Source organism: Oncorhynchus masou, chromosome 8, assembly GCF_036934945.1.
Source record: "Oncorhynchus masou masou isolate Uvic2021 chromosome 8, UVic_Omas_1.1, whole genome shotgun sequence".
NCBI classification, from domain to species: Eukaryota; Metazoa; Chordata; class Actinopteri; order Salmoniformes; family Salmonidae; genus Oncorhynchus; species Oncorhynchus masou.
Window position 1 is genome coordinate 6,130,007 of NC_088219.1, and position 72,089 is coordinate 6,202,095.

Sequence of the window (72,089 nt, forward strand, 5' to 3'; positions counted from 1 at the left end):
ATTGTGTGTAGACCGGTGAGGGTAAAAAAATATTTAATCATTTTTGAATTTAGGCTGTAACACAACAAAATGTGGACTAAGTCAAAGGCTATGAATAAGTTTTAAAGGCATGTATGTAGGAAAAGTGCTGTAAATGTCTAAACGGCTCACCCGGTATGGATAAAAATACCATCAAATCATAGCTGACAGTCGTGCACTTTAACCTCATACTCATTGTATCATTTCAAATTCAAAGTGCTGAAGTACAGAGACAAAACAACAACAAAAATTTACTGTCCCAAAACTTTTGGAGCTCACTGTACATGAAATGTGCAAATGTTATCAAATAATATCAAAACATTTATGCAGTAATGCTTCCAAATTTGTGTGAAAAAATATTGAATTCAAAATGTTCTACTATTTAGTTTCATATTCCATTTTTACACTAAATTCTGCAAGCAAGGTTTGCTGCACTTGGTCCCTTTGCCTATTGTTTTCACAAATTAAAAAGCAAGACAAATATATTGATGAAATTACAGTGTACCATTGTACAGTTTACCACTTAGATTGACCAGTTTTAGTTCAATGTAAAAGCAGGTAAAAATTCCTGTCAATTTAAAGAAGAGTTTCTACACGGGGATGCAATTCTGTTGATGATTTGACACCTGTTAAGTTACCTAATTTCAGATATGGTGGTTTTCTTTATTTCACATACATTTTAACTAACCCTCTTCCCCCATCTCAAAATAACTAACCCTATCTCTGACTAACCCTCTTCCCCATCCCAAAATAACTAACCCTATCTTTGACTAAACCTCTTCCCCCATCCCAAAATAACTAACCCTATCTCTGACTAACCCTCTTCCCCATCTCAAAATAACTAACCCTATCTCTGACTAACCCTCTCCCCCATCTCAAAATAACTAAACCTATCTCTGACTAACACTCTTCCCCCATCCCAAAATAACTAACCCTATCTTTGACTAACCCTCTTCCCCCATCCCAAAATAACTAACCCTATCTCTGACTAACCCTCTTCCCCATCTCAAAATAACTAACCCTATCTCTGACTAACCCTCTCCCCCATCTCAAAATAACTAAACCTATCTCTGACTAACACTCTTCCCCCATCTCAAAATAACTAACCCTATCTCTGACTAACCCTCTTCCCCCATCCCAAAATAACTAACCCTATCTCTGACTAACCCTCTCCCCCATTTCAAAATAACTAACCCTATCTCTGACTAACCCTCTTCCCCCGTCTCAAAATAACTAACCCTATCTCTGACTAACCCTCTTCCCCCATCCCAAAATAACTAACCCTATCTCTGACTAACCCTCTCCCCCATTTCAAAATAACTAACCCTATCTCTGACTAACCCTCTTCCCCCATCTCAAAATAACTAACCCTATCTCTGACTAACACTCTTCCCCATCTCAAAATAATTAACCCTATCTCTGACTAACCCTCTCCCACATCTCAAAATAATTAACTATCTCTGACTAACCCTCTCCCACATCTCAAAATAATTAACTATCTCTGACTAACCCTCTTTCCAGTCCTAATAGTGAGGATCTTTGTTCTAGGTGTCCTCTTCATTGATGGGGTGGAAGAGACAGACAATGAGATAGACCAAAGTGCACCAAAGTGCAGACTCGGATGGTGAGTACAAAGCATAGAGATGTCCAAGAGTACCAGAGCAAAATTACAAATGAATGACAGTAACAAATAATATGACACAGACAGTACCCACAGTCAATGTTAGATTGGGTTAACTATTATACAACTGTGTTTGATCTCTTAACGATTCAGTTGTCTCAGCCATGTTTGATACCGTAACATTGATTACTTGTCTAAGCCACTTTTGATACCTTAAGGTATACTTGTCTTTGCCACGTTTGATACCTTAACATTGTTTACTTGTCTTAGCCACGTTTGATACCTTAATATTGTTTACTTGTCTTAGCCTCATTTGTTACCTTAACATTGTTTACTTGTCTTAGACATGTTTGATACCTTAACATGGTTTAATTGTCTTAGCCTCATTTGTTACCTTAACATTGTTTACTTGTCTTAGACATGTTTGATACCTTAACATTGTTTAATTGTCTTAGCCACGTTTGATACCTTAACATTGTTTACTTATCTTAGCCTTGTTTCATACCTTAACATTGTTTAGGTTTCTTAGCCGTGTTAGATCCTTTAACCCAGTTCAGTTGTCGTAGTTGTGTTTGATCCTGTTAGTACAAACTCAACAGACACTATGAAAGCTTTAAAACAAAGTTTATTCTGCCCATAAATTCAATATTATACAAAAAAACATGGTTTCTCCCATGTTAGTATACATCAGCTCACACACACACACACACTGGACACACACACACTCTTTCCATACGACAACACACACAAACACACATTTCATATCCACAGTGTCATTTAAAGTTTGCCACAACACCTGGGAGACACACCAAACACAGGTGCTCTGGTCACACACTTTTTGGCAACAATGCAAAACGTTATACATACATACATCAGACATGGTGGTGGCAGCACATGGTTTCTGCTTTTCTTCAGCAGGGACAGGAAGATGGTTAAAATTGATGGGAAGATGGATATCATTCTAAACATTGACCTGAGATCATTGATCCAAAACATGCAAAATCTACAATGGAATGGTTCAAAAATAAACATATCCAGGTGTTAGAATGGCCAAGTCTCCAGACCTGAATCCAATGATATGAAAACTGCTTCAAATGCTCTCCATCCAACCTCGCTTCCTGTTTTCCCAGTCTTATCAAAAGTACTGCTAAATGTGATCGCTACAAATTTCCCCTGCATTTTTCAGTTTTTGATTTGTTAAAAAAGTTTGAAATATCAATAAAGCCCCATGATTGTGTCCCACTTGTTGTTGATTCTTCACAAACAAATACAGCTTCATGTTTTGAAATGTGGCAACCCCTCATGTCTCTATTATAACATAATCATTACTAATAGTTCAAGTTCACAAACTACATCATTTATAGTTCAAGTTCACAAACTACGTACGTAAACTAAATTCTAATAAATATAAATAATAAATTAAATTATTATTATGAATTAAATTATAAATAATTATAAGAGAATCACCGAAATGTAGACTTCCTTTATCAAATGCCTTTTCAAAATCCGCTTTAAATACCATTCCTGGCATCTTATGTGTTTCATGATGTTCTATTACTTCTAGTAGTTGTCATATATTATCTCCTATGTCTCGTCCATGTAAAAAACCTTTCTGATCAGGATGAACTTGGTAAAACCTTTGCTTTGTATTTCGCTGGTATTTTTGCATCAGAACATTGAAGTGTAAGGGGCCTCTAGTTTTTTTAGATAGATTGGGTCTTTAAATTTGCCATATGGATCTTGTTTGGATAATAGTGAAATCAGACCTTCCTGCTGAGTACCTGGCAGACCACCATTTCTATATACCTCTACCGGTATCCCATCAAGCCCTGGGGTTTTCCAGACTGACAGGATTTAATAGCCTCAAAAGGTTCTTCCTCTGTAATTTGGCCTTCACACTTATCTTCTGTACATTTGTTAATTTTCTACGTTTTATATTTTTGATTAGAATTCCTTATGGTAATCTTCATTCAGTGGGAGAGGACGAGATGGAAAAGAGAACATCTGCCTAAAGTAATTAGCTTCCTCTTTTAAAATATCATTCGGAGAATCATAGATGACTCCGTCTTCAGTAACGAGTTTCTGCAAATGGTTTTTGTTAGTGTTTCTGTATTGGACATTCAGGAAGAATTTTGTGCATTTTTCTCCATATTCCATCCAGTTTACTTTCTTTTTTGTAATAGATTACATGAGATTGTTCTGGAATAAGTTTCTCAAGTTCTTTTAGTTGTTCATGTAACTGTAACGGTTTTCATGCGGTGAAAGAGAGTCGGACCAAAATGCAGCGTGTAGATTTCGATCCATGTTAAATGAACAAACGTAAACACGAATCTAAATACAAATACTACAAAACAAAGAACGTAAAGAACGTAACGAAAACCGAAACACAGAGACAGGAACAAGGACACTAAGGACAATCACCCACGAATCACACAAAGAATATGGCTGCCTAAATATGGTTCCCAATCAGAGACAATGATAATCACCTGACTCTGATTGAGAACCGCCTCAGGCAGCCATAGACTAACGCTATACACCCCACACAACCCCAAGACAAAAACACACCACAATAACCCATGTCACACCCTGGCCTGACCAAATAAATGAAGAATAAACATCATATATTTCGACCAGGGAGTGACAGTAACTTATTTTTATCTCTGTAGAATAGTTTTTATTGTCTACCTGTACTATTAGGTCATGGATTTCCCTTGTTAGTCTGGTCTCTAGACAGAAACTGCTTGTTTATTATTGATGAATATTGAATTGAATGTCCTCTGAAGGTACATTTAAAGGTCTCCCAAACAATAAGGGGATTTGCTGAACCTATATTACTGTCACGGCTTTGGTTGTGGGAAGGAGGAGCGGACCAAAATACAGCGTGGTTGTTATTCATTTTATTATAATAAAGAAACTATACACTAATCAACTAACAAAATAACAAACGTGCGAAAACCTAAACAGCCCTATCTGGCGCAAAACACAGAGACAGGAACAATCACCCACAAACACACAGTGAAACCCAGGCTACCTAAATATGGTTCCCAATCAGAGACAATGACTAACACCTGCCCCTGATTGAGAACCATATCAGGCCAAACATAGAACTAGACAAACAAGACATCCAACATAGAATGCCATCTCAGATCACACCCTGACCAACCAAAACATATAAACATACAAAGAAACTATGGTCAGGGTGTGACAATTATAAATGATTTTGTCTTAGTTAAAAGTAGGTTGTCCTCCAGTAAACTTGAAAGACACCTTACATTACTCTAGAAACGGCTTCACTACAGTGCAAATGTCTTCCATACAATATGTTAGTATTCCCCAATGCCCCAATTCTGATATCTTCCCCTTGCTTGTTCTAAACATATATAACCTTGTAGACAAATACATAAAGATAAACAAACAAGAAACACATTAAATGATAAAACAGTTCAACAATAGACAGAGTGACAAAAGAGAGAAAGAGAGTGAGAGAATGAGAGCGAGATCAGGTGTGTGTGTGTGTGTGTGTGTATAAGTCTGTATGTGTAAGCATTTGAGTGTATGTATTTGAGTACTTCTGTTCATATCCACTTCATAGTGTTCAGATATTTTTACAGTTCCCATACTTTCTTTATTTGGTAACCTGAAGTCCCTGTAGAATTTAGGACAGCCATGGTGTTATAGAGCTGTCTTGGAATAGCTGTCCATGTTTCAGGAGTTTGTCCACAGTGAGAAAGTAGCCACCCTTTGCCTTGATGACAGCTTTGCACGCTCTTGGCATTCTCTAAACCAGCTTTACCTGGAATGCTTTTACAACAGTCTTGAAGGATTTCCCACATGTGCTGAGCACTTGTTGGTTGCTTTACCTTCACTCTGCAGTCCAACTCATCCCAAACCATCTCAAATAGGTTGAGGTCAGGTGATTGTGGAGGCCAGGTCATCTGATGCAGCACCATCACTCTCCTTGGTCAAATAGCCCTTACACAGCCTGGAGGTGTGTTGGGTCATTGTCCTGTTGAAAACAAATGATAGTCCCACTAAGCACAAACTAGATGCGACGTTTTCACTATTCTAGCTGCACAGCTTATTTTAAATGTATTTCTTGTGTTTTTATTATTAATACATTTGCAACAAAAAGAAAATTTACATCTGTTTTTGCTTTGTCATGATGGGGAATTGTGTGTAAATTGATGAGGAACATGTTTTATTTAATCCATTTTAGATTAAGGCTGTAACGTAAAAAAAGAGGAACAATCCCAGGGGTCTGAATGCTTTCTGAATGCACTGTATACAGTACACTCACCAGATAGTTTGGGGACACCACCCCGTTCATGAAAATTGATTGCTCCTACAGACAGTGAGTCACATGGCCAAAAATGGATGTAGCAAAATCCCTACAGATGGATTTTGACGGGGATGTTTTGTTATTATGCTAATTCGGTTCAAGTGTGGGATTGTCAATCAACTCTAGACGGTTAAATGCAACAACAAAACATAATTTCTAAAAAGCAATGTATTTATATTGTTTTTGAAAAATCTAGTTAGTTTACAAGCATGATAGCTGTATTTTTAGCTTAAGGAAATAAGGGACTCAGCTGTTCAAAACAAATGATGGTACTGACTGAAGTGAAGTCACAGTAGGCATTGGCAAAACGGCCACGAAATGCGCAGACCCAACTCCACAAGTCAGGAGACACTAGGAACGGGAAGAAACACCTCCACAGGTAGGAGGCAGATAGGGACAAGTAAGACACAACTCCACAGGTAGGAGGAGACTAGGGACAGGTAAGACACAACTCCACAGGTAGGAAGAGACTAGGGACAGGTAAGACACAACTCCACAGGTAGGAAGAGACTAGGGACAGGTAAGACACACCTCCACAGCTAGGAAGAGGCTAGGGACAGGTAAGACACACCTCCACAGGTAGGAGGAGACTAGGGACAGGTAAGACACACCTCCACAGCTAGGAGGAGACTAGGGACAGGTAAGACACACTTCCACAGGTAGGAGGAGACTAGGGACAGGTAAGACACCTTCACAGGTAGGAGGAGACTAGGGACACATACCTCCACAGGTAGGAGGGAGACTAGGGACAGGTAAGACACACCTCCCCACAGCTAGGAAGAGACTAGGGACAGGTAAGACACACCTCCACAGGTAGGAGAGACTAGGGACAGGTAAGACACACCTCCACAGGTAGGAGGCAGATAGGGACAGGTAAGACACACCTCCACAGGTAGGAGGAGACTAGGGACAGGTAAGACACAACTCCACAGGTAGGAGGAGGCTAGGGACAGGTAAGACACACCTCCACAGGTAGGAGGTAGGAGACTAGGGACAGGTAAGACACAACTCCACCTCCCACAGCTCCACAGGAAGAGACTAGGGACAGGTAAGACACACCTCCACAGGTAGGAAGAGACTAGGGACAGGTAAGACACACCTTCACAGGTAGCAGGAAGAGACTAGGGACAGGTAAAACACACCTCCACAGGTAGGAGGAGCTAGGGACAGGTAAGACACACCTCCACAGGTAGGAAGAAGCTAGGGACAGGTAAGACACACCTCCACAGGTAGGAAGAGACTAGGGACAAAAGGTAAGACACACCTCCACAGGTAAGACACACCTCCACAGCTAGGAAGAGACTAGGGACAGGTAAGACACACCTCCACAGGTAGGAAGAGACTAGGGACAGGTAAGACACACCTCCACAGGCTAGGGACAGGTAAGACACACCTCCACAGGTAAGACACACCTCCATAGGAAGAGACTAGGGACAGGTAAGACACACCTTCACAGGTAGCAGGAAGCAAGGGACAGGTAAACACACTTCCACAGGTAGGAAGCTATGGAGTTCAGACACACCTCCACAGGTAGGGGACAGGTAAGACACACCTCCACAGGTAGGAAGAGGCTATGGACAGTTCAGACACACCTCCACAGGTAGGAAGAGAGCAAAAGGTAAGACACACCTCCACAGGTAAGACACACCTCCACAGCTAGGAAGAGACTAGGGACAGGTAAGACACACCTCCACAGGTAGGAAGAGACTAGGGACAGGTAAGACACACCTCCACAGGTAGGAAGAGACTAGGGACAGGTAAGACACACCTCCACAGGTAGGAAGAGACTAGGGACAGGTAAGACACACCTCCCACAGCTAGGAAGAGGCTAGGGACAGGTAAGACACACCTCCACAGCTAGGAAGAGGCTATCGACAGGTAAGACACACCTCCACAGGTAGGAGGAGACTAGGGACAGGTAAGACACACCTCCACAACTAGGAAGAGACTAGGGACAGGTAAGACACACCTCCCACAGCTAGGAAGAGACTAGGGACAGGTAAGACACACCTCCACAGCTAGGAAGAGACTAGGGACAGGTAAGACACACCTCCACAGCTAGGAAGAGACTAGGGACAGATAAGACACACCTCCAAAAGGTTAGACACACCTCCACAGGTAAGACACACCTCCACAGCTAGGAAGAGACTAGGGACAGGTAAGACGCACCTCCTAGCTTCCTGCTACCTGTGAAGGTGTGTCTTACCTGTCCCTAGCCTCCTCCTACCTATGGAGGTGTGTCTTACCTGTGGAGGTGTGTCTTACCTTTCGCTAGCCTCCTCCTACCTGTGGAGGTGTGTCCTGAACTGTCCAATATTGCAAATCCAACGGTGTCAAAAGAGTTGCTCACCTGAATAAATAACCATCCAACCACTTAAACTGGTACAACACTTCCACTGACGGTGGGCACAAATATGTATTTACTAGATCACTCCACCAAAGTTGTAATGAGCCCAACTTACATTATGACCCTGACCCACATTTCAAAAAGTGATGATTGTATTTATATTCAAAATAGCCAGGAATAATATTGTACATTTTACTAGATTTTTGTTAACCTTTGTTTACCTCTGAATGCACAGTACCATATCAGAAAAAGTACCTTTATTTTTTGACAACCTAGGAACAGTGGGTTAACTGCTAGCCATATTTTTGAGAGTGTGTGGATATACAATAATAATACTAATAAATAATAATAATTATTATAATAATTATAATAATAATAAATAATAGTTATAATAATTATGATAATTATAATAAATAATAATAATAATAATTATTATTATTATAATAATAATAAATAATAATAACATAATAATAAATAATAATAATAATACATAATAATAATGGCATTATAATAATTATAGTAATTACATTTACATTTACATTTAAGTCATTTGCAAAAGCTCTTATCCAAAATCGACTTACAAATTGTGTGAATTCACCTTCTGACATCCAGTGAAACAGCCACTTTACAATAGTGCATCTAAATCATTATGGGGGTGGTGAGAAGGATTACTTATCCTATCCTAGGTATTCCTTGAAAGGTGGGTTTTCAATGTCTCCAGATAGGTGGTGATTGACTCCGCTGTCCTTACACTCACAAGAATTTGTTCCACCATTGGGGGCCAGAGCAGCGAACAGTTTTGACTGGGCTGAGCGGGAACTGTACTTCCTCAATGGTAGGGATGCGAGCAGGCCAGAGGTGGATTAATAATGCCCTTGCTTGGGTGTAGGGCCTGATAATAAATAAGGTACTGCATTACATTTAAGTAATTTACAGACACTCTTATTATAGTACTTACAAATTAATAATAATTATAATAATAATAAATAATAATAATAATTATAATAATAATAATAAAATACTTCAGAAAGTATTCACAGCTCTTGACTTTCTTCACATTTTTTTGTGTTACAAAGTCGGATTAAAATAGATGTATTTGTCTTTTTTTTTGTGTTACAAATTTGTCGGTTTAAAATAGATGTATTTGTCTTTTTTTGTGTCAACGATCTATACCAAATTTGCCCCAAACACAATACTTTGTATTCAGGACCAAAAGTTATTTGCTTTGTCACATTTTTTGCAGTATTACTTTAGTACCTTGTGGCAAATAGGATGCATGTTTTGGAATATTTTTATTCAGTATTTTTATTCAGTACAAGCTTCTCTATTTTTACTCTCTCAATTAGGTTAGTATTGTGTTGTGTAGTAAAAGAGAGCCGCACACTCTAGGAGCTCAGACGCAAAAATGTAATACCAACGTTTCCACAGCCAAGCTGTCTTCATCAGGGTATAATCACAAACACTGCGGGATGACTCGTTTATATAGTGTCAAAAGACACAGGTGTCTGTAATCATGGCCAGGAGTGGCCTAATATCATTGGTTAATAATCAAATATTAAAATGTCATACAAAGAACAGCATACAAACAAATGGATAGCATACAATCATAGATTAATTTGACTATAAAAGTTTACAAACAAACAACAACCTCCAGGGCGCCCTATTGTAGTGGGCATTGATGCAGTAACGGCCCCTATTGTAGCGGGCATTGATGCAGTAAAGGCCCCTTTTGTAGCGGGCATTGATGCAGTAACGGCCCCTATTGTAGAGGGCATTGATGCAGTAACGGCCCCTATTGTAGCGGGCATTGATGCAGTATCGGCCCCTATTGTAGCGGGCATTGATGCAGTAACGGCCCCTATTGTAGCGGGCATTGATGCAGTAACGGCCCCTATTGTAGCGGGCATTGATGCAGTAACAGCCCCTATTGTAGCGGGCATTGATGCAGTACGGCCACTATTGTCATTGATAGCGGGCATTGATGCAGTAACGGCCCCTATTGTAGCGGGCATTGATGCAGTATTGTAGCGGGCATTGATGCCCCTATTGTAGCGGGCATTGATGCAGTATCGGCCCCTATTGTAGCGGTCATTGATGCAGTAACGGCCCTATTGTAGCGTGCATTGATGCAGTCTATCTACTTTTGTTGACTTTTTTATTAGACAACTCCTAGAACAGCTCTCCTCCTAAAGAACAACAGTAGATCTCTCCTCCTAAAGAACACCAGCAGCAGATCTAGCTCCCCTCCTTTGTGATCTCAGAACAGCTCCCTCCTTTGTCAGTATATCATTGAATCTCTTGATCCTCTCCCTGAGAATACCTTGTTAGTTACTTTTGATGTTGAGTCGTTATACACTAATATTCCACACGGGGCGGTATTGAAGCTATGGAACATTTTCTGCAACGTGACGCTAATGAACTACCTTCCAGTGCATGCATTGTAACATTGGCTGAAATAGTACTCACGCATAACTATTTCATGTTTCTAAATGATTTCTTTATTCAGACGAAGGGCACTCAATGCAATGGCACTTATAAATGTAGATCCTTCAAACACCCACAAACAGGGAAATCGATCCCAATAAAAGGTGTTATTACGTGCTCCACTAAGGCAGTTATTTATCTTATAACTTGTTCTTGTGGTAAAAATTATGTCGGTAAAACAAAGCGCAAATTAAAAGTACGTATCTCAGAGCATCGTAGCACCATTAGGTGTAAAAACTTGACTTATCCAGTTGCGGCCCACTTCTTGGAGGCAGGCCACTCGATTTAATCTCTGCGTTATATTGGCATTGAACATGTCACCCTCCCTAGGAGAGGGGGTGACCTTGATAATTTATTGTTAAAACGAGAGGCTGCCTGGATCTTTAATTTAAAGACCCTTGCGCCCTTCGGTCTCAACGTAGAGTTTGATCTGAAGCCAGCTTGTGATTATTGTGAGTTTGCCATTGTAATTAGTTTGTAAACTTGTATAGTCAAATTAATCTATGATCGTATGCTATCCATTTGTTGTTTGTATGCTGTTCTTTGTATGACATTTTAATATTTGATTATTAACCAATGATATTAGGCCACTCTTGGCCATGATTACAGATACCTGTGTCTTTTGACACTATATAAACAAGTCATCCCACAGTGTTTGTGATTATACCCCGATGAAGACAGCTTGGCTGTCGAAATGTTGGTATTACATTTTTGCATCTGAGCTCCTAGAGTGTGCGGCTCTCTTTTATTTTTCAAGTTTCTACTCCGCTAGCCAGCACCTCGCCTAAATAGGTGTGCGTTTCTTTTTCTTCTAGATAGTATTGTGTAGTAACCACAAGTCTTAGAGACTTACCCCCCAAAAAACTAACATCTCCATTATTGACTCAGGGGTGTGAATACTGTAAATGAGATATGTATTTAATGTAATACATTTGCTAAAATTTCAAAAAAAAATGCACTTTGTCATTATGGGGTAGATCATTATTTATTTATTTAACCTTTATTTAACTAGGGAAAGTCAGTTAAGAGCAAATTCTTATTTATAATGACGGTGAGAAAAGAGATTTGAATACTTTATTGAGACTTAACCTTTCCATCAAGTGTCCCTAAAACACTTCTATTTTTATGTTGTCAGACAATCGGACAATTATTGACTTGATTCTGGCCAACTTTTAGCAAGGTGCAGAAATGTATTCTTGTCATTAAATCTGGTCTTTGCCACAACGTTGGTGGTGTAACAAGAACATATCAGTTTGTTGGGCAACCAAAAGAGTTTCATAGCTTCCACTACTCAACTTCCCCCCTTTTCTCAGCGCACACACACACACAAAACTTCACACATATTCCTTAAACACACATCTGTGACACAGCGCCCTTCCCTCTCTGTCTTTGTGCACCAGAACAGTTGTGTGGCCAACGAGACAACAACAGAAGAGACCACAGCAGAACATGGAGGGAAGGTGGAACATTTACATTTAAGTCATTAAGCAGACGCTCTTATCCAGAGCCAATCATTGTAGAACCCTAGAGGAACAGAAAATACAGAACACAGGATGGGCTGGAGATGTCTATTTTCAATTGTCTTTTGTTTTAAACCAGGGTTATCTTCATGTCACATGACTTAGGCACAAGCTATGTCACGCCCTGCTACCAATACACAACCCCGAGCACAATGTCCTAGTGGACCAAACTGATTAAAACCTAGTTGTCAATTGAATTTTCAAAGTCAAGTGGTTTGATTTTATTTCTGTGGACAAACAGAATCATTATATTTCCATGCATTTAATTCAAAACTTCACACATATTCCTTAAACACACATCTGTGACACACTGCAACACTGAATAATAAGATACACTGTACATATAAGATATATTTAGTTATAAAATGTTAACATCATTGGATTGTGTCAGGACCCGGTTTCGAACCTGGGTCTCCGGAGTGAGAAACAGTCACTTAACCAACTGAGCCACGAATAGTCAGCAGAACCCAGAAGATGAGGCAGACACAGCAGTACTTAAAACGGTGTATTTAATAAAGAAAAAATCCTTAAATACAAAAAAAGGCAAATCCAAAAGGTGGTAGGAAAAGCACAAAAAGGCCTCAAAAGAAACTCACAAAAAATAAACAAAAACAAAAAACAGAATACCACAAGAGCGTCACCCGGAATCGACAAGAGTACACAGAACACTAGGGCAGGGTGCTAACATACAAACACAGAGCACAGAACTGAGGAAACTAAGGGTTTAAATACAATTAGAGGAAACGTGGCACAGGTGCAAATAATTAATGGGGATCAAGGGAAAACATAAGGACAAAAAGCACAATGGGGGCATCTACTGACCAAAACCCGGAACAACCCTGGCCAAATCCTGACAGAATCCCCCCAGGAACGGCTCCTGACGTTCCTACCAGCTCTCTCAGGGTGGAGGACCCTGAACTGACGAATGAGGTCAGGGTCCAGGATGTCTTTGGCAGGAACCCAGGAGCGCTCCTCAGGACCGTAGCCTTCCCAGTCCACCAGATACTGCCAGGACCGCTGCACCCGGCGGGAATCCAGTATCCGGTGGACGGTATAAGCCGGCTGGCCTCCAATGACACGAGGCGGAGGGGGAGGTCTGTCTGCCGGGACAAGGGGAGAAAAAACAACAGGTTTTAACAATGAAACATGAAATGTGGGATTAATCTTAAGGGATCTGGGTAAGTGTAGGCGATAAGAAACTGGGTTAACTCTCCTGGCAACCTTGAAGGGACCGATGTATTTTGGGACAGCTTGCGAGACTCCACCCGTAGAGGTAAGTCTCTTGTGGAGAGCCAGACTCTCTGGCCGGGGCGCAGGGTAGGCCCGGGACGGCGACGTCCGTCTGTTGGCTTGTTGTTGATACCTCTGTGAGGAACGCATAAGATTAAGACGGGTCTTCCTCCACATAAGCCGACAGCGTCTGACGAACTTCAAGGCTGAAGGCACTCTGACTTCTGCCTCCTGGTCCGGGAACAATGGAGGAGCATAGCCAAACTGACCCTCGTGCGGGGACATACCAGTGGAGGAGGAGCGCAAGGTGTTGTGCGCGTATTCGGCCCAAACAATAAAGGATGACCATGTGGATGGGTTGTCACGAGTCATACATCGGAGGGTGGTTTCCAGCTCTTGATTCATCCTCTCTGTTTGGCCGTTGGACTCCGGATGGTACCCTGAAGATAGACTGGCAGAAGCCCCCATGAGTTGGCAGAAGGCCTTCCAAAACCTTGAGGCGAACTGGGGACCACTGTCAGAAACCACATCTTGAGGAATGCCGAAGACTCGGAACACATGATTAATTACCAACTCAGCCGTTTCCTTGGCAGAAGGTAACTTAGTCAGAGGGACGAACCTGGCCGCCTTTGAAAACCTGTCGATTATGACTAGGATAGTAGTATTGCCATGGGATGGAGGAAGTCCAGTAATAAAGTCCAATGAGATATGGGACCAGGGTCTGTGGGGAACAGGTAAAGGGTGAAGGAGTCCTTGAGGGGCGGAGGTGAGAAGATTTGCCCTGGCAGCACGGGGCAGGCATTGACGCAGTGGCAACGTCTTCTCTTATGGTAGGCCACCAGAACTTACGCTGGATGAACTCCAAGGTGCGACCTAAGCCCGGATGACAGGTGAGGCGAGAGAGTGCCCCCACAGAAGGACCTGAGTCCTCACTGCCTTGGGGACAAACAACCGATTGGCAGGGCCTCCTTTAGGTCCGGTTCGCTAGCTTGAGCACGTCTCACGGTATCCTCAACTTGCCACGAGATCGGAGCCACAATCTTAGCAGCAGGAAGGACAGGCATGTCCGTGTCATCTCGAATGGCAGGAGCGTAGACTCGGGACAGGGCATCCGGTTTGAGATTCTTCGACCCGGGCCGATAGGTGAGGATAAACTGGAATCGATTGAAGAAAAGAGACCGTCTAGCTTGTCTAGAGTTCAATCGCTTCGCCTGCTGGATATACTCCAGATTTTTGTGGTCCGTAAGCACTTGAAACGGGTGAGAAGCCCCCTCGAGCCAGTGTCTCCATTCCTTCAATGCCATCTTAACCGCTAGGAGTTCACGATCCCCCACATCGTAGTTCCTCTCAGTCGGGGTAAGCCGGTGTGAGAAGAAAGCGCACGGATGAAGCTTCTTGTCTTCACCCCTCTGAGACAGGACAGCTCCAACACCAACCTCTGATGCGTCTACCTCCACCACAAATGGTTCATCCGTAGTCGGTAGTATCAGGATGGGAGCAGAGAGGACGCGCTGCTTGAGTCCTTGGAAGGCCGTCTCAGCTTCTCTTCCCCACAAAAACCTTGCATTGCCACCTTTGGTTAAAGCTGAGAGAGGAGCTGCCACCAAACTGAAGTTCTTGATGAACTTGCGGTAAAAGTTTGTGAAGCCCAGGAAACGCTGAACATCCTTAACGGATTTGGGGGTGGGCCAATCCGCTACCGCCCCTACCTTCCTAGGGTCCATTTGGACTCGACCGGGTTCCACTACAAATCCCAGGAATTGTACTCGGATGAATGGAATTCACATTTTTCCGGCTTAACGTACAGATGGCTGTCTAGGAGGCGTTGAGTACTTGTCTGACATGCTTAGTGTGTTCTTGAAGGGAGCTCGAAAAGATGAGGATGTCATCCAAGTAAACGAACACAAATATGTTAAGCATATCCCTAAGCACATCGTTTATGAGCGCTTGGAACACCGCTGGGGCGTTGGTCAGGCCGAAGGGCATCACCAAGTATTCATAGTGACCAGTAGGCGTGTTGAAAGCGGTCTTCCACTCGTCACCAGGTCTGATCCGCACAAGATGGTATGCGTTCCGCAGGTCAAGCTTAGTGAAAACAACTGCTTCCTGGAGCAGCTCGAAGGCTGTGGCCATAAGGGGTAGCGGGTAATGGTTACGGACGGTTATGGCATTGAGTCCCCGGTAGTCGATGCAAGGACGTAATCCACCGTCTTTCTTGGCCACAAAGAAAAACCCTGCTCCGCCGGGGAGGTGGATGGACGCATGAGGCCTGCTTCCAGAGCGTCCTTGATGTAGGTATCCATAGCAGCTCGTTCGGGTGGAGATAGGGAAAAGATCCGACCCCTGGGGGCAAGTGCCCGGAAACAGGTCGATGGGGCAATCGTAAGGTCTATGGGGTGGTAGCATGGTGGCCCTCTGTTTGCTAAACACCAGTTTGAGGTCATGGTAACACTCGGGAACTCGGGTCAGGTCGATGGATTCTAAAGACTCGGGAGTAGAACTGGGAATTCTGGAAAATACAAGTAGCTTGGCATGTAGGACCCCACTGCTTGATAGTGCCCACAGACCAGTAGATGTGAGGGTTATGGCTGTGAAGCCAGGGGTATCCAGGACGAGAGGGAACTCGGAACAGGAGATCAAATGAAAGTTCATCAATTCCTGGTGTTGTGAAACTGAAAGTCGCAAGGAGGTAGTGACATGAGTGACAAGTCCAGATCCCAAAGGGCTTCCATCCAATGTAGTGACCCTCATGGGGTCACTTAGAGGTTCAGAGGAACGCCATTCTCCTTCACCCAGACACCATCCATGAAGTTACCTGCGGCTCCAGAGTCTACCAAGGCTTGAAGGTGAAGCTTGTGGTTGTCCCAGGAGAGGGTGACTGGAATGAGCAGACGGGAGTTGGACGGATGGGAGGAGGTTATGTTTCCCGTTACAGTTCCCCCGGTCTGTACGGGACAGAGCGTTTCCCTGGAGCCCGGGACACGTGGAACGGAAATGGCCCGGTTTGCCGTAATATAGACAGCGTCGCTCCTCATCCGGCGGTCTCTCTCAGCCTGGGAGATGCGTCCAATCTGCATGGGTTCCGGTGGAGCCAGCGATGATAAAGGTGGGGACTCGGAGCTGGGACTGATAGGGGCTAGAGGTCTACGGTTGAGTTCTCTCTCTCTCAGACGCTGGTCAATGCGTGAGGCCAACTTGATCAGGGACTCGAGATTGTCCGGTGGTTCCCGAGTGGCCAGTTCATCTTGGATAGTGTCGGAAAGGCCTTTCAGAAAGCACACCGTGAGCGCCTCGTTGTTCCAGCCACTCGCTGCTGCCACCGTGCGGAACTGGATGGCATAGTCCGTCACGCTGCGCCAACCTTGATGGAGAGTCAGGAGCTGTTTGGCTGAGTCAGAACCACTGCTTGGGCCTTGAAACACTCGTTTGAATTCCTAAGCAAAGGCAGAGTAGCTGGCACAGCAGGAACTATGGGCATCCCACACAGCAGTAGCCCAGGCCAGGGCTTTTTCCGACAGCAGGGTGATGATATATGCGATCTTAGACCGGTCGGTGGGAACTTGACGAGGGTTGCAGCTCAAAGGAGAGAGAACATTGAGTGAGAAACCCTTTACAAGCACTTGGATCACCTGAGAACCGTTGGGGAGGTGGAAGACGAGGTTCAGCCAGGGGTTAACTGCCATGGGTACGTGAACCTGAGGTACTGGGACAAGGGAACTGTTGCCGGGGTAAGTCGATCAGATATTTGCTTAATGGAAGTCAGCATCTCCGACAGAAGATGAGAATGTCCAGCCATTAAGGCCTCTTGCTGAACCAGGGCGGCTTCGTGGCGTTGGACAGTCTCCTGGTGGTGGGACAGCGTGGCAAAAAGGTCCTGGGAACTGGCTGCCTCTGGGTTCATTTTTGGCTCTGTGTTTCTGTCAGGACCGGTTTTGAACCTGGGTCTCCGGAGTGAGAAACAGTCACTTAACCAACTGAGCCACGAATAGTCAGCAGAACCCAGAAGATGAGGCAGACACAGCAGTACTTAAGACGGTGTATTTAATAAAGAAAAAAATCCTTAAATACAAAAAAGGCAAATCCAAAAGGTGGTAGGAAAAGCACAAAAAGGCCTCAAAAGAAACTCACAAAAAATAAACAAAAACAAAAAAACAGAATACCACAAGAGCGTCACCCGGAATCGACATGTTTAGATAATAGTAATAATTATTATAATTATTAATAAAGAAGAAAAATGGCATCTATAAAATATATAAATGTTTTGTGAATTACAGGTTTGTTTAAATACAAATATAAACATATTATTATTATTACCATTATTATTGTTATTATTGTTGTTATTATTATTATTAAGATCTGTCTGGCCTACCTTATATCCATCTCTGGCAACTGATTCTAATTTTTATCTATTAAATATATTCCTATTGAATGCTCTCTAAGAAATGTACCATTGCTCATCATACCTTAATTTGTAAAAAAATAAATAAAAAAATAACAATGAATTCCTTATATCTGCAACCTGTTGTTTCTATCCCTTAATTTGTGTTGGACTCCCCTAGAACCCTCAAATTAATCCCTGAACCTGCTGTTTAATTTGTATTGGACTCCCCTAGAACCCTCAAATTAATCTCTGAACCTGCTGTTTAATTTGTGTTGGACTCCCCTAGAACCTGTCAGGATTTGGCCAGGGTTGTTTCCGGTTTTTGGTCACTAGAACCCCCCATTGTGCTTTTTGACCTTTTGCTTTCCCTTTGCTGACTATTCGTGGCTCAGTTGGTTAAGTGACTGTTTTTCACTCCGGAGACCCTTCTGAGAGCCTTCTGTCAGGACCCATTACGAACCCGGGTCTCCGGAGTGAGAAACAGTCACTTAACCAACTGAGCCACGAATAGTCAGCAGAACCCAGAAGATGAGGCAGACACAGCAGTACTTGAGACAGTGTATTTAATAAGTAAAAGTAAAAAGTGAAGTCCTTGAAAACATGTAACTCCACAACCTCAAAGGAATTCCACAAGAACAAGGTAATCCACAAGGTAATCCTCCAAGACAAAAAGGTAAATCCACAAGGTGGTAGGTATAGCATAAAAAGCCTCAAAAGATACTCAAAAATAAATAAACAAGAACAAAAAACAGAATTCCACAAGAGCGTCCATCGGGATCAACAAGAGTTCACAGAATACTAGGGCTGGGTGCTAACATACAAACACAGAGCAAAGAACTGAGGAAAACTAAGGGTTTAAATACAATCAGGGAAAACGAGGCACAGGTGCAAATATAATGGGGATCAAGGGAAAGCAAAAGGTCAAAAAGCACAATGGGGGCATCTAGTGACCAAAAACCGGAACAACCCTGGCCAAATCCTGACAAATCAATGAATTTGCACCTGAAATTAATCTTGGACTCATCTAGGACCCTCACATGACTCTGAGGGGTGCTGTTGCCATTGTGGACATGGGAGTGCTGTTTAATTTGTGCCCACCCCTAGAACCCTCAAATTAATCTCTGAACGTGCTGTTTAATTTGTGTTGGACTCTCCATTTTAGAACCCTCAAATTAATCTCTGAACTTGCTGTTTAATTTGTGTTGGACTCCCCTAGAACCCTCAAAATCATCTCTAGACCTGCTATTTCTTATCAGGAAATTATCTAAACCTGGGCCACCAGGTGGGAGTTAATGATCAGGTAGAACAGAAAATCATCCAGCTCCGGACCTCGTAGGGTAGGATTTGAATATCCCATCACAGGGGTAGGCAACCAACCGTGTGCCCTCCTGAATAGGTACTGTACACAGCATTTTGTCCAAACTACAGGCAATCAGAATGGTGGTCTAACCAACTGAGATAATGAATCAGTCCAGTGAGCCTAAATTCAATACACCTGGTGTTCTTCCAGGTCAGAAACAGCATACCAAAACATGAGTGTCTGCAGCCCTATTGGAATCTAATAGAATGTCAAACTATGCACACACAAAAAACAGTGCTCCCCTTTCCTCCTTTATTCAACTATAGTAAAACATTGCCTCAGTAGTCTATAAATTCAACACCTATACTGTAAAAAGCGTTTATTCCCATAACATTCCTCTCGGGGAGAAGTCTATTTGTGTATGTCACGCCCTGGTCTATATTTATTATGTTTATCTTCATTTATTGGGTCAGGCCAGAGTGTGACATGGGTTTATTTGTGGTGTGTTTCGTCTTGGGGTTGTGTGGGGTGTATAGCATAGTCATTGGCTGCCTGTGGCGGTTCTCAATCAGAGTCAGGTGATTAAAGCTTGTCTCTGATTGGGAACCATATTTGTCAGCCATATTCTTTGTGTGTTTTGTGGGTGATTGTCTGAGGTGTCCTTGTTCCTGTCGCATGTGTTAGTTTACAACCAGTATAGGTGCGCCACGATGTTTCCTTGTTTATGTCAGAAATTTGTATATAATAAATGCCTTACCTTTTTGTTCTTTGTTGGATTGCAAGGTCCCAGCTGCATTTTGGTCCGACTCTCCTTCACCGCATAAAACCGCTACAGTGTACGAAATAGTTTAGTCTATTTTTCTACTTGTATGTTTAAACATGGCAAATAAAAATATATATTTAATCAGAATACAAATGAGTAATTACCACCACCTACTAGCCATTGTCTGTCTGTCTGTCTGTCTGTCTGTCTGTCTGTCTTTCGTATCTATTGAATTTCACCAGAGAGGTACCCGGAGACTAATTATACATCTACCAAAATCAGTTTACTTTCAACATGATCAAAGCAACAACTCTGGTTTCTATGGTTACCACCCCAAGATAGACTGACAGTACAAACATATATTGAACTAAAATATAAACTGCAACATGCATCAAAGATCTTATTGCATTACAGTTCATAGAAAAACAAATCTGTCATTTGAAAGGATTATCTTGGCCTCATCTATGGATTTCACATGACTGGGCAGGCTGGTGCTGCCATGGGTGGACATGGGAGGGCATAGGCCCACCCAATCTGAAAGAGCACCCACAGGTATTTTTAACGGGGCAGCGGCATTGAGGCTATCTCCATTTTAAAGTAGTCAATTTTATTATTATTTGGGGTTTGAAAATAGTGTTAATTTTGGGGATCGCTCCAACTCATGGGAATCCTCACCCAGTTGACTACTTTAAAATGATCAGCTCACAATTACAGTGTCCATGCTAAAATGGATTATATCCCATTTGAGTCCTCTAACTATCCATGTTAAATAAATAAAAGAAAACATTTCATTTGAACAGTTTTAACGTGTGCCCTCCTGAATAAGGACATAACCTACTGAATCAGGTTGCCAAATTACAGTCAATCAGAATGGTGGTGGGCGTGGCCCAGTGTGATGAATTTTAAAGGGACAGTTCACCCTAATGACATAATACTGGACAGAAACAGCATACTATGCATACCAACAACAGTGAGTTGGACAGATCCCTATTGGAATCTAATAGAATGTCAAACTATGCACACAAAAAAAACAGCAACACATACCCCCCCTTTATTCAAATAGACAGTAAAACACTATGACACATCAGATTAGTCTTCATTCAAGAATATTGATTTTGTATCATTATAACATTATTCTGTTCAATATTTATGAACTTAATTTAACTTCTTATGGGCAACTGTCTGCTGTGTTTTATAGATATCTTTCATACAAATCGTAACCTTTTGTGAACTGTTCCTAAGATCTGTGGTTCGTCAGTGTCAGTTGAGAGGGTGTATCTTGGCTATAAAAGATCTTTGTACTTTTCTGTTGGTACTTTTCAATGGTTCGTTAGAGATAGCGCATCATTGAAAGTCAAAAAAAGGCTATTGCAAAGCTCGTATTAAAAAAAAGTAGTTTAAGTATAACTCTGACTGGTGTGAAGTTTGTAATTCTCTCCTCATTTGGTAAAGCAGAAATATGCCACCACATTTGGCGATGGGGACGTGAATCTTCACTCGGTGACCGCTCCTGAAGATCTGGACAAATCATGCACGAGGGATCCCTCAAACTTGGGATCTCAGGGAAACCATCTCAGGGAAACCACACTTCGGGAACAAAGCAGACGGACCCACTTTTGATCTGAGAGGCAGCGAGCCGAGTGGATACCACATCTCGAATTTAATTTTTTTGAAGAAAGAGGTGAACAAACCACACTTGACGTCGAGTTTTAAAATAAGCCTCTGTTACGTATACTCTGAGTGTGTATTCCTTTGTAAGGAGGGTACCTTGGAGATGGAAACAGGGCCGAGTCAGAGGAGAGTAATCTGAGAGTTTGCGGACTCAAAGATACTCTGCTATTGGTCGGTTGCAGCCGTCCTGACACTGAATTGATCACAGTGGGGTCTGTGGTGCGGTCTGTGGGGCTGAGGGGCCAGGGTGACTGTGTGTTCTGTGGGGTGAGGGGCCAGGGTGACTGTGTGTTCTGTGGGGTGAGGGGCCAGGGTGACTGTGTGTTCTGTGGGGTGAGGGGCCAGGGTGACTGTGTGTTCTGTGGGGTGAGGGGCCAGGGTGACTGTGCGATCTGTGGGGTGAGGGGCCAGGGTGACTGTGCGGTCTGTGGGGTGAGGGGCCAGGGTGACTGTGCGATCTGTGTGAAACACGGTACTTGGTAAACCCTATTGGAAGAAGGACCTCATTCTGAAAGTGTCTGTGTGACTGTCTAAGTGACCCTGTGTGAGCGCGGTAGGTTGACTCTGTGTGGGTAACCTTTTAATTATGTTCTGATGTTCTGTGTGGACATCTGACCAATCCTGTGTGGGTGATCCTTAAAGTTCTGTGAGAGTAGCTAAGATTTTCTTACGTTTTATATGGATTCTGTGAATATATGAAAACATGATCAATTGTATGTGTGTATAATCGATTACTAGTGATAACGATGAAAGTAATGCTGAGAATATAATTAGATACAAGTTAAACCACCCATTCGTAGACGTACGTAGGTTTTGAGTTGGTTTCTTTAATGGATCATTTGATAAAGATGAGGTTTTAAGCAAGATTAAACTGTCTACAAAGTCTGGGAAATTGTGCTCTTAGAAACGGATTAGAGTGTGTCCACTTTAGGTCAAAACACTGCCCTTAAAGTCTGAAACGGGTTTATTCTTTCTTCCCAGAGGAGTTGGGGATTTATTGATGGTCAGATTCGTGTTTATTGTCGAAGGGATGAGCGTTACCCCGAGGCCTGTACTCTGGAGCGGGATCAATTTGGAGGTGGAGGGTCCTTCATGGTCTGTCACAGCATCACAGGGCGGTGTGTCACAGCATCATCGGACTGAGCTTGTTGTCATTGCAGGCCATCTCAACGCTCTGCGTTACAGGGAATACATCATCCTCCCTCATGTGGTTCCCTTCCTGCAGGACCATCCTGACATGACCCTCCAGCATGACAATGCCACCAGCCATACTGCTCGCTCTGTGCGTGATTTCCTGGGAACTTGGAACTTGCAGGTGCCTTGTTGGAAGAGTGGGGTAACATCTCACAGCAAGAACTGGCAAATCTGATGCAGTCCATGAGGAGGAGATGCACTTCAGTACTTAATGCAGCTGGTGGCCACACCAGATACTGACTGTTACTTTTGATTTGAACCCCCCTCCTTTTTTTCAGGGACACATTATTCCATTTCTGTTAGTCACATGTCTGTGGAACTTGCTCAGTTTATGTCTCAGTTGTTGAATCTTATGTTCATACAAATATTTACACATGTTAAGTTTGCTGAAAATAAACGCAGTTGACAGCGAAAGGAGGTTTCTTTTTTTTGCTGAGTTTATTTCCCAACATGCTCTATTGCAGTTAGATATTTTGAATTATTTGTTGCAATATCTGTGTTTTTGATTGATAAATAAATCAATAAATGTATCTTATGCTACTCAAAGATAAATAGCATACATTTTCCTAAACTAATTCAATCTATGAGTCGGATTTATCGCACCCATTACTGAAATGGTTGTTCCAGTAGATAAGTATCATTTATTCATATTTCCATCTGCGGCAGTCCCTCTGAATGCAGTCCCTCTGAATGCAGTCCCTCTGAATGCAGTCCCTCTGAATGCAGTCCCTCTGAATGCAGTCCCTCTGAATGCAGTCCCTCTGAATGCAGTCCCTCTGAATGCCGTCCCTCTGAATGCCGTCCCTCTGAATGCCGTCCCTCTGAATGCCGTCCCTCTGAATGCCGTCCCTCTGAATGCCGTCCCTCTGAATGCAGTCCCTCTGAATGCAGTCCCTCTGAATGCAGTCCCTCTGAATGCAGTCCCTCTGAATGCAGTCCCTCTGAATGCAGTCCCTCTGAATGCAGTCCCTCTGAATGCCGTCCCTCTGAATGCCGTCCCTCTGAATGCCGTCCCTCTGAATGCCGTCCCTCTGAATGCCGTCCCTCTGAATGCCGTCCCTCTGAATGCAGTCCCTCTGAATGCAGTCCCTCTGAATGCAGTCCCTCTGAATGCAGTCCCTCTGAATGCAGTCCCTCTGACTGCAGATAGCGGGAATCCACTCGGGCTGGATTCCATTAGGAATTCAACATCTCTCTGCAAACCAGCATCAGGTGACTTGATGCCGCTGCTGCTCTTTGGCTGGTCACCGTGTGTAGCACCGTTAACATTCGGAACACATTCCTAATATGGGACAGCATCCCTGTGGAAAGCTTTTGGAAACTCTGTCCATGCCCAGACGCATTGACAAGCAACAAGTACATCCTAATGAACAAGGCTTTGAAGTTTGTTTTCCTCCATCCTCTAACTCAAAAGAAGAGAAAGAGACCAATGTTATACATAATACCCCCCCTCCACCCTCCGGTTTTGTGAGATGACCTCTTCCAAATATGGACGTCCATGAAACAGAGTTCAGACGACTGCTGTACAGCTTGCCGATGTCGTTGAGCTGAACAACCACCGTTGTCATGTTCGTGAGAGTCTTGTTAGTTTGTAGCTCACATAGTTTGGGTTGGTTTCCACTAGTTACCCCAATCACAAAGTCATATTGGCTATATTGTAAAAATAGCGTCTTGGTAATTATTTAAGGTTAGGAATAAGGTTAGCAGTGTTTTTAAGGTAAGGGTTAAGATGACTTTTGAAACGTCATTTAAGAAATAGTTTGAGGTTATGACGTTGTGTCTGTGGTAACTACTGAGGACAGTTCGGGTTTTACAGACGATTTCGTGACGATTTTCTTGTCTGGATCCTCGCATGTGTAGAAAAAAAGCCGCTTTCACAAGCCCCATATAATGAAATAGGCGCAAACGTTATGTCGGCGGAAAGAGGAGATTGAGCTGCAGCCACTACAATAAACAGTACATCTCTAGCATTAACACACAGGGAGATATTCAATATGCAAAATGACATCACGGGTGCATCAATCGACTCTCGGTGGGGGTTTTTTCATAAGCAACTCTCTGCTTTTCTGTGTAGTTTTTTTTTTTTAATTAACAATCAACTCCAGCAGAGTACATGTATCTATCGATTGACTTCCGTTTGATCTAAACGTCTGTGCTGCTTTGCACACTGCAAAGTGGGAAAATGATGTCCATGTAAGAAATCCGATCAGTGCTTTCATACGGCATCTGACGGCCAACCTTCGGGTTTTCTACGGAATATTATCTTCTTTCATTTCTTGCCAAAAACATAATTGAAAGGCTTCAGGGTTCAGGAAGACAGACACGGACGAACGCAACAGAGGATGTCAGGCAGAAACAGTCACTCAGGCACATTAGTAAGCCACATCCCAAATGGGTTCTGGACAAAAGTAGTGTACTACATAGGGAATAGGGTGCTATATGGGTACTACATAGGGAATAGGGTGCCATATGGGTACTACATAGGGAATAGGGAGCCATATGGGTACTACATAGGGAATAGGGTGCCATATGGGTACTACATAGGGAATAGGGAGCCATATGGGTACTACATAGGGGATATTGTGCCATATGGGTACTACATAGGGAATAGGGTGTCATATGGGTACTACATAGGGAATAGGGTGCCATATGGGTACTACATAGGGAATAGGGTGCCATATGGGTACTACATAGGGAATAGGGTGCCATATGGGTACTACATAGGGAATAGGGTGCCATATGGGTACTACATAGGGAATATTGTGCCATATGGGTACTACATAGGGAATAGGGTGCCATATGGGTACTACATAGGGAATAGGGTGCTATATGGGTACTACATAGGGAATACGGTGCCATATGGGTACTACATAGGGAATAGGGTGCCATATGGGTACTGCATAGGGAATAGGGTGCCATATGGGTACTGCATAGGGAATAGGGTGCCATATGGGTACTACATAGGGAATAGGGTGCCATATGGGTACTACATAGGGAATAGGGTGCCATATGGGTACTACATAGGGAATAGGGTGCCATATGGGTACTACATAGGGAATATTGTGCCATATGGGTACTACATAGGGAATAGGGTGCCATATGGGTACTACATAGGGAATAGGGTGTCATATGGGTACTACATAGGGAATAGGGTGCTATATGGGTACTACATAGGGAATAGGGTGCCATATGGGTACTACATAGGGAATAGGGTGTCATATGGGTACTACATAGGGAATAGGGTGCTATATGGGTACTACATAGGGAATAGGGTGCTATATGGGTACTACATAGGGAATACGGTGCCATATGGGTACTACATAGGGTATAGGGTGCCATATGGGTACTACATAGGGAATAGGGTGCTATATGGGTACTACATAGGGAATAGGGTGCTATATGGGTACTACATAGGGAATAGGGTGCTATATGGGTACTACATAGGGAATAGGGTGCTATATGGGTACTACATAGGGAATAGGGTGCCATATGGGTACTACATAGGGAATAGGGTGCTATATGGGTACTACATAGGGAATAGGGTGCCATATGGGTACTACATAGGGAATAGGGTGCTATATGGGTACTACATAGGGAATAGGGTGCTATATGGGTACTACATAGGGAATAGGGTGCTATATGGGTACTACATAGGGAATAGGGTGCTATATGGGTACTACATAGGGAATAGGGAGCCATATGGGACACAATCTGCCACACTTTGTCCCTAATGGCCCTTTTCCTCTCAGATATGACTGGTTGGTAAATGACTGGAGAACACATTGATTAACACAAATCCCGAGAGCCATTAGCGATGCAACACACTGGATTCCTCCTCCTCGGCTGCGTTCTCTGGCTAATGGAGAGTGAAAAACAAAATGAGCTCTCTGTTTACCCACCACTGTGTGTTCTCGCTGTCTCCTTCCGTCTCTATTTATTGGGCCCACTCTTTCGCTCCCATCTTCACACCACCAAGATGGCACATTTCATCTCTGTGAGAGGAACCTCAGGGAAACTAATGACCTCGGTCTGACACTGAGGAGTTATGAATAAACCTGACGTTATCAAGATAGGGAAAACATGTGGTCTGTTTCTCTGTGTGTGTGTGTGTGTGTGTGTGTGTGTGTGTGTGTGTGTGTGTGTGTGGTCTATTGTTGATGTGGCTCTGTTCAAATACATGTACATTTCATCCTTCTGATGTGTTCTGACCTAAAGCCTGAATGAACATACTAAAGCGTGCATGAACATACTAAAGCCTGAATGAACACACTAAAGCCTGAATGAACATACTAAAGCCTGAATGAACATACTAAAGCCTGAATGAACACACTAAAGCCTGAATGAACACACTAAAGCCTGAATGAACACACTAAAACCTGCATGAACACACTAAAACCTGCATGAACACACTAAAACCTGCATGAACACACTAAAACCTGCATGAACACACTAAAACCTGCATGAACATACTAAAGCCTGCATGAACATACTAAAGCCTGAATGAACACACTAAAGCCTGAATGAACACACTAAAACCTGAATGAACACACTAAAGCCTGAATGAACACACTAAAGCCTGAATGAACACACTAAAGCCTGAATGAACACACTAAAGCCTGAATGAACACACTAAAGCCTGAATGAACACACTAAAGCCTGAATGAACATACTAAAACCTGCATGAACATACTAAAGCCTGCATGAACATACTAAAGCCTGCATGAACATACTAAAGCCTGAATGAACATACTAAAGCCTGAATGAACATACTAAAGCCTGCATGAACATACTAAAGCCTGCATGAACACACTAAAGCCTGAATGAACACACTAAAGCCTGAATGAACACACTAAAGCCTGAATGAACACACTAAAACCTGCATGAACATACTAAAACCTGCATGAACATACTAAAGCCTGCATGAACATACTAAAGCCTGCATGAACATACTAAAGCCTGCATGAACATACTAAAGCCTGAATGAACATACTAAAGCCTGCATGAACATACTAAAGCCTGAATGAACATACTAAAGCCTGCATGAACATACTAAAGCCTGAATGAACATACTAAAGCCTGAATGAACATACTAAAGCCTGCATGAACATACTAAAACCTGCATGGACATACTAGGCGGTTGGGGGAATGTCAACATGGTGGTCACTTCACATAGTAAGCTAAAGACTGACTGATATAGTAAGAGGCCTCGTTGAGCCAGAACGGCCCATGGGACAGGAGCCCATCTCCTGTTTCTGTAGTGTGAGGCAGCTTGATGTACAAGTACTCTACCTGGACAGGACGCTAGTCTATTGCAGGGCCCATGATACAGTAGCTCTTTCTAACACCTTGGCACTAGTCTGATTCGTTATCTTCATTTTCACCATCAGTACCTACTGTGCATCAGTTGCAGGTTCATCTCTTCCACGAACACCCTCCCTCCCCCCTCCTCCTCCTCTCTCTGGCAGTAATTGGGCCTGAGGATGTTAGTTGCCGGTTGACGTGATGCACTAGTTCAGTTTTTGGTTGATGGGACACAATGCATTACATCACAGTGTGTAGTGTATTTGGATAATGTTAGGTTTGCAAAAATTCCATTAAAATTCCACAAAATTCTCTTGATAACCTGCTTATTCCCTGATGATTCTGTGAATCTTCAAAACGGGAATCTTCCAACCAGGGAATTTTGAGACCTTAAGTTGATTTTCATGAATGTTATATTTTTTCTCCCCTGTTCGAGTCATTTTAGCTGATGCTCTTATCCAGAGCTTGGTACAGTAGCAATTAGGGTTAAGTGTCTTTCCCCGGGGATTCCAACCAGCGACCGTTCAGTTACTGGCCTAATGATATTTTAACCGTTAGGCTCTGCTATACGACATACCAGTGATGCCTACTGCAACTGAATCACATGGACATCCAGCAGTACTGCTGGATTCAGACAGAAGGCAGCAGAGCTCCATGTTCAGTTTATCACAATACAATTTATTAATTTTTTATATTTTTATTTTATTTAACTTGGCAAGTCAATTCTGGAGGGTACAAGACAGAAAAACCCATGTCCAGAGAATATTGAAAAAACCATCATGGTTTTCGTTAACGCCCCAAACCAGACTTGAAATAATGGCATTACAAAATGATCTCGGCTAGAATGGGAAATCCAAGACATTAATATATTCCAGAAAGATCTGCATTGTAAGTTATGGATGCTTGCTTGGACAGTATTCGTCTCTGGAAAAGGATGCTAGACGAGACAACCTAAAAACAGACAGCTTCCTTGAACAAGCGTCATTTATTAAACCAGTGATATAACAATGCTCTCTGAAAGCATGCTGAACAAGCTAAATCATTTGCATGTCTAGTACAGACCCACATGAATGCAGTCCTCTTCAAAAAGGAAGTACATACATACCTAAATATGCCCACAGATTTCGTTCGCAAAAAAAGGAGGCAGATATATTAGCCATTTACCATTACAACTAAAATAGGTACACAAAACTACAACTGTTCACAAGCACATTGTCTGCTAAAGCTTCCGCCAAGTCCTTCTCTTGAAGCCGCCAGAGTGTGTGTGTGTGTGTGTCATCAATTACTTCAGTGTGATGGACAGCCTGGGGTGACGCTGCATTTGGAGAGTGCAGACAGGATAGACAGAATTAATCTTGCTGCTGCAGTGTCTCTCTTTGTGTGTGTGTGTGTGTGTGTGTGTGTGTGTGTGTGTGTGTGTAATAATTTCAGGTCTAGAAAATATATACACAAACACACTGAGTGTTCCGCAGGTCAGAAGTGAAACATGATTCAGCCGGTGTGTGTTTGAGTCATTGGGTCTTCGAGGATGAGGAAGATCGGTCTGTTCCTACTCCCCTTCCTCCCACTCTGTCTCTGGGAATGATGCGCAACTCTGAACCGTGCTTCAGGAACACATTCCCTGGAAAAACAAACAACAACAACATAAATCGTCTAACGTCAGAGAATAGAAGAAAACAAAACGTTCTCGATAAAGAGTCCCCCCACACCTGAAAACAGTTGATAGTATCGCTACTGCAGTCTTTCCTAGGCATTTCTCTAGCGCCATAAAAACTCACATCACCAATCCACAGACACCTCCAGGAGATAAATAAGACGAGCTGATAGATTGAGCTACTAAACACAGCAAATGTTGTAAAATATATCAAGTAGTAACATCCCAGAGACTAGTGTTCAAGTACTGACAGAGAGTAGTATAGATTAACGTTAGCCTATACTACTAACAACTAACTAGCCAGAGGCAAAACATTAGCATAACAATATGAAAGACTTAAGGACACGGTGATTACAGGGCACGGTGATTACAGAAGATGGTGACTACAGGGCACGGTGATTACAGGGCACGGTGAGTACAGGGCACGGTGAGTACAGGGCACGGTGAGTACAGGGCACAGTGATTACAGGGCACGGTGAGTACAGGGCACGGTGATTATAGCAGATGGTGAGTACAGGGCACGGTGATTACAGCAGATGGTGTTACAGGGCACAGTGTTTACAGCAGATGGTGAATACAGCGCACGGTGATTACAGCAGATGGTGAGTACAGCGCACAGTGATTACAGCAGATGGTGAATACAGGGCACGGTGATTACAGCAGATGGTGAATACAGGGCACGGTGATTACAGCAGATGGTGATTAGAGGGCACGGTGAATACAGGGCACGGTAAATAGAGGGCACGGTGATTACAGGGCACGATGACTACAGGGCGCGATGACTACAGGGCACGATGACTACAGGGCACGATGACTACAGCAGGTGGTGAGTACAGGGCACGGTAATAACAGCAGATGGTGAGTACAGGGCACGGTGATGACAGCAGATGGTGATTAGAGGGCACGGTGAATACAGGGCACGGTAAATAGAGGGCACGGTGATTACAGGGCACGATGACTACAGGGCACGATGACTACAGGGCACGGTAATAACAGCAGATGGTGAGTACAGGGCACGGTGATGACAGCAGATGGTGATTACAGGGAGCGGTGAGTACAGGGCGCAGTGATTACAGCAGATGGTGACTACAGGGCACGGTGACTACAGGGCACGGTGACTACAGGGCACGGTGACTACAGGGCACGGTGACTACAGGGCACGATGACTACAGGGCACGATGACTACAGGGCACGATGACTACAGGGCACGATGACTACAGGGCAGGTGTTTACAGCAGATGGTGAGTACAGGGCACGGTAATAACAGCAGATGGTGAGTACAGGGCGCGGTGACTACAGGGCACGGTGACGACAGCAGATGGTGATTACAGGGCGCGGTGATTACAGGGCGCGTTGACGACAGCAGATGGTGAGTACAGGGCACGGTGATTACAGGGAACGGTGATTACAGGGCGCGGTGATTACAGGGCACGGTGATTTCAGGGCACGGTGGTTACAGCAGATGGTGATTACAGGGCGCGGTGACGACAGCAGATGGTGAGTACAGGGCACGGTAATAACAGCAGATGGTGAGTACAGGGCACGGTGATGACAGCAGATGGTGATTACAGGGAGCGGTGATTACAGGGCGCAGTGATTACAACAGATGGTGAGTACAGGGCACAGTGATGACAGCAGATGGTGATTACAGGGAGCGGTGATTACAGGGCACAGTGATTACAACAGATGGTGAGTACAGGGCATGATGATTACAGCAGATGGTGATTACAGGGCGCAGTGATTACAGCAGATGGTGATTACAGGGCACGGTGACTACAGGGCACGGTGACTACAGGGCACGGTGACTACAGGGCACGGTGACTACAGGGCACGGTGACTACAGGGCACGGTGACTACAGGGCACGGAGATTACAGGGCACGATGACTACAGGGCACGATGACTACAGGGCACGATGACTACAGGGCACGATGACTACAGGGCACGATGACTACAGGGCACGATGACTACAGGGCACGATGACTACAGGGCACGATGACTACAGGGCACGATGACTACAGGGCACGATGACTACAGGGCACGATGACTACAGGGCACGATGACTACAGGGCAGGTGTTTACAGCAGATGGTGAGTACAGGGCACGGTAATAACAGCAGATGGTGAGTACAGGGCGCTGTGATTACAGGGCGCGGTGACTACAGGGCACGGTGACGACAGCAGATGGTGATTACAGGGCGCGGTGATTACAGGGCGCGGTGACGACAGCAGATGTTGAGTACAGGGCACGATGACTACAGGGCGCAGTGATTACAGCAGATGGTGATTACAGGGAACGGTGATTACAGGGAACGGTGATTACAGGGCACAGTGATTACAGGGCACAGTGATTACAGGGCACAGTGATTACAGCAGATGGTGATTACAGGGCACAGTGATTACAGCAGATGGTGATTACAGGGAACCGTGATTACAGGGAACGATGACTACAGGGCACGATGACTACAGTGCACGATGACTACAGGGCACGATGACTACAGGGCACGATGACTACAGGGCACGATGACTACAGGGCAGGTGTTTACAGCAGATGGTGAGTACAGGGCACGGTAATAACAGCAGATGGTGAGTACAGGGCGCTGTGATTACAGGGCGCGGTGACTACAGGGCACGGTGACGACAGCAGATGGTGATTACAGGGCGCGGTGATTACAGGGCGCGGTGACGACAGCAGATGGTGAGTACAGGGCACGATGACTACAGGGCGCAGTGATTACAGCAGATGGTGATTACAGGGAACGGTGATTACAGGGAACGGTGATTACAGGGCACAGTGATTACAGGGCACAGTGATTACAGCAGATGGTGATTACAGGGCACAGTGATTACAGCAGATGGTGATTACAGGGAACCGTGATTACAGGGAACGGTGATTACAGGGAACGGTGATTACAGCAGATGGTGATTACAGGGCACAGTGATTACAGGGCACGGTGATTACAGGGCAAGGTGATTACAGAAGATGGTGATTACAGGGCGCGGTGATTACAGCAGATGGTGATTACAGGGCACAGTGATTACAGCAGATGGTGATTACAGGGCACGGTGACTAAAGGGCACGGTGACTACAGGGCATACTAATTGGCCGATGTCACAAAGTGTCACAAACAGCAAACTATGCAGAAACATGGTGGCTCAGAAAAACTCCCTAGAAAAGGCAGGAAACTAGGAAGAAACCTTGAGAGGAATCAGGCTGACGGTGTTCAAAAGTTCATAGATGATCAACAGGGTTAAATAATAATAATAATCACAGTGGTTGTAGAGGGTGCAACAGGTCAGCACCTCAGGAGTAAATGTCAGAATGCTTTTCAATGCCGAGCAGGGCTCTATGTGTAACATGAGGCACAAATTAGCACTCTGTCATACCCCTTCACATCGACTCAGTACTGGTACTCCCGTGTATATAGCAAAGTTGTAATAATAAATGCACAATGAGTAATTCTATGTTATTATTTCTCAATTGTTCTTTGTCTCTGAATTGTTGAGCAGAGTTGCAAAGAAAAGCCATAGCTCGGAATGGCCAATAAAAATAAAAGATAAGGATGGGCAAAACAACACAGACACTGAACAGAGATACTCTGCCTAGAAGGCCAGCATCCCGGAGTCGCCTCTTCACTGTTGACGTTAAGTCTTGTGTTTTGCAGGTACTATTTAATGAAGCTGCCTGTTGAGGATTTGTGAGGCATCTGTTTCTCAAACTAGACACTCTAATATACTTATCCTCTTGCTCAGATGTGCACTGGGGCCTCCCACTCCTCTTTCTATTCTGGTTAGGGCCAGTTTGCCCAACTATTTTGCGATCTATTGGGCATGGCTGTATTTTTTTGATCCCTAAAATGAAAATAGTATACTTTTTTTGTTCTTCATTGCCGACAGACTTGTTCCTTACTTTCTCCCCCTTCCAAACTACACGACAATGTAAAAGTCGTATTGTTTTGGGGTCCAATACGTAACATAGTACACTTCTCATAATTTGGTTGTAATCTAGAGAGGTTAGAACAAGTTTCTAGATCATCTATGAGGCTGTGGAAGGATCCACATTGTGGATTTAAAAGAAAACATGAATCATCAGCATACACCTAGATTTATAGCCCTTTGAAATGCCGATAGTGGACAATTTTTTTTTACTCCACTTGACGGTTCAATATTTTGAGATGTAGCCATTATTTCATATTTTACAAGAGATTCTCCAAAATTGAAATATTCCAGGCATTTTTATATAAATTCCAGTCATACTGTAACCTTTGTGTGGTGTTTGGGTCTGTGGGACCCATTTCAAATGTTCACAAAGACTAATTGGCCTTGGCTCATTTTCTGTGAAGAACATGTAAAATAACACATTTTCATTGTGCACCCCCTACACATTTATATTACATATGTGGTGTTCGGGTCCACTGGACCCGGTTAATAAAAGTGTGGAAAAGTGTGTGTGTAGGTGAAAACAAGTAAAAATGAAACCAACTTTTTTTTGCTGTGTGCCTTCACTCGGTCTTCCTCCTCACCAGTCCTGCTGTTTCAACATAGCACCAAGAACCCGTCTGTCTCCAACTTTTCTCACACTCTACCCTTTGTATTGTGTGGAACTACACAATGTCTTGCGGGAACCTGCACAATGTGATTACAATACGTTGTGGGAAAATACTTTTTTTTTTTTTTACACGACCACCCCAGCCAAATTGCAAGTAAATAGCTTTGCATGTGTGGTTCCTTACCACATTCAATCAGTATGGCAAAAATAATCTCTGCTCAGAGTGCCTTATAAAATGTTTTTTTGCAGAGAGAGAAGCTGATTTGGAAGAAGCGTCTTCCACTTTGGAAGATTAAGTATTTTCAGAATATAAGGATCATGTCTGTCAATTCAGAGTCTGACAGTGAGTTGGAAGAAGGTAAGATTGACCCTCAGCCAGATCTAGGACCAGCCCGTCAGCAACCAGCCCCAGGACCAGCCCGTCAGCAACCAGCCCCTGGACCAGCCCGTCAGCAACCAGCCCCAGGACCAGCCCGTCAGCAACCAGCCCCAGGACCAGCCCGTCAGCAACCAGCCCCAGGACCAGCCCGTCAGCAACCAGCCCCAGGACCAGCCCGTCAGCAACCAGCCCCAGGACCAGCCCCAGGACCAGCCCGTCAGCAACCAGCCCCAGGACCAGCCCGTCAGCAACCAGCCCCAGGACCAGCCCGTCAGCAGCCAGCCCCAGGACCAGCCCGTCAGCAGCCAGCCCCAGGACCAGCCCGTCAGCAACCAGCCCCAGGACCAGCCCGTCAGCTACCAGCCCCAGGACCAGCCCCAGGACCAGCCCGTCAGCAGCCAGCCCCAGGACCAGCCCGTCAGCAACCAGCCCCAGGACCAGCCCGTCAGCAGCCAGCCCCAGGACCAGCCCGTCAGCAACCAGCCCCAGGACCAGCCCGTCAGCAACCAGCCCCAGGACCAGCCAGTCAGCAACCAGCCCCAGGACCAGCCAGTCAGCAACCAGCCCCAGGACCAGCCCGTCAGCAACCAGCCCCAGGACCAGCCCGTCAGCAACCAGCCCCAGGACCAGCCCGTCAGCAACCAGCCCCAGGACCAGCCCGTCAGCAACCAGCCCCAGGACCAGCCCGTCAGCAACCAGCTCAGCAGCAGCCTGCAGAGGGAGAAATATGGATGTCCAAACGATGATGAAATTGAATGGTCTTCTGGCCCAAGGAATGAGCCACCCAGCATGGCTGCCAATGTGATAAGGATGCAACCAGGGACAACGCAGATGGTGGTTACTCATGTGCAGGACATAGTCTTCTTTTCAACTGTTCATCCCAGACACCATCCAGAAAACCATTCTGTACTGCACTAATTTGGAGGGAAGAAGTGTTTTTGGAGAGATGGAAGGAGATGGAACTGACTCAGTGACATGCATACAGTGGGGTTCTTCTCCTTGCTGGTGTTTTCAGGTCCAATGGGGAATCCACACAATCCCTGTGGGAGGCAGAAACTGGCAGAAAACTTTTCAGTGCAACAATGTCTCTGGAAAAGCACATTATTTCCAGGATTATCCACTTCGATAACAGAGACATGAGACCAGCTTGGCGGCAGAGAGACAAGCTAGCTGCAATCAGGTCAGTGCAGAGAGGCAAGCTAGCTGCAATCAGGTCAGTGCAGAGAGGCAAGCTAGCTGCAATCAGGTCAGTGCAGAGAGACCAGCTAGCTGCAATCAGGTCAGTGCAGAGAGGCAAGCTAGCTGCAATCAGGTCAGTGCAGAGAGACAAGCTAGCTGCAATCAGGTCAGTGCAGAGAGACCAGCTAGCTGCAATCAGGTCAGTGCAGAGAGACAAGCTAGCTGCAATCAGGTCAGTGCAGAGAGACAAGCTAGCTGCACTCAAGTCAGTGCAGAGAGGCAAGCTAGCTGCAATCAGGTCAGTGTGGGACAAGTGGGTGGACCGCCTTTGTTTTACAACCCTGGGCCCAACGTTACTGTAGATGAACAGCTTATGCCATATATGGGCTGCTGCCCATTCAGACAGTACATACCGTCTAAACCTGCCAAATATGGAATCAAGATCTGGGCTGCCTGAGATGTTGCTTCATTATGTGTGTGGACATTGTAAGTGTAGATGGAGGAGCTCCTGAGAAGGACCAAGGGATACGGGTTGTTCTGGACGTGACACAGGGAGTCCGTGGCCACAACATCACATAACTTTGTTATTTCGCACAAGCTGGGACAGGCGCTCCTCAAGAGGAAGCTGGGACAGGCGCTCCTCAAGAGGAAGCTGGGACAGGAGCTCCTCAAGAGGAAGCTGGGACAGGCGCTCCTCAAGAGGAAGCTGGGACAGTCGCTCCTCAAGAGGAAGCTGGGACAGTCGCTCCTCAAGAGGAAGCTGGGACAGTCGCTCCTCAAGAGGAAGCTGGGGCAGGAGCTCCTCAAGAGGAAGCTGGGGCAGGAGCTCCTCAAGAGGAAGCTGGGGCAGGAGCTCCTCAAGAGGAAGCTGGGACAGTCGCTCCTCAAGAGGAAGCTGGGACAGTCGCTCCTCAAGAGGAAGCTGGGACAGTCGCTCCTCAAGAGGAAGCTGGGACAGGCGCTCCTCAAGAGGAAGCTGGGACAGTCGCTCCTCAAGAGGAAGCTGGGGCAGTCGCTCCTCAAGAGGAAGCTGGGACAGTCGCTCCTCAAGAGGAAGCTGGGACAGTCGCTCCTCAAGAGGAAGCTGGGACAGTCGCTCCTCAAGAGGAAGCTGGGACAGTCGCTCCTCAAGAGGAAGCTGGGACAGTCGCTCCTCAAGAGGAAGCTGGGACAGTCGCTCCTCAAGAGGAAGCTGGGACAGTCGCTCCTCAAGAGGAAGCTGGGACAGGCGCTCCTCAAGAGGAAGCTGGGACAGGCGCTCCTCAAGAGGAAGCTGGGACAGGAGCTCCTCAAGAGGAAGCTGGGACAGGAGCTCCTCAAGAGGAAGCTGGGACAGGAGCTCCTCAAGAGGAAGCTGGGACAGGAGCTCCTCAAGAGGAAGCTGGGACAGGAGCTCCTCAAGAGGAAGCTGGGACAGGAGCTCCTCAAGAGGAAGCTGGGACAGGAGCCCCTCATGAGGAAGCTGGGACAGGAGCTCCTCAAGAGGAAGCTGACAATGGTAGGAACAGTAAGAAAAAAAACTAGCCAGAGCTCCCTCCTCAGCTGTTGAATACACGGAACAGGCCTTTCAATTCCTCTCAGTTTGTGTTCACGGCCCTACGTGTCCTACGTGCCAAAAAAAGGGCACAAATAGGGTACTCATGAGTACGCTGTATAGGGATGGGAGATGGGATAAAAAAAAATGAAATCACAATGGATTACAACACCACAAAAGGAGGAGTGGGACAATTTAGACAAGCTGGTGACTGGCTACAGCTGCCAAAGAAGAACCCTACGCTGGCATCTTGTGATATTCTTCAACATCTTGGACATCTCGGCGTACAACACGTTTGTCATCTGGATGGCGTTGAACCCAGATTGGAACAGAGGGAAGCTCCAGAGGAGATGGATCTTTTTCGAGGAGATGGGCAAAACATTGGTAAGACCTCAAATCCAGAGGAGGTGTCATATCCCAAAGACCCCAGCTTCTGCAGCCATCGTGAGGAGGATTCAGGAGGATGCTGGACTGCCATGCACCTGACCCACAGAACCAACAACTCCAATACCGAAAGTGTGATGTTGTTGCATGTGTGTGTGTGTGTCTGAATCTCCTACCTTGGCCTGCTGTAACTATATATGTGAGTGAGACGCTAGTCAAATTCCTGAACAAAGTGTTTTCATTATTCTAGATTGCAGCCGGTAGCGACAAGAAGAGGCGCAACGATGTGTGTGGACCAAAGAAATACATGCAAATACATTGCAACAGACAGTAAAACTCTGTCCTTCATGTGGTGTGTACACCGACATTAATTTGTGTTCGTTTGCATAACATGCTGTATGTAAAATGTGTTCAGTTCAAAGCAAAAAAACATCAAAGTGATGAAAACCTTGTTTCGTTGATATTTGGTCAAGATAAACATGATTTAAATCCATCCATGTCTTGACGACAATTAATTTGTTTACAAAAATCACATATTATATAAAAAATAAAAAATAATCTAGCAGAGGTAAACGACAGATATTAACCATGAATAATGTCTATATTAACCATGTATACTGTCTATATTAACCATGTATACTGTATACTGTCTATATTAACCATGTATACTGTCTATATTAACCATGTACTGTCTATATTAACCATGTATACTGTCTATATTAACCATGTATACTGTCTATATTAACCATGTATACTGTCTATATTAACCATGTATACTGTCTATATTAACCATGTATACTGTATACTGTCTATATTAACCATGTATACTGTATACTGTCTATATTAACCATGTATACTGTATACTGTCTATATTAACCATGTATACTGTCTATATTAACCATGTACTGTCTATATTAACCATGTATACTGTATACTGTCTATATTAACCATGTATACTGTCTATATTAACCATGTACTGTCTATATTAACCATGTATACTGTCTATATTAACCATGTATACTGTATACTGTCTATATTAACCATGTATACTGTCTATATTAACCACGTATACTGTCTATATTAACCATGTACTGTCTATATTAACCATGTATACTGTATACTGTCTATATTAACCATGTATACTGTCTATATTAACCATGTACTGTCTATATTAACCATGTATACTGTATACTGTCTATAATAACCATGTATACTGTATACTGTCTATATTAACCATGTACTGTCTATATTAACCATGTATACTGTATACTGTCTATATTAACCATGTATACTGTCTATATTAACCATGTACTGTCTATATTAACCATGTATACTGTCTATATTAACCATGTATACTGTATACTGTCTATATTAACCATGTATACTGTCTATATTAACCACGTATACTGTCTATATTAACCATGTACTGTCTATATTAACCATGTATACTGTATACTGTCTATATTAACCATGTATACTGTCTATATTAACCATGTACTGTCTATATTAACCATGTATACTGTATACTGTCTATAATAACCATGTATACTGTATACTGTCTATATTAACCATGTACTGTCTATATTAACCACGTATACTGTATACTGTCTATATTAACCATGTATACTGTCTATATTGCTCTAAGTCAGCTATGAGTACCAGGCCTGGTTTCCCAAAGTTGTCATACTTTTCTATTGTTTTCAGTACCCGTCTTATCATCTCGTCCTTAGTCCAGATCATCATGGTATTTGTAGTCCTTAGATCGTTAATCGAGATTAGGCAGTTTCATCCAGATCATCATGGTATTTGTAGTTCTTTATGATAGCCACATTTAGCAGCTAGTTAGTATTACATGTTTGAGGAGGGGGTAAATACAGGTGAATATATATAGATAAAAGTCACCTAGTCCTAGAGAGATTTACACGGTGATCAAAACGTCACGTTAGGGTAAAGCCTCGACGAATCACAGCCCTTCTTTTAAGTGTTTCTAAAAATCCCATATGCGAAAAAATTTATGGTGAAAAAAAATTAAATTATAATCCTTGTTTGACCGCTAGGTTTTATGGGTATTATGACTCATACTGTGGTACTCTATAAAAAACAAAGCAGAGACGGATGAGATTTGAGATTAGAAAAATATTAGCATAGATCGAGAATAATACAACCAGGAACAGGTTGTAACTAAAATAACACTCTATTCATTATTATGACAACACTGTGTCCCAACATAGCACCCTATTCACTATATAGTGCACTACTTCTGATCACTGCTCATAGGGCTCTGATCGAAAGTAGTGTACCATATAGGGAATAGTGTGTCGTCATCTGGTTGGGGTAAGACTCGACTTCATACTCTCCTTGGAGCATCACATCAATATCCATGAACAAATATAATAAACCACATTTACATACAAGCTTACGTTGGGTCTATTCTGTTATTATCAATATTTACATAATGACCCTGGTATCAACAGATGGCATCAACCACAGACCTCTATTTACATAATGATCTGGTATCAACAGAAGGTTGTCAACCACAGTCCGGACTATTTGCATTGACCCCCCACCACCACGACCGTTGTTTTCCCACTGCTGCTACTTGCTGATTCTTATCTGTGCAGTCACTTTTACCCCTACCTTCATCGAAATATTACCCAGACTGCCCTGTACCCCCACCGACATGTACATATTACCCAGACAACCCTGTACCCCCATTAGTCACTGTACCCCTACCTACATGTACATATTACCCAGACTAACCTGTACACCCATAGTCACTGTACCCCTACCTACATGTACATATTACCCAGACTGCCCTGTACCCCCATAGTCACTGTACCCCTACCTACATGTACATATTACCCAGACTAACCTGTACCCCGTAGTCACTGTACCCCTACCTACATGTACATATTACCCAGACTAACCTGTACCCCCATAGTCACTGTACCCCTACCTACATGTACATATTACCCAGACTAACCTGTACCCCCATAGTCACTGTACCCCTACCTACATGTACATATTACCCAGACTAACCTGTACTCCTACCTACATGTACATATTACCCAGACTAACCTGTACCCCCATAGTCACTGTACCCCTACCTACATGTACATATTACCCAGACTGCCCTGTACTCCTACCTACATGTACATATTACCCAGACTAACCTGTACCCCCATAGTCACTGTACCCCTACCTACATGTACATATTACCCAGACTGCCCTGTACTCCTACCTACATGTACATATTACCCAGACTAACCTGTACCCCCATAGTCACTGTACCCCTACCTACATGTACATATTACCCAGACTGCCCTGTACCCCTACCTACATGTACATATTACCCAGACAACCCTGTACCCCCATTAGTCACTGTACCCCTACCTACATGTACATATTACCCAGACTGCCCTGTACCCCCATTAGTCACTGTACCCATACCTACATGTACATATTACCCAGACTGCCCTGTACCCCTACCTACATGTACATATTACCCAGACAACCCTGTACCCCCATTAGTCACTTTACCCATACCTACATGTACATATTACCCAGACTGCCCTGTACCCCCATAGTCACTTTACCCCTACCTACATGTACAAATTACCTCAACTAACCTGTACCCTCAACTAACTTTATTTTCTTAAAACTGCATTGTTGGTTAAGGGCTTGTCAGTAAGTCTTTCACGGTAAGGTCGACACCTGCTGTCTTCGTCGAATGTTAAAAATAACATTTGATATTGACAAAGCCTCGGTACCAACATAAGGTATCGGCCACAGTCCTCTATTAAAATGAAGATCTGGTATCTACCACAGTCCTCTATTAAAATAACGATCTGGTATCTACCACAGTCCTCTATTAAAATAACGATCTGGTAGCTACCACAGTCCTCTATTAAAATAACGATCTGGTAGCTACCACAGTCCTCTATTAAAATAACGATCTGGTAGCTACCACAGTCCTCTATTAAAATAACGATCTGGTAGCTACCACAGTCCTCTATTAAAATAACGATCTGGTAGCTACCACAGTCCTCTATTAAAATAACGATCTGGTAGCTACCACAGTCCTCTATTAAAATAACGATCTGGTAGCTACCACAGTCCTCTCTTAAAATAACGATCTGGTAGCTACCACAGTCCTCTATTAAAATAACGATCTGGTAGCTACCACAGTCCTCTATTAAAATAACGATCTGGTAGCTACCACAGTCCTCTATTAAAATAACGATCTGGTAGCTACCACAGTCCTCTATTAAAAAACGATCTGGTATCCACCACAGTCCTCTATTAAAAAAACGATCTGGTATCCACCACAGTCCTCTATTAAAATAATGATAATACAATACCCCATTATGTCAAAGTATATATATATTTTTTTTTTTAATGAAAACCTGAAATGTTTTTGAGAAATGTATTCAACCCCTTTTATGGCAAGCCTAAATAAGTTTCAGGAGTAAAAATGTGTTTAACATGATTTTTGAATGACTACCTCATCTCTGTACACCATACACACAGATAATTATAAGGTCCCTCAGTCGAGCAGTGAATTTCAAAGACAGATTCAACCACAAAGACCAAGAAGGTTTTCCAATGCCTTACAAAGAGGGGCACCTATTGGTAGATGGGTAAAAATAAAATAAAAAGCAGACATTGAATATCCCTTTGAACACGGTGAAGTTATTTATTACACTTTAGATGGTGTATCAATACACCCAGTCACCACAAAGATACAGGGGTCCTTCCTAACTCAGTTGCCAGAGAGAAAGGAAACCGATCAGGGATTTCAACACGAGGCCAATGGTGACTTCAAAACAGTTAGAGTTTAATGGCTGTGATAGCAGAAAACTGAGGATGGATCAACAACATTGTAGTTACTCCACAATACTAATCTAAAACTTTTTTTAATTTTACCTTTATTTTACTAGGCAAGTCAGTTAAGAACAAATTCTTATTTTCAATGATGGCCTAGGAACAGTGGGTTAACTGCCTGTTCAGGGGCAGAACGACAGATTTGTACCTTGTCAGTTCGGGGATTGGAACTTGCAACCTTTCGGTCCAGCGCTCTAACCACTAGGCTACCCTGCCGCCCTAAATGACAGAGTGAAAAGAAAGAAGCCCGTACAGCATAAAAATAATCCAAAACATGCTTCCTGTTTGCAATAAAGCACTAAAGTAAAACTGCAAAAAAAATGGAAGATATGTCAAAAACATAGTCAAAAGAACATAAGAACATCCTCTGAGTTGTCCTTATGTTAGGTCCTGATCTGACTACGCAAAATGGCTGTGGGCTACACTCGTTCATTTAACAGACAGGATTTGCTTAGAATTCCGTGGTATTATTTTATAGTATGAATAATACAATTGAATAAAATAGAAAGGATATTTCCTCCAAACGATTTCCAAGGAAGTGCAAACATGCAACTATTCTATGTTGAGCGGTTAACAAAAAAAACAGGTCATCCTATAAACTTAATTTAGAGTTATGAATCTTTGTTATACAAATGTTGGGCTATATGTTTTGATTTTTAATACATTCTAAGTCTCCAGTGACGATTTGAAAAAAAGTCTCATGAAAGGCATGAGCTCTGCTCTGTTTCTTGTGCAGGCTGCACACACTTCATCAGTCTCTCATTCCCTATTTGACAAGTACTTAATTATAATCTCACCATTTCCTGATGGCAACACCCATAATGCCCCCTAAAAAAAGGACATGCCTTTTGAGGCCAAAGTAGCCGTTGTTCTCTTCGGCTGAATATAATATTCATAATTCCCTTCTACCGGCTGCCACGCTCTGAAGCACCTCTCACTCACATGGCTCTCTCAGATACCTTAATTCTTAATGGCCAATGCCCGTCACATGATCGGGTTCTTCTCACAAGCATCACAAGTAGTAGGCTAAAAGTGAAGACAGACACATCGCGTCCCTGTTACGGAATTCCGAGTCTCATGTTGAAGAAGTTAGAACTGTCCACATTTACTTTGTCATCCAACAAGATGTGTAGGCCTAATGAAATGCAAAAGCACTACCCCCCCCCCCCCCCCCCATAATACAAAATCAAGAAATATATCAAACATAAGTCTGCGACAGATATGGGATGCGATAAGAGCACAAATTAATACAAATACAAAAGAAAAAAACTTGTTATAGCAATGTGGCTGTTGCAACAGATCAGAAAGCTTAGCTTCAAAATGTTGATAAACAAAAACAATCCAAAGAAACAGCAATGCGCACACGGCAGATTAAGGTTTCAAAATGCAAATCAATTAGCGAGAAAACACTCTTCCCAAAAGTGTACCACAAGAGCGATTATACATGTAACGCTTTCTTATAAAAGTGTATTTTGATGGTGAAAATTATCTTCCCCAAAGTTGAAACTCACGTGCCGTGCCGCCTATGTGCGCCAGTTCGGCTCTACACCGATTGTAGAGTTACTTGGCCAATTTAGTTGATACAAACCTTATCAAAACATATAGGTGTATGGGCTATGCATACTGTAAGCTATAGACAACAAACACAGTTGCATTTTATCGATGGCATTTTGAATGCGCAGAGATACCGTGACGAGATACTGAGGCTCATTGTCATGCCATTCATCCAGCGACATCATTTCAGCATGATAATGCACGGCTGATGTCGCAAGGATTTGTAAAAATTTCCTTGAAGCTGAAAATGTCCCAGTTCTTCCATGGTCTGCATTACTCACCAAACATGTCACCCATTGAGCATGTTTGGGATGCTCTGGATCAACGTGTACTACAGCGTGTTCCAGTTCACGCCAATATCCTCCAACTTCACAAAAAGGAATGGGACAACATTCCACAGGCCACAATCAACAGCCCGATCATCTCTATGCAAAGGAGATGTCTGCATGAGGCAAATTCTGGTCACACCAGATATGGACCCAACTATTTTATTTTTTTAAAGGTATCTGTGACCAAAATATTTATATCTGTATTGCCAGTAATGTAAAATCGATAGATTAGGGCCTAATTAATTAATTTCAATTGACTGGATTTCCTTATATGAACTGTAACTCAGTAAAACCTTAGAATATTTGGTTGTTGTTCAGTATAATTTAAATTTATTTTCCTTCCTCTATTACTACTAGACCAAATGGGGCAGTTCTATCTTACAGCCATACCAACGTTATCAATATCAACCATCAGACAGGGCCTGCAACTGCCTATTGAACAGAGTTTGAGTTGGAGACTCCATGTTACTTTAAAAAGGACGTTGTTGACGCATTTGAAGCCAACTGATTGATCTTATTTTAACGAATACACTATTGAAACGTGTTTCTACTGGTGTCTTCGCCCAATATATTATTGACCATTGCCCAGCTGTTTGTGTTAGAGATGTGAGAATACAAAATTCTAAGCCTTGTGTCATCACAAAGAGGGGCGGCAGGGTAGCCTAGTGGTTGGAACGTTGGACTAGTAACCGAAAGGTTGCAAGATCGAATCACAGAGCTGACAAGGTAAAAATGTCGTTCTGCCCCTGAACAAGGCAGTTAAACCCAATGTTCCCAGGTAGGCCATCATTGAAAATAAGAATTTGTTAAATAAAGGTAAAAACATATATTTTTATAAACAAATTTTAAAAAGTGGGACTTTAAACACATCAGTGAAGAGGCTTTTTTTTTCTTTACATGACCTTTACTTTAGTGACCTTGATTGTATCTCAGCTATCCCTGAACATGATTTAGCTTTTAGCCATTTTGGAGATGTCTTCGATGCTATTGTGGATCCATTGAATGGTACACTCCGGAATAATCAGAAGTCATTCATAAAAAGAGATGATGCTTGGATCAAGGCCAGGAACACAGGCTTAGTCCCAGACTGGCAAGCTTTGAAGCAACTGAGGAATCATTGTGTGAAACCAAAATCAGAAAGGCTAAATCAGATAATTACGTAAACTCTCTTTCGGATTGTAATGAGAACCCGGCTAAATTCTAGAAGGAAAAAATAAATAATGTGTTCTACTTCTTCCTCTCTGACACAACAAATTAAATGATGCATTTAATTACCAATTAATTACCATTTAATTACCACTTATCATTTATTATTATTTCAGCAGGCTCTATTTCAAATAATTTCTACGTTTATTCACAATGGATATTGGGCTGGATGCGGATAGGGGAAAACTTGCTGAATGATAAGATATATTATAGTCAAGGCTTTGATTTTAGGCTATTCACAGGAAAAAAATAAATAAGCCCTTGACGCTTTGCTAACAATAGACAACAAGAAATCCAGAAGGGCCGACCAACTGGATACTGGTGTTCAGCGCCCACCATGGTTGGCTCAATAACCCACTTTTTAATTATTTTATTTTTTTTTAAATATTGTTATCAGGAAATATTCAAAAAATATGGAAATGAGCTGTTGTGCTGCCGCTCCACAAGGACGGGGATAGTAGTGATCATAAATCACCATCGACAAGGCTTCCTTGTCCAGCAAAGATTCTAGAATCCTGGTAAAATGTATAAACTTTGTTGTTTTTTTTAAATCTGAGAAATGAATGCAAACCAAATCAGGGTTTAGGCCTGGACATCCAATCAGGGTCTAGTCCTGGGCATAGCACTATTACAGTAACCACTTTAGTTGTTAATGATCTAGGTCTGAGCGCTGACACCTGTTCATGGTTATCTTAGTGACAGTACTCAGGCCATCGTGATTGATTGGGTTAAGTCCACATGTCTTGAAGTACATTAAAGGTGTTCCGCAGGGGACGATACTCGGACCTGTTCATTTCACTATTTATATTAATGCTATTGGTCAAATCTGTAAAAAAAATAATAATAATTGTATCTATATGTAAATAATACTAATATGTACGCAATTTCCCCAACTGCTGACTTGGCTGTCAAGGAAACAGTCCGATTTTGCAGTTGTGCAGGAAGTCCTTACTGATTTAAAAACGTGTCTCAGAAGGATGACATCTTCACTCATCGGATAGTTCTAGAAATCAAACGATTCCCTGAATACTTATACCTTGGTATTTGGATTGACAATGATTTATCGTAAAAAAATAAATTGAAAAAACAACATACGACTAAGCGTGTTAAGAAACTAAGATTTAAAAAAAGTGGGCTTTTTTTTTTTTACAGAAACAGATAGTCTCTGTCGTCAGCAGGAAGCAGATTGCGCAGTCAACCTTTCTACCAGTTCTCAATTATGGTGATACTAAACGCCAAAGTGCAGCTGCTTCAACTCTTAAACCCCTGGATGCCATTTTTCATAGCACCCTTTGCTTTATCAAAGGAAATCAATCAAATCAAATGTATTTATAAAGCCCTTCTTACATCAGCTGATGTCACAAAGCGCTGTACAGAAAACCAGCCTAAAAACCCCCAAACAGCAAGCAATGCAGGTGTTGGTAAACTTTAATTACTCATCACTGTATTCTTTACCAAAAGGTTGGCTGGACCTCTGAAGTCACATCATTATACTTTTGTTTACAAAGCCCTGCTCCACAAGGCTTCCACAAGCTTCCGACTCACAGGTTAACTCTGGAGACGCCTTTGGTGTCTAGAACGTTAGGTAGATATAAGCCTTTTGTTCCTTTGCGCAATGCACTTTAAAATTGCAGGAATTGGTGAATCTAGGGCATTTCAGACGGTTGTTAGGGAAGTTTTTACTGAAGAATGTGTCTGTTTTATGTCTGTGTTTTGCTTTCCGTGTATTGTGTATAATAACATGTATTTAAATGTGTGTATGAATGAATGTGTTTATGGTATTTTGAAGTGTATTGTGGTGCTTCATAATCTGGAAAAGACACCTCGGTCTCGGCATCGACTCCCTGTCTAAATAAAGACACCTCGGTCTCGGCATCGACTCCCTGTCTAAATAAAGACACCTCGGTCTCGGCATCGACTCCCTGTCTAAATAAAGACACCTCGGTCTCGGCATCGACTCCCTGTCTAAATAAAGACACCTCGGTCTCGGCATCGACTCCCTGTCTAAATAAAGACACCTCGGTCTCGGCATCGACTCCCTGTCTAAATAAAGACACCTCGGTCTCGGCATCGACTCCCTGTCTAAATAAAGACACCTCGGTCTCGGCATCGACTCCCTGTCTAAATAAAGACACCTCGGTCTCGGCATCGACTCCCTGTCTAAATAAAGACACCTCGGTCTCGGCATCGACTCCCTGTCTAAATAAAGACACCTCGGTCTCGGCATCGACTCCCTGTCTAAATAAAGACACCTCGGTCTCGGCATCGACTCCCTGTCTAAATAAAGACACCTCGGTCTCGGCATAGACTCCCTGTCTAAATAAAGACACCTCGGTCTCGGCATCGACTCCCTGTCTAAATAAAGACACCTCGGTCTCGGCATCGACTCCCTGTCTAAATAAAGACACCTCGGTCTCGGCATCGACTCCCTGTCTAAATAAAGACACCTTGGTCTCGGCATCGACTCCCTGTCTAAATAAAGACACCTTGGTCTCAGCATTGACTCCCTGTCTAAATGAAGACACCTTGGTCTCGGCATTGACTCCCTGTCTAAATAAAAGTTAAATATAACATTTAAAACAACCAACTTGACAGAGCTTGAAGAATTAGAAAAATAATATTGTACAATCCAGGTGTGCAAAGCTCTTAGAGACTTACCCAGAAAGACTCAGCTGTAATCGCTGCCAAAGGTGATTGTAACATGCATTGACTTGGGGTTGAATACTTATGTAATTAAAAAATATATTAGTGTTTCATTTTTCATAAATATTTTATAAAAAAGTTAGGATTTTTCTTCCACTTTGACATTAAAGTGTTATGTGTAGATTGTTGAAAAAAAACAACATTTTTTACAATTAAAACCATTTTAATCCCACCTTGTAACAAACAGTTTTATAAATAAATTTATTGTTGTCATCCGTGTGGACGAGAAGACAGAAGACTCACCTGCTGTCTGAGCTGGGTTGATGCCAATACCGTCTGTCACGAGCACAGAGAGAACAGGGATTAGCATAAATAGCAATACATGAATGTTAACACCAAAACATGAATAAATCAAACGAAGAATTAAACATGCAAAAAAGAGTGGTTGAGAGAGGGGGGGGGGGGTCTGATGAGTAAGACTGACATAAGTTAACATGGTAACGCTGCTGCACTCGACACAACAAAAACAACCACATTTAACAGTATGTGTAGCCATAGACAGACATCTTTTACAAGGACCTGTTTTTTGTCAGAGATATTATAGATAGAGAAAAAGCACAGTCCCCCTTTTCTGATTTTCTCTACTTTTACATATTAGTGATACTGAATGTTATCAGATCTTCAACCAAAACCACATTTTAGATTAAAGGTAAGCCAAGTTAAACAAACACCCAAATCCCCTGTGTGAAAAAAATGATTGCCCCTTTACACTCAATAACTGGTTGTGCCACCTTTAGCTGCAATGACTCCAACCAACCACTTCCTGTAGTTGTCGATCAGTCTCTCACTTCGCTGTGGAGGAATTTTGGACCCCTCTTCCATGTATAACTGCTTTAACTCAGTGACAATTGTGGGTTTTCAAGCCTGAACTGCTCGTTTCAAGTCCTGCCACAACATCTCAATTGGGATTAGGTCTGGACTTTGATTAGGCCAATCCAGAAATTCAAATTTGTGTATTTTAACCATTTTCATGTAGACTTGATTGTGTGTTTTAGATCATTGTCTTGCTGCATGACCCAGCTGTGTTTCAGCTTCAGCTCATAGATGGATAGGGAGTTAGGGCCTTTAGACCTGACATTCTCCTTTAGAATGACCTAATAGAGCAGAATTCCATGGTTTGTTCTATTAAGGCAAGTCGTCCAGGTCCTGAGGCAGCAAAGCATCCCCAAACCATCACACTACCACCACCATGCTGACCCCAAACCATCACACTACCACCACCATGCTTGACCGTTGGTATGAGGTTCTTAATGTGGAAGGCAGTGTTTGGTTTTCGCCAGGCATTATGGGACCCACTGACACAATGTAACAGAATCACCTGTTTCTAATAAGACCGACACAATGTAACAGAATCACCTGTTTCTAATAAGACCGACACAATGTAACAGAATCACCTGTTTCTAATAAGAACGACACAATGTAACAGAATGACCTGTTTCTAATAAGACCGACACAATGTAACAGAATCACCTGTTTCTAATAAGAACGACACAATGTAACAGACTCACCGTTAGTAATGATGGCACTGGTGGCTGCTGGTACTTTGAACTGTGAGAGGAAACAGACAGAATGATCATGCTATACACCTGCCTCTCAGTAGTCCAGGGGTGTCCAACCTCTCCTCTGTGACCCCCAACTGTTCCATGCATTTGATCTATTCCAGACCGAGCCCACCTGATTCAACTTGTCAACTCATCCTCAACCCCATGACTAAGGTGAATCAGGTGAACTATTTCAGGGCTACAACAAATGTGTGAAATGTCTACGGGTGAAGAGGATTGAAAACCCCGGAAGGACAGCCAGGTGAGGGGGACTTGGGTTTACAGGCTTACGGGGAGAGAGGGGAGTTGGGCTCACAGGGAGAGAGGGGAATTGGGCTCACAGGGAGAGAGGGGAGTTGGGCTCACAGGGAGAGAGGGGAGTTGGGCTCACAGGGAGAGAGGGGAGTTGGGCTCACAGGGAGAGAGGGGAGTTGGGCTCACAGGGAGAGAGGGGAGTTGGGCTCACAGGGAGAGAGGGGAGTTGGGCTCACAGGGAGAGAGGGGAGTTGGGCTCACAGGGAGAGAGGGGAGTTGGGCTCACAGGGAGAGAGGGGAGTTGGGCTCACAGGGAGAGAGAGACATGCACTGCCACAACTCTTTATGTGTATGTGTGATGAGATGGTGTAAAGATTTCCTTTTTAGATTGTCTGATGTTTCTGCTTATAATGTCCCACATTTTGGTAGGCTATTTGTTAGTCAACTTGTCCATAATTAGATACATGCAGCTTCTCTTTTGTCATTATATGTTGCCCCAGAGGACTAAACAAATCCTTGCTCACCAGAAAAATGTCATAAATCTATAGAATTAACGCTTCAATCTAGTTGACATTGGTAAAATTTGTTTTCTCAATCATCTCTGCTTCTCTCACACATCAAAGATGTTTAGGGACCGGGGAGAATAAAATGCAATAACTAAAAAGAACGGGAAAGATTTTCTGTGCAAAAAATGTTGAAGTGAGATCAGTTTGAAAGGTTTTTAAAGGAAATTAAAAGCTGTTCAAAAGACCCAACATATTTTTATTTTTTATATATGATTTCAGTTCGGCTTGGATGCATATTTTGTGTGGTTGAAGTACTAAATCAGCTTTTATGATGCTGAATAAGACAGCACCTTTTTTTAATTTACCATTATTTAACCAGGCAAGTCAGTTAAGAACAAATTCTTATTTTCAATGACGGCCTAGGAACAGTGGGTTAACTGCCTGTTCAGGGGCAGAACGACAGATGTTGTACCTTGTCAGCTCGGGTATTTGAACTTGCAACCTTTCGGTTACTAGTCCAGTGCTCTAACCACTAGGCTACACTGCCGCCCCTTTACAGACGGTCCCTAACCACGCAGTCATTCTCACAAGGTGCTGAAAGAAATCAGTTCTCCACTCCTATTCCTGAGTCAAAATGTACATTTGGTGTATCATTTTACTGCAAGAAATGCTTAATAGTATAGAGTTAATAGTATATTGGCCATGTAAGAGGTTATAGATCTACAGTCAGTGTCCAGACAGGCTACTATTACAGTTAAGGCATCTGAACAGCACAGTTCTCTTGACGGGCCATTTTGAAGTCCCCCGTCATGTGACTGTGGAATTTGTATAGCGCCTCACAATCATTATACATAATAGAGCCGGCACACTGCAATCAACCAGTTTCACTACTTTCCCCAAATCTTTCCCCAACATTAGACTGCTGTTCTGGCCCTCCCTTGTCTTTATTTTCAACTCTACATTTCACATGTTTTTTCTTTTCTTACTGAATTAAAACTCTGAAATTGTCCCTTTTTGCCTCAGTGGATTGATGTAAAATGTTCCCAAAATGATTTGTAGTGTATGTGTTGCCTACAGTTAGGCCTAAAACTAAAGCAACGCGCTACAACAGATACAAATTATGAAAGAAAAAACTCAAATGTAGCCTATAGATATGAATTGCACATTGACATATTTTTTATGCATTATTTTCCCCATTATTCAACCCTAAACCTGCCCGTCCTGCGGATATAACCGCAGGGCCTGCCAACCCCGCGCATCACTAGTTGTCAGGGAGGCTGCTGAGCTTCGATACAGAGGATCATCTTCACGCTCTGTAACTGCAGTAGAGATTAAAGGATTTGTCCTAATAAAATGTAAAAACTGTTGTCTAATCTGTTCTATTGAGTTCTCCTAACTGGACACTTCGGGTTTTATTTTCTAGCGAAGGTGAATAATAATAATAATAATAATAATAATACATTTGGTAAATAGAACAAAGGACGCACCAAGTCCATTGCAAAAAAATACTGCTTAAAAAATGATTTATTATTATTATTATTATTAATTGATGAAAACACCAGTCGATGTAAATACATTCGACCGGTCGGTCATGCATAGCGGTCTATGGGTTAATTTACATCATTTGGTGGAAATAAAGTGGTGTGTGTATTTTTCGTTAGTTGTTATGATTCTTCTTCATGAAAAGTGTAAAGCATACCGATACAGAGTTTAAGATGAAAATATGTCAGACTGTGTGATAGCTGCTGTTGCTGCAGTTCCTGTTGCTGCTGGCGTGAAACATGCTTTTAGAAGCCCGAATAATTGTGCAACAATTCTAAATTAAAATTGCGTGTTAAAAAACAGTTCTGATGGCCATGATTGAAAAAAAAAAAACAAACACTATTTTTACTTATAAAACTGGTAATTGACGTGGGCTTTCCGTTCAAGTGCAATGGTGTGTCAATGTGATTTTGAAAACTGTGTGAAACCTGAACATTTCACTTCGTATTATAAGGCTTATAAATCTTACCTTGCTTCAAAGTAGCCTAGACAAAATCTGTTTCTATAAACGTGGAGTCAATTATTTTATAAAGACCTCCATATGCCATTGAAACTAGTAGCCTTTTTCTCTCATGTTCTATTATCTATTGTTCTATTGGTTTTCAAAATCCTAGTCATATTAGCGTCCCATGCTAGTTGTTGATAATCCTAGTCATATTAGCGTCCCATGCTAGTTGATGATAATCCTAGTCATATTAGCGTCCCATGCTAGCTGATGATAATCCTAGTCATATTAGCGTCCCATGCTAGTCGGTGATAATCCTAGTCATATTAGCGTCCCATGCTAGTTGGTGATAATCCTAGTCATATTAGCGTCCCATGCTAGTTGGTGATAATCCTAGTCATATTAGCGTCCCATGCTAGTTGTTGATAATCCTAGTCATATTAGCATCCCATGCTAGTTGTTGATAATCCTAGTCATATTAGCATCCCATGCTAGTTGTTGATAATCCTAGTCATATTAGCATCCCGTGCTAGTTGTTGATAATCCTAGTCATATTAGCATCACATGCTAGTTGATGATAATCCTAGTCATATTAGCATCCCGTGCTAGTTGTTGATAATCCTAGTCATATTAGCATCCCGTGCTAGTTGTTGATAATCCTAGTCATATTAGCATCCCGTGCTAGTTGTTGATAACCCTTGTCATATTAGCATCCCGTGCTAGTTGTTGATAACCCTTGTCATATTAGCATCCCGTGCTAGTTGTTGATAACCCTTGTCATATTAGCATCCCATGCTAGTTGTTGATAACCCTTGTCATATTAGCATCCCATGCTAGTTGTTGATAACCCTTGTCATATTAGCATCCCATGCTAGTTGTTGATAACCCTTGTCATATTAGCATCCCATGCTAGTTGTTGATAACCCTTGTCATATTAGCATCCCATGCTAGTTGTTGATAACCCTTGTCATATTAGCATCCCATGCTAGTTGTTGATAACCCTTGTCATATTAGCATCCCATGCTAGTTGTTGATAACCCTTGTCATATTAGCATCCCATGCTAGTTGTTGATAACCCTTGTCATATTAGCATCCCATGCTAGTTGTTGATAACCCTTGCCATATTAGCATCTTTACATCTCCCCTCTTTCTAAATGTGGAATGGATATGTTCATCTCTGTCACATGAAACAGCTCTCATTTGCAATGTACTTGTAACAACTCTGTTTTCCAGCTAATTGCATTATGGAACAAACATTTGCGCGTACCCCAATGCCATGTGTGCATTGCAGTGCTTATCATGTGAAGAAATAATAGTTTATAAAATGTTTAAACTAAAAGTTTTTTTTATTTGATGTACTGGTTGAATGAATTTGAGATCTTTCATCCTGCAACTGTCCCAGAGTCAGTTTGGAATAGGTAATTGATTTTTACGCACAGAATGACAAGCTGACAAAACAGAATAGGTAAACTTTCTAGTATGGAGGAATAGTAGACTGACATAGGTGAGTGGTTTTGCTGTTCGTCATACTCATCTTGTTGGCTGTGGAAAAGTAAATGTTGATAGTTTTTCTAAAACATCTTCAAAGTGCGTTTCATCGGAATTCGTTAAGGACCACACACAATTCATATAGATGTAATTTCTATCATTCTGATCACAGTGGGTGGACACCCTAATCAGGTTACACACCTAATGCATATGGGTCCAGTACATTTCTCAAATGTCTGATCAATTAAAATGTTTCCGGATCAAATGTCTGGCCCTACATTTTCCTAAAAGGAAACGGTGGTGGTGCGCACAAACACACACACCACAAAAGTCATCACGGGAGAAGGGAGGGGAAGCTAATCATTAATGAAAGAATCCGCTATCTATGAGAAACAGCCTGAAGGCAAAAATACTAATAATTGAGATTTTGTTCGCAGGAGAGAAAAGAAAAAACTCCTCTGCTGTCAACCATCAAAATCAGCCTCAACATTCTAAGAACATGATTGTCTCTGTGAGGATTCTACTTTGCATAAAGAGTACAGAGCATATAGCAGCAGAAACAGCCAACACTCATGTCTCCTTGAATCATGATGAGCCTCATGAGTTTTCTTTTGGGTTATAGAGGAACACATCTCAAGAGAATGCCCCGGTTATCCCTGTTATTGTCACACAGAGAGACAGAGGAGATGCCACTAGTCTGAAGTCAGGGAGATAAGGATGGCTAAGTGAGCACAGAGCAGCACGGGCATTCTAAATCAATCACAGATGAGCAGGAGAATGAGGAGAGAAAGAGAAACGCATTATGTAGCTGGGAATGGACAATGGACAATGGGTTGAAGAGGGAGGGTAGGAAAGATACAAATTAATTACTGCTACTCTCAAAGCATTACCCTTCTGCCTCATTTCATCTCTAATTCACTCTGTCCATTATTTGGATGATGATTATTGTAATAGGTTGCATTCATAAATCTAAATATTAAAAGGGAAGGGATCCATTGATTCAAGGAAGTCTGATCGGTATTATAAACGATGGTCCTCTCCCAGCTTACTATTCTACTAGAAATAGGTTATTGACTTAATATCATGTGGAATGACAGTTCCAGCTACGGAAGCAGGCAGGATGGGACGAAGGCTAAACAGAGAGGAAATGCTCAAGCCTGCTATCTATATCGTGTACTGTTGCATGTCATACATGTAAGAGAGGAGACTGAGGAGAGACTCGAGCCTTACCCTTACTAGAGGTGCTGTATCTAATCTTTGATAGTAGCCATGCAACAGAGGAGGACTCCATACTCTAGTATTATATCATCGCTATGCCATACATTGCTATGCCATACATGAGAGACTGAGGAGACTCAACCCTCACATCCATACATGTATGAGCGACTGAAGAGAGACTCAATCCTCATATCCATACTTTGTGCTTTTGTTCCTCTTTTTTCTTTGTGTGGGGGGGGGGGGCTAAAGTGGGTTGTGGTTGTGACCCCTTAAAAATTATTTCACCTGACTGGTTGTATTATAGCCAACTACTAGTATTTTTTGGTTGCAATACCCAGTATGAGATGAACTCACCTCCTCCGCTGCAAACTTCAACACGGCTGTAAACGGCGTGCTCTCTGGGACGCTGAGTCTGAAACAAGAAATAAACATCTATTTTATATATCACTCCAACTCTCTGCTCTCCATGGAACGACCCCCCTTTCAATATTTCCTTTCCTCTCGCAGTAATCAGTAAGGAAAGGCTTCATAGGCCAATTTGCTGTGGCGCTGCAGTCCCTGTTCTGTGTTGATTGTTCAACTACGACGTCACATTTCATAAAGTGCAAAAACAGCCAGTCATCGAGGTAAGTGGTGACGTGTGTAGTAAACTGGCTGAAAGCCTGGAACACATAGGCTAGCTAGTAAGCAATGTTGTGATTAAACGTTATTTGGAAATGTCTTCAAACACATTGCAAGAGGTTTATGTTATGCCAAGATACTAAGCAAATGACAGTGCTAATGGCAACAACGAACGCATCGGCAAAACTGACTACCGTCATAGTGAATTGGCATGCTAGCTAACTTGCTGGCCAGTGACAGCTGTGTTATGGTTCAAGGGAACAACATGCTTCCAAGAGGTAGCAGCTAGCCAGCTAGCATCTTGCAATTAGCTTCTACTAGTAGCTAGATAGCTTCAATACTTAGCTAGCTGCAGACGAATATAATGAAGATCACAGCTAGCTGAACAAGCTACATGCATGGGTGTGACGGTAAGCATCAGTATTCATTAATGTTTTTAGCTAACGTTAATGCTGATCTGTCACTTACACTTTGTAGGGTAGCCGGGGATCCGACGTCAAAGTGATTTTAAACGTGACTTTAGACCTGATGGAGGAAACAAACACAGTTATCATCACACTGCTTTTTGCTAAATAATAGTAATTTATTAAATGTGTATTATAGGACAGAATGAGAGGTAAACTTACATTTTCTTGCTGACTGTGGTCTCTACTCCACACCGTTAACGTAGACCCGGAAGTCAGAAGGACTCCGTGGACACGTCATCAGTTCGATAAGGTTTTAGCAGCCTCGCCGAATGAGTTTGATGTTTTTTTAATATAAATACTTAAAAAATTGTGTTCCATTAATTTATTGAATAGTACAGTCTTGAAACAAGTAACAAAACAGAAAAAGTTGTGCTATTAAAAGATAGGCGTCTTTGACAGAGTGCTTGTCAATTTACCGTAACATACGACCACATGCGCACACCTATTTGTACATTTGCAGAACGTCAAAGCCCAAGTGACTGATGATGTATTTGTTTGAAGAATCAACTATTAATATACCATTACTATATACAGAAAATGTAGGATAGCGATAACTTTTTTCCATGACATTACACTAGAAGTAAAGTGTGCAGTGATTTGCAGAATGTATGTTGCCTTGCTCTCATGCATGTATAAAGTAATCTCATGCATTTATAAGGTCAAAATGTACAGTGCATTCATAAAGTATTCACACCCCCTTAACCTGTTCCACATTTTGTTGTTACAGCCTGAATTTAAAATAGATTAGATTGAGATGTTGTGTGACTGGCCTGTTACCCCTTAAGGGGTGAGAATACTTGCAGAAGGCACTGTACATTCCCTTGCTCTCATTCATTTATAAGGTTATTGATTAATTGATCAAAAAATCCCCAATAGCTTTTTCCTCTACAATGTGCTGAGGTTTGCTCTCTGGAGCAGATAGGTCAGTGCAATAGGCAGTAATGCATCCTTTTTCAGCTAAACATGTCAAAGTATGATGGTGCCTAATGGTATAGACGTTTGTTGTGCACTACGTTTGACCAGGGCCCATAACAAGTAGTGCACTATGTAGGGCAGGGGTCTCTAACCAATGATGTATGTAAACCCTGGATAGCTGATGCTGTGTATTGGCAATTGAGAGGCATTGAAGGCACCGGGCGGCCATGTTGTCTCTCCCCACTAGGAGCAGTCTATAGGAATGAATGGAATTCTACACTATTTCATTTAAATGTTTGAAGGACAAAATGACATGTATTTAAAATAAGGTTTTGTTGTTGTAGAGGGGACAGTAACATCAGTACTCTTAATAAATAAAATAAAAAGACTTTGAGGAAAATGTTTTTGTCCGTCGTTTAGGGTTTATACCAGTTAGGGGAAGTGATGAGTGATGAGCTCTACAGCAGAGTCTCACATCTCAATCGCTGGTTGAAAACTGTTTTCTGACACTCCCAAACGATAGAATTTGTAGATAATTGGCCCTCTTTCTGGGACACCCACAAACAGGACCATTCCTGGCCTGTTGAGGGTTGACGGACTCCATCCTAGCATGAGGGGTGCTCTCATCTCCTCTACGAACATAGACTGGGCTCTAACTCCCCTAGCTCCACAATGAGATAGGGTGCAGGCCAGGCAGCTTAGTGGAGTTCACTAGCACAGTGTGCCACTAGCACAGTCAGTGTAGTCAGCTCAGCTATCCCCATCTGTGCCTCAACCTGGGTTGGGCAAAACTAAACATGGCGGTGTTCACCTTAGCAATCTCACTGGATTAAAGACCTCCTCCATTCCTGCCATTATTGAAAGAGATTGTGATACCTCACATCTAAAAATAGGGCTACTTAATGTTAGATCCCTCACTTCCAAGGTAGTTATAGTCAATGAACTAATCACTGATCATAATCTTGATGTGATTGGCCTGACTGAAACATGGCTTAAGCCTGATGAATTTACTGTGTTAAATGAGGCCTTACTTCTTGGTTACACTAGTGACCGTATCCGCCGAGCGTCTCGAGGAGGAGTTGCTAACATTTACGATAGAAAATTTCAATTTTCAAAAAACTCGAATATTATCGTCTTTTGAACTTCTAGTCATGAAATCTCTGCAGCCAACTCAATCTCTTTTTATAGCTACTGTTTACAGGCCTCCTGGGCCGTATACAGCATTTCTCACTGAGTTCCCTGAATTCCTATTGGACCTTGTAGTCATGGCAGATTATATTCTAATTGTTGGTGACTTTAATATCCACATGGAAAAGTCCACAGACCCACTCCAAAAGGCTTTCGGAGCCATCATTGACTCAGTGGGTTTGTCCAACATGTCTTTGGACCTACTCACTGCCACAGTCATACTCTGGAACTAGTTTTGTCCCGTGGATCTTAATGTTTTTCCTGATATTCCTGGACTATCGGACCACCATTTTATTACATTTGCAATCGCAACAAATAATCTGCTCAGACCCAAACCAAGGATCATCAAATGTCGTGCTAGAAATTCTCAGACAACCCAAAGATTCCAAGATTCCCTTCACCTACCCAAGGATGTCAGAGTACAAAAATCAGTTAACCACCTAATTGAGGAACTCAATTTAACCTTGTGCAATACCCTAGATGCAGTCGCACCCCTAAAAACAAAAAACATTTGTTTTTATAAACTAGCTCCCTGGTATACAGAAAATACCCGAGCTCTGAAGCAAGCTTCCAGAAAATTGGAATGGAAATGGCGCCACACCAAACTGGAAGTCTTCCGACTTGCTTGGAAAGACAGTACCATGCCGTATCGAAGAGCCCTTACTGCTGCTCGATCATCCTATTTTTCCAAATTAATTGTATGAAAATAAGAACAATCCCAAATTTATTTTTGATACTGTCGCAAAGCTAGCTAAAATGTAACATTCCCCAAGAGAGGATGGCTTTCACTTCATCAGTAATACATTCATGAACTTCTTTGAGGAAAAGATCATGATTATTAGAAAGCAAATTACGGACTCCTCTTTAAATCTGCGTATTCCTCCAAAGCTCAGTTGTCCTGAGTCTGCACAACTCTGCCAGGACCTAGGATCAAGGTAGACACTTAAGTTTGTTAGTATTATATCTCTTGACATATTTCTGAATATAATCATGGCATCTAAACCTTCATGCTGCATACTGGACCCTATTCCAACTAAACTACTGATAGAGCTGCTTCCTGTGCTTGGCCCTCCTATGTTGAACATAATAAACGGCTCTCTATCCACCGGATGTGTACCAAACTTACTAAAAGTGGCAGCAATAAAGCCTCTCTTGAAAAAGCCAAACCTCGACCCAGAAAATAGTCCTGCCGTACATACCTACACGTACGCTACGGTCACAAGACACTCTTTACTGTCCCTAGAACTTCTTTGGAAACAGCTAGAGGCAGGGCTTTCTCCTGTGTTTTTATGGAATGGTGCTGCTGACCCATGTGAGAGACGCAGACTCGGTCTCAACCTTTAAGTCTTTATTGAAGACTCATCACTTCAGTAGGTCCAATGATTGAGTGTAGTCTGAGCCCAGGAGTGTGAAGATGACCGAAAAGGCACTGGAGCAACGAACCGCCATTGCTATCTCTGCCTGACCGGTTCCCCTCTCTCCACTGGGGCTGAGTCACTGGCTTGCTGGTGCTCTGCCATGTCGTCCCTAGGAGGGATGTGTCACTTGAGTGGGTTGAGTCACTGACGTGATCTTCCTGTCTGGGTTGGCCCCCCCCCCCCCCCCACCTTGGGTTGCTGTCTCTGCAGCTTCTCTTCTGCCATAACTTGTTTCATCATAAGACTAAATAAAGTCATTATTTAGTAAAGTAGTGCTCACCAGAACAGTGTCTTACAGTGTTAGAATGAGTGCGTAATAATTATTAGTAATCTAGTTAACACTGGTAATGTTGTCTGTTTCGTTTAGGGAACCGCGGGAGAAAACTCATTAACTCCAAAAACAGTGGAAAGATTTTTGATGTGCAAAAATGTTCAAATGTTGTCAGTTTGACAGGTTTTAAGTTAAATGAAAGACTATGAAAATGTCGAAACCTATTTCTGATAAGACTTCGGGTAGCTTTGGGGGTATTATTTTATGTGGTTGAAATACTGTCTGCCTGCTTAGCAGTGTCAAAGATAACACATTCGCATTTTCTAAAGAAATCATATTTCTCCACTCCTGTTCCAGAGACAAAATGAACATGTGTTGTATAATTTAACTGAAAGAAATGTAAAATCGTACAGGAATTTATATTCTATTACGTTACAGGTGAGAGAATATAGGCCTACGCTCAGTGTCCATGTTTCAGTTCCTATTCCATTTAACCCGTATGAATTTAAATGAGGAAAAGTCTGTTTATTCTGTTTATTCTGTTTATTCACGGTTACAGGCATACTCATGAGTGGGATATCAAAGGTGCATGTAAACAGCCTATCCCGAGTAAGACCATAAGGTGCAGGTAAACAGCCTATCCCGAGTAAGACCATAAGGTGCATGTAAACAGCCTATCCCGAGTAAGACCATAAGGTGCATGTAAACAGCCTATCCCGAGTAAGACCATAAGGTGCAGGTAAACAGCCTATCCCGAGTAAGACCATAAGGTGCATGTAAACAGCCTATCCCGAGTAAGACCATAAGGTGCATGTAAACAGCCTATCCCGAGTAAGACCATAAGGTGCAGGTAAACAGCCTATCCCGAGTAAGACCATAAGGTGCATGTAAACAGCCTATCCCGAGTAAGACCATAAGGTGCATGTAAACAGCCTATCCCGAGTAAGACCATAAGGTGCATGTAAACAGCCTATCCCGAGTAAGACCATAAGGTGCATGTAAACAGCCTATCCCGAGTAAGACCATAAGGTGCATGTAAACAGCCTATCCCGAGTAAGACCATAAGGTGCATGTAAACAGCCTATCCCGAGTAAGACCATAAGGTGCAGGTAAACAGCCTATCCCGAGTAAGACCATAAGGTGCGTGTAAACAGCCTATCCCGAGTAAGACCATAAGGTGCAGGTAAACAGCCTATCCCGAGTAAGACCATAAGGTGCATGTAAACAGCCTATCCCGAGTAAGACCATAAGGTGCATGTAAACAGCCTATCCCGAGTAAGACCATAAGGTGCATGTAAACAGCCTATCCCGAGTAAGACCATAAGCGGGATATGAGCTACTATCCGGAATACTGTGTGCATGGTCAGTGACGCAGTAGGCTGAGAATAGGGCCCTTGCAGTGAAGCAGTAGTTTGAGAATAGGGCCCTTGCAGTGAAGCAGTAGTTTGAGAATAGGGCCCTTGCAGTGAAGCAGTAGGTTGAGAATAGGGCCCTTGCAGTGAAGCAGTAGGCTGAGAATAGGGCCCTTACAGTGAAGCGGTAGGCTGAGAATAGGGCCCTTGCAGTGAAGCAGTAGGCTGAGAATAGGGCCCTTGCAGTGAAGCAGTAGTTTGAGAATAGGGCCCTTACAGTGAAGCAGTAGGTTGAGAATAGGGCCCTTGCAGTGAAGCAGTAGGCTGAGAATAGGGCCCTTGCAGTGAAGCAGTAGGTTGAAAACCCTTGCAGTGATGCAGTAGGTTGAGAACTCCTTACAGTGATGCAGTATGTTGAAAACCCATTGCAGTGAAGTTGAGAACAGGCCTGGTTATTTCATTGATATGTTCAAAATAACTTCAATAGCTGAAATGCAAAACAAGCATGTATGCATTGTGAAAGAACAGAAGACGTTTTAATATTTTCTTCCTGCCATGAAAGGGCATGAACATGTGGATGCTTTCCTTTCAATTGCTATGTCGGGGCGATTGCAGGCCAGCAGAGGCTGCAAATATTTTTGATATCTCATATTGTTTTGGAAATTTCCTACACATAAACTTAATTGGGAGGAAGATCATGATGAAAGTGTCCCTTTCAGTACTGTTTTAGACCTATACATGTCTTCTGTAAGACCCTATGACCTGTGAACCAGACGATACATGCCTTCTGTAAGACCCTATGACCTGTGAACCAGACGATACATGCCTTCTGTAAGACCCTATGACCTGTGAACCAGACGTGATACAGACAACAGCTTGCTGTCATCGGGGGCGAAAGTAGATATAATTTCTTCCCGATATGGGTACTCCTATATATGCGCACGCGCTAGAATATGAAATACTATTTTTCACATTAATTTATTCATCATGAAAAAATATTAATATAATTAATAATAAAATATGACTATCTCAAAACTACCTTTTTTGGATTTTTAAGCACATTGTTTGGACGAATATACTCTTAAAATTATATGTCCCATTTCATACATAGGGACATTATAGGTCAATAACCAATCACAACCCTCTTTTATAATTTCGCATTCAGCCAATCACCAGCAGATGCAGTTCCCTTTGGAATCCATTTTCCCATTCACTGTATTGGTGGTGCTCATAACATGTGTCAGAACTTTAGAATGAGCAGAGTCCAGCCCAGTCTGGAAATGTGATGTACGATGTACTTGTAGAGTATTGTTCTAAACAATAGTATGGACAAACATATTTTCACAATTTCACTAGTATCATCAAAATCAATCAATCGTAGCACGTTTTTAAGTAGTTTTTTTCCAGATAAAAAATAATCCTGTTGAAAAATTGTTAAAAGGACAATATATATTCCTAAAACATCAATTCAAAATTATACTATTGCTGCTTCCTGTTGTCATGGCTTTTTGATTCATGGCTGAGAGTTAAAAGCCGAGTTTCAGAGTTTCCAAATCCATAATAAATATGCTGAAATAAGTGGTGATATTTTAAAGACCAATAGAGAAAAGTTACTCACAACACACTTGTGTTCAGACTGCTTGTATTTTGCGAAATCTATACCTTCTAAACTGAACACGCAGTACTATTTACCAAGCGGTCACTCATGACTGAATATAATTATTCTAATTATTCTACTGCTATAGCTCGAGCAAATTAATCACTCACATCGATAATGTATTGAAATCAATGCAATTGGAACCATAACCGTTGCGCCACCTACTGTTTGAGATTCTCTAACAGACAAACCTCAATGAACTTGTGTAACTACAATACACGTGTCTGTCGATAGATGACAACCTGTCATAGCCATTTATGAACGTATACTGAATATAAACTCAACGTGTATTGTGTTGGTCACATTTTTCACGAGTTGAAATAAAAGATCCCAGAAATGTTCAATAGAGCGGCCTGCTTGGCATTTTTCCAATTTTGTTGCATTACAACCTGGAATTAAAATAGAGTTTTGGTGGGTTTGTATCATTTGATTTACACAACATGCCTACCACTTTGAAGACGCAAAATATTTGTTATTGAGAAATATTTGTTATTGAGAAAGACAAAAGTACTTGAGCGTGCATAACTATTCAACTCCCCCCCCACAAAGTCAATACTTTGTAGAGCCACCTTTTGCAGCAATTACAGCTATATTGAGGTCTGGGCTTTGACTAGGACATTCCAAGACATTTAAATGTTTCCCCTTAAACCACTCAAGTGTTGCTTTAGCAGTATGCTTATGGTCATTGTCCTCCTGGAAGGTAAACCTCCGTCCCAGTCTCAAATTTCTGGAAGACTGAAACAGGTTTCCCTCAGGAATTTCCCTCTATTTAGTGCTATCCATCATTTCTTCAATTCTGACCAGTTTCCCAGTCCCTGCCGATGAAAAACATCCCCACAGATTGATGCTGCCACCAACATGCTTCACTATGGGGATTGTGTTCTCGGGGTGATGAGAGGTGTTGGGTTTGCGCCAGATATAGCGTTTTCCTTGATGGCCAAAAAGCTCACGTTTAGACTAATCTGACCATGTTCGGGGAGTCTCCCACATGCCTTTTGGCGAACACCAAATGTGTTTGCTTGTTTTCTTTAAGCAATGGCTTTTTTTCTGGCCACTCTTCCATAAAACCCAGCTCTGAGGAGTGTACGGCTTAAAGTGGTCCTATGGACAGATACTCCAATCTCCACTGTTGAGCTTTGCAGCTCCTTCAGGGTTATCTTTGGTCTCTTTGTTGCCTCCCTGATTAATGCCCTCCGTTTTGGTGGGCGGCCCTCTCTTCTTTCCATTTTTTTAATAATGGATTTATCGGTGCTCAGTGGAATGTTAAAGTTTATTATATTTTATAACCCAACCCTGATCTGTACTTCTCCACAACTTTGTCCTTGACCTGTTTGGAGAGCACATTGGTCTTCATGGTACCACTTGTTTAGTGGTGTTTCAGACTCTGGGGCCTTTCAGAACAGGTGTATATATACTGAGATCATGTGACAGATCATGTGCTACTTAGATTGCATACAGTTGAACTTTATTTTACTAATTATGTGACTTCTGGAGGTAATTGGTTGCACCAGATCTTATTTAGGGGCTTCATAGCAAAGGGGGTGAATACATATGCACACACCCCTTTTCAGTTTTTAATTTGTTTTTGTTTTTTGAAACACATATTTTTTTTTTCATATTACTTTACCAATTTGGACTATTTTGTGTATGTCGTTTAAATTAAATCCAAATAAAAAATCCAGTTCAATTACAGGTTGTAATGCAACAAAATAGGAAAAATGCCAAGGGAGTGAATACATTCAGAAGGCACTGTATGCACAAAAAGCTTATTTCTCTTAAATGTTGTGCACACATTTGTTTACATCCCTGTTAGTGAGCATTTCTCCTTTTCCATGATAATCTATCCACCTGACAGGTGTGGCATATCAAGAAGCTGATGAAACAGCATCATCATTACACAGGTGCACCTTGTGCTGGGGACAATGAAAGGCCACTCTAAAATGTGCAGTTTTGTCACACAACACAATGCTACAGATGTCTCATGTTTTGAGGGAGTGTGCAATTGGCATGCTAACTGAAATAATGTCCACCAGAGCTGTTGTCAGAGAATTTTATGTTAATTTCTCTACCGTAAGCCACCTCCAACATCATTTTTGAGAATCTGGCAGTACTTCCAACCGACCTCACAAACACAGACCACGTGTAACCACGCCAACCCAGGACCACCACATCCGGCTTCTTCATCTGCAGCATCATCTGAGACCAGCCACCCGGAAAACTGATGAAACTGCTCCCCTGCCCAGTCATGTGAAATCCATAGATTAGGTGCAAATGAATTTATTTCAATTGACTGATTACCTTATATGAACTGTAACTTAGTAGAATCGTTGAAAATTGTTGCATGTTGCGTTTTATATTTTTCTTCAGTATGTATCTCTGTGAGAAAATCATTTTGGTAAATTGCCAATATGGAAAATGAAACAACACTTTTTTGGAATGGATTATTTCAACCAATCACCACATCAATAGCGATAGGGTTCGTTGGCTTTCATTTGAATGATAGCTTAACCCTCAAATTCATAAATGTGAGGCTAAAGATATTTATGAGAGGAGCGCAGGATTTGTTTTCTAGCCACCGTGGTCTGAAAATAACAAGCTGACAGTCATTACAGTTTGACACTTATGACAGTAACATGTTCTGTCCATCATAGGGAAATTAGCTTAATTTGAATCAAATATTATTTGACAAATGAGCTGAATACAACAGGTGTAGACTTTACCATCAAATACTTACTTACACACACTAAACAAACAATGCAGTTTTAAGAAAGTAGAGTTAAATAAACTAAAGTTTGAAAAAAAAATGCAATAAAATAACAATAATGAGGCTATATACAGGTGGTACCGGTACAGAGTCAATGTGGAGGCTATATACAGGGGGTACCGGTGCAGAGTCAATGTGGAGGCTATATACAGGGGGTACCGGTACAGAGTCAATGTGGAGGCTATATACAGGGGGTACCAGTACAGAGTCAATGTGGAGGCTATATACAGGGGGTACCGGTGCAGAGTCAATGTGGAGGCTATATACAGGGGGTACCGGTACAGAGTCAATGTGGAGGCTATATACAGGGGGTACCGGTGCAGAGTCAATGTGGAGGCTATATACAAGGGTTACCGGTGCAGAGTCAATGTGGAGGCTATATACAGGGGGTACCGGTGCAGAGTCAATGTGGAGGCTATATACAGGGGGTACCGGTACAGAGTCAATGTGGAGGCTATATACAGGGGTTACCGGTACAGAGACAATGTGGAGGTTATATACAGGGGGTACCGGTACAGAGTCAATGTGGAGGCTATATACAGGGGGTACCGGTACAGAGTCAATGTGGAGGCTATATACAGGGGGTACCGGTACAGAGTCAATGTGGAGGCTATATACAGGGGGTACCGGTGCAGAGTCAATGTGGAGGCTATATACAGGTGGTACCGGTGCAGAGTCAATGTGGAGGCTATATACAGGGGGTAATACGGTACAGAGTCAATGTGGAGGCTATATACAGGGGATACTGGTACAGAGTCAATGTGGAGGCTATATACAGGGTGTTACGGTACAGAGTCTATGTGGAGGCTATATACAGGGGGTACCGGTACAGAGTCAATGTGGAGGCTATATACAGGTGGTACCGGTGCAGAGTCAATGTGGAGGCTATATACAGGGGGTACCGGTACAGAGTCAATGTGGAGGCTATATACAGGGGGTACCGGTACAGAGTCAATGTGGAGTCTATATACAGTGTGTTACGGTACAGAGTCAATGTGGAGGCTATATACAGGGGTTACCGGTACAGAGTCAATGTGGAGTCTATATACAGGGTGTTACGGTACAGATTCAATGTGGAAGCTATATACAGGGGGTACCGGTACAGAGTCAATGTGGAGGCTATATACAGGGGGTACCAGTACAGAGTCAATGTGGAGGCGATATACAGGGGGTACCGGTACAGAGTCAATGTGGAGGCTATATACAGGGGGTACCGGTACAGAGTCAATGTGGAGGTTATATACAGGGTGTTATGGTACAGAGTCAATGTGGAGGCTATATACAGGGGGTACCGGTACAGAGTCAATGTGGAGGCTATATACAGGGGGTACCGGTACAGAGTCAATGTGGAGGCTATATACAGGGTGTTACAGTACAGAGTCAATGTGAAGGCTATATACAGGGGGTACCGGTACCTAGTCAATGTGCTGGCTATATACAGGGTGTTACTGTACAGAGTATATGTGGAGGCTGTATACAGGGGGTACCGGTACAGAGTCAATGTGGAGGTTATATACAGGGGGTACCGGTACAGAGTCAATGTGGAGGTTATATACAGGGGGTACCGGTACAGAGTCAATGTGGAGGCTATATACAGGGGTACTGGTACAGAGTCAATGTGGAGGTTATATACAGGGGGTACCGGTACAGAGTCAATGTGGAGGCTATATACAGGGTGTTATGGTACAGAGTCAGTGTGGAGGCTATATACAGGGGATACCGGTACAGAGTCAATGTGGAGGCTATATACAGGGGGTACCGGTACAGAGTCAATGTGGAGGTTATATACAGGGGGTACCGGTACAGAGTCAATGTGGAGGTTATATACAGGGGGTACCGGTACAGAGTCAATGTGGAGGCTATATACAGGGTGTTACGGTACAGAGTCAGTGTGGAGGTTATATACAGGGGGTACCGGTACAGAGTCAATGTAGAGTCTATATACAGGGTTTTACTGTACAGAGTCAATGTGGAAGCTATATACAGGGTGTTACGGTACAGAGTCAATGTGGAGGCTATATACAGGGGGTACCGGTACAGAGTCAATGTGGAGGCTATATACAGCGTGTTACGGTACAGAGTCAATGTCGAGGCTATATACAGGGTGTTACGGTACAGAGTCAATGTGGAGGCTATATACAGGGGGTACCGGTACAGAGTCAATGTGGAGACTATATACAGGGGGTACCGGTACAGAGTCAATGTGGAGGCTATATACAGGGTGTACCGGTACATAGTCAATGTAGAGGCTATATACAGGGGGGTACCGGTACAGAGTCAATGTGGAGGCTATATACAGGGGGTACCGGTACAGAGTCAATGTGGAGGCTATATACAGGGGGTACTGGTACAGAGTCAATGTGGAGGCTATATACAGGGGGTACCGGTACAGAGTCAATGTGGAGGCTATATACGGGGGGTACCGGTACAGAGTCAATGTGGAGGCTATATACAGGGGGTACCGGTACAGAGTCAATGTGGAGGCTATATACAGGGGTTACCGGTACAGAGTCAATGTGGAGGCTATATACAGGGGGTACCGGTACAGAGTCAATGTGGAGTCTATATACAGGGGGTACCGGTACAGAGTCAATATGAGGGGTACGGATTAGTAGTGAGGCTATATACAGGGGGTACCGGTACCAAGTCAATATGAGGGGTACAGGTTAGTAGTGAGGCTATATACAGGGGGTACCGGTACAGAGTCAATATGAGGGGTACGGATTAGTAGTGAGGCTATATACAGGGGGTACCTGTACAGAGTCAATATGAGGGGTACAGGTTAGTAGTGAGGCTATATACAGGGGGTACCGGTACAAAGTCAAAATGAGGGGTACAGGTTAGTAGTTAGGCTATATACAGGGGATACCGGTACAAAGTCAATATGAGGGGTACAGGTTAGTCAAGGTCATTGAGGTAACATTCACATGTACAGTTGACATCAGAAGTTTACATACACCTCAGCCAAATACATTTAAACTCAGTTTTTTACAATTCCTGACATTTAATTCTAATAAAAATTCCCTGTCTTAGGTCAGTTAGGATCACCACTTTTTTTTAAGAATGTGAAATGTCAGAATAATAGTAGAGAGAATGATTTATTTCAGCTTTTTTTTCTTTCATCACATTCACAGTAGGTCAGAAGTTTACATACACTCAATTAGTATTTTTTAGCATTGCCTTTAAATACTTTAACTTGTGCCAAACATCTCGATTTCTTTTGATTTTTCCATGTCAAGCAAAGTGGCATTGAGTTTCAAGGTCGGCCTTAAAATACATCCACAGGTACACCTCCAATCAACTCAAATGATGTCAACTAGCCTATCAGAAGCTTCTAAAGCCATGACATAATTTTATAGAATTTTCCAAGCTGTTTAAAGGCACAGTCAACTTGGTGTATGTAAACTTCTGACCCACTGGAATTGTGATACAGTGAATTATAAGTGAAATAGTCTGTAAACAATTGTTGGAAAAATGACTTGTGTCGTGTCCTAACCGACTTGCCAACACTGTAGTTTGTTAAGAAGAAATTTGTGGAGTGGTTGAAAAACAAGTTTAAATGACTCCAACCTAAGTGTATGTAAACTTCCGACTTCAACTGTAGGTAGGGGTGAAGTGACTATGCATAGATAATAAAGAGTGAGTAGCATTAACGTAAAACAATGGGGGGGTGGGGGGGGGGGGTGCAATGCAAATTCAGCAGTTTTATTGCCTGGGGGTAGAATCTGTTAAGGAGCCTTCTGGACCTGGACTTGGCTCTCCGGTACCACTTGCCGTGCGGTAGCAGAGGGAACAGTCTATGATTAGGGTGGCTAAAACAGTTCACAATGTCAAAATAATTCTATGTTTCCATTTGGGATGATAGTAAATGAATCACAATCACAGATGAAGTTCCTATTTGAGAATTACCAGAACAATCTGAGATGTTGTACTAAATGTACTTTCCGCCTACGTAGGTATGGAATCGCCCATAGGGATTGTGATTGGTATGGCAAGCTATTTGAGAGTATGTGTGAGGTAGACCTAGAGAGTGAGATTGTTGGAGACAGTACAGAGAGGAGAGAGAGAGCGAGAGAGAGAGAGAGAGAGAGAGAGAGAGAGAGAGAGAGAGAGAGAGAGAGAGAGAGAGAGAGACATGCAGGGAGTGGGAGCAGACTCATGATAATGATTCAGCACTGCACCCCACACAAACAAGCACGTACAGTACACAGGGAGGAGATGAGTGGACCATCACTTTGGAGAGAGAGAGAGACAGAGAGAGAGAGAGAGAGAGAGATAGAGAGAGATAGAGAGACAGAGAGAGAGAGAGAGAGAGAGAGAGAGAGAGAGAGAGAGAGAGAGAGAGACAGAGAGAGAGAGAGTGGGTGGTGAGAAACAGCCGTATCACAGCCTCTCAGAGTTACCATGCCATTGGAGAGACATTCTAGAACACAGAGAACCAGCACTCCAGTTCCATTCGGTTCACAGAGTTCTGTGAAACTCCATATTAGGATGTGCGACACTCTTCCATTCCTTTGAAACACACATGCTATAAATGATTGAACATAGGGATCGTATTACAGTATGTTATTGTTACAAGTTGACCTAGAAACAGTTCTGCACGAGGAGCTAAAGTTATCTAACAACACAGGCAAATACATACTGTTGTTACCTGTAGCTTTTCCTAGAGTAGGGCAGGTTTGCATGGCCTCATATTCAAATATCACCTATAGCCCCGCTGAATACACATCACACAAGCAGCCAGTGGGAATGATGCAAAGATAGAGAGAGTGTGTTTTGTGTAACATCAAAAGGTGATTGTGTGTCGTTGGTCACAATCAAGGTTTTTTTTTTTCAGCACACGGTCGGTTGAAGTGTGTTTTTTGTTGTTGTAATCCGCGTGTTACTATCATCTGTATCTCAAGACCACCATCAAATACCCTCCAGCTCCATAGGTCTGGGCCTGCATTTACAAAGGGTCTCAGAGTAGGAGTGCTGATCCAAGATCAGGTTCCCTCCCCCCTCTCTCCATTCATTATAATCTGCAAAACTGATCAGCATTCCTACTTGGAGGCGATAGGCCTACATATGGGCCCTAATGTTCCTGCTAACCCCGTACCGTGTAAGTTATTTATTGTGTTGTAAGACATGTGTTCTCATGTTCCTGCTAACCCCATACCGTGTATGTTATTTATTGTGTTGTAAGAGCTGGTCGTAAGACACGTGTTCCCTCCGTTCCAGAAGAGGCTGGTGGGTAGGACGCCTCGTAGGAAAGGCTGGAATGGAGTTAGTGGTTCCATGGAAACGGTGTGTTTTGATGTCATTCCATTGACTCTGTTCCAGACATTACAATCAGCCCGTCCTCTGATTTACAGTTGGACTCCATTCCACTTCAAAGTCACAACCCAAGTGAAATGAGCTGGGTCCAAAAGTGGATAAGGGTTTATAAGGGTTCATAAGGGTTCATAAGGGTTCATAAGGGTTCATAAGCGTTCATAAGGGTTCATAAGAGTTCATAAGGGTTCATAAGGGTTTATAAGGGTTTATAAGGGTTCTTAAGGGTGCGTAAGGGTTCATAAGGGTTCATAAGGGTTTATAAGGGTTTATAAGGGTTTATAAGGGTTCATAAGGGTGCGTAAGGGTTCATAAGGGTTCATAAGAGTTCATAAGGGTTCATAAGAGTTCATAAGAGTTTATAAGGGTTCATAAGGGTTCATAAGAGTTCATAAGGGTTCATAAGGGTTCATCAGACACAAATCAAAGGAATTACGTCTCATATCCGCTGTGATGTTTAATTCATTATTCATTCAGTTCGCAAGGACATGTTATATGGGGCGGCAGGGTAGCCTAGTGGTTAGAGTGTAGAGGCGGCAGGTAGCCTAGTGGTTAGAGTGTAGAGGTGGCAGGTAGCCTAGTGGTTAGAGTGTAGAGGTGGCAGGTA

At 42.7% G+C, this 72,089-nt stretch overlaps 1 protein-coding gene across 1 annotated transcript; it reads right to left on the bottom strand.

Annotated features, from left to right (window-relative positions):
* Positions 1-28,846: 28,846 nt before the first annotated feature.
* On the bottom strand, positions 28,847-56,864 carry ufm1 (ubiquitin-fold modifier 1). The gene is made up of 6 exons (XM_064971358.1): positions 56,764-56,864; positions 56,606-56,662; positions 55,871-55,928; positions 50,030-50,069; positions 48,765-48,797; positions 28,847-29,790 (listed from the first exon to the last, which is right to left on the bottom strand). Coding segments are annotated over exons 1-6 (300 nt in total). The 5' UTR covers positions 56,766-56,864; the 3' UTR covers positions 28,847-29,680.
* Between the last annotated feature and the right edge of the window lie 15,225 nt (positions 56,865-72,089).

Coding starts and splice junctions, on each gene's coding strand:
- ufm1 (XM_064971358.1), bottom strand. Junction 55,929..56,605: donor CCCCGGCTACCCTACAAAGT/GTAAGTGACAGA, acceptor TTCTTGTTTCAG/ACTCAGCGTCCCAGAGAGCA. Junction 48,798..50,029: donor CAGTGCCATCATTACTAACG/GTGAGTCTGTTA, acceptor TGCTCGTGACAG/ACGGTATTGGCATCAACCCA.